This window comes from Rhododendron vialii, chromosome 13a, assembly GCF_030253575.1.
Source record: "Rhododendron vialii isolate Sample 1 chromosome 13a, ASM3025357v1".
NCBI classification, from domain to species: Eukaryota; Viridiplantae; Streptophyta; class Magnoliopsida; order Ericales; family Ericaceae; genus Rhododendron; species Rhododendron vialii.
In genome coordinates, this window is record NC_080569.1 from 26928024 (window position 1) to 26981761 (window position 53738).

The 53738-nt window shown below is 38.3% G+C and overlaps 4 protein-coding genes across 8 annotated transcripts; 2 read left to right on the forward strand and 2 right to left on the reverse strand.

Moving 5' to 3' along the window:
* Positions 1–4488: 4488 nt before the first annotated feature.
* Positions 4489–13970, forward strand: LOC131314481 (transcriptional corepressor LEUNIG-like). The gene is made up of 15 exons (XM_058343125.1): positions 4489–4614; positions 5597–5859; positions 6734–6782; positions 6864–6963; positions 8102–8151; positions 8237–8467; positions 9587–9766; positions 9905–9949; positions 10047–10194; positions 11104–11213; positions 11329–11478; positions 11977–12129; positions 12838–12954; positions 13047–13247; positions 13508–13970. The coding sequence occupies exons 1-15, from the start codon at positions 4573–4575 to the stop codon at positions 13649–13651; spliced, it is 1983 nt and encodes a 660-aa protein (XP_058199108.1). The 5' UTR covers positions 4489–4572; the 3' UTR covers positions 13652–13970.
* A 3265-nt stretch (positions 13971–17235) lies between these two features.
* Positions 17236–19718, reverse strand: LOC131313474 (dof zinc finger protein DOF1.4). Of its 2 annotated transcripts, none has more exons than XM_058341789.1 (3): positions 19559–19718; positions 17973–19015; positions 17236–17842 (listed from the first exon to the last, which is right to left on the reverse strand). In XM_058341789.1, exons 1-2 carry the CDS (start codon positions 19619–19621, stop codon positions 18065–18067), a joined length of 1014 nt encoding a protein of 337 aa, XP_058197772.1. In that variant the 5' UTR covers positions 19622–19718; the 3' UTR covers positions 17236–17842; positions 17973–18064. The 2 variants fall into 2 exon arrangements, with proteins under 2 accessions (XP_058197772.1, XP_058197773.1); XM_058341790.1 differs by lacking the exon at positions 19559–19718 and adding an exon at positions 19210–19316.
* A 10717-nt stretch (positions 19719–30435) lies between these two features.
* On the forward strand, positions 30436–33608 carry LOC131313476 (squamosa promoter-binding protein 1). The gene is made up of 2 exons (XM_058341796.1): positions 30436–31160; positions 33194–33608. The coding sequence occupies exons 1-2, from the start codon at positions 30721–30723 to the stop codon at positions 33309–33311; spliced, it is 558 nt and encodes a 185-aa protein (XP_058197779.1). The 5' UTR covers positions 30436–30720; the 3' UTR covers positions 33312–33608.
* Positions 33609–36373: 2765 nt separating this feature from the next.
* LOC131313475 (mitochondrial arginine transporter BAC1) lies at positions 36374–46162 on the reverse strand. 4 transcript variants are annotated; one of them, XM_058341793.1, is made up of 9 exons: positions 45784–45908; positions 43387–43523; positions 41334–41423; positions 38893–38994; positions 38644–38748; positions 37773–37871; positions 37513–37701; positions 37084–37182; positions 36374–36979 (listed from the first exon to the last, which is right to left on the reverse strand). In XM_058341793.1, the coding sequence occupies exons 3-9, from the start codon at positions 41385–41387 to the stop codon at positions 36845–36847; spliced, it is 783 nt and encodes a 260-aa protein (XP_058197776.1). In that variant the 5' UTR covers positions 41388–41423; positions 43387–43523; positions 45784–45908; the 3' UTR covers positions 36374–36844. The 4 variants fall into 4 exon arrangements, with proteins under 4 accessions (XP_058197776.1, XP_058197778.1, XP_058197774.1 ...); XM_058341795.1 differs by having other exon boundaries at positions 41314–41423; positions 45784–45903; XM_058341791.1 differs by lacking the exon at positions 43387–43523 and having other exon boundaries at positions 45784–46162.
* Between the last annotated feature and the right edge of the window lie 7576 nt (positions 46163–53738).

Consider the following 53738-nt stretch of genomic DNA (forward strand, 5'->3'; position numbering starts at 1 on the left):
ATTAGTTCCATAAATTGGAATTTAATGCACATACTTCAACCATTTTCATTTGATTACGATGACCTTTAAGCTCCAAAACAATTCATAAAAAATATTCCATATAGGGAAAGAACAGAGATTAGTCATTAAATAGATGCTTTAGAGTAATGGCATTCAAGACTTTGGTTCAAAGCTGAGGTTTAATGAATCAAGATTTCATGCTAATCTATGAGTGTGCTATAGATTGTAACATTATTGAACTTAAAAGGATGGTGTCTCTCTTTTAAGTTACTACTAAAGGATGCATGTGCAAACGAGTTGAGTTTTTTAGTGTTCAAGCTCGATTCAACGAGTTTGAAATTGTTCACAAACGAGTGGAGCCCTTAACGAGCTGAGTCCAATTCATTTGCTAAACGAGCCAAAGTATAAGGACAGAATCAGAATTTCATATGCCAAGGGGCCACAATATGAACAACTCTTTTATTAAGTCATAAATTGTATACAAATCAGTAGGGAGCCAACATGTGTAAAGGTTTAAAAGTATGAGAAAATTATGGGGTTTCCCAAATAGGGGGGGTGGCCCTAGCCCCAATAACCCAACCCCTAGCTAGTTCCATCTTTGAGCTTTCTCTATAAACGAGCTGAGCCTATACAATCAAGCTGAGTTTTTTCGAGTCAAATCGAGTTTTAGAGTGTTGAACTCAATTTGTTTACCAAACAAGCATGAAACTCAAACTCGAGCTAGGCTCGATCACTAAACGAGTCGAGTTGAGCCTAGCTCAAACGGCTTGCAAATAGCTCGGTTCATTTACAACCCTGCAAGTGGGTCTTGTTTGGGCCATGGGACTTATTACGAGTTGCATTTTGATAATTCGAACTGTTAATATTTTTAGATTGCAACTGTTGGATGCAACAATTAATTGTAGCCAAATGGTTTTGAAACTTTTTTCGAAAAAATAATGAATGACCAATTTTCAAAACTATATTTATCCCATATTTTTATGCTCCATTTGGAAAAATATAGGAGGAAATCCTAAGGCTAGTTATCTTTCTGATCTCAAGTAGGAGTAAGCATTTGACGAATTTCCAGCAATGCCCTTGGCATGCCAATTAAGGATGCTGAACTTAGGTGATCTCATTTACGAACACATAATCTGACTTCAGTTATGTCAATTGCAAGTAGATTATGGGAATACATTTGCACTCCACAAGTAATTTATAGTGAATGAGATTTTCATAATATGGACGAATGGGATTACACTCTTTTGGATTTCGTTCATACACAAGTCATTTAAGATTTCGTTAGTTGGAGATTCATTCACACTAATGAGTCCAACGCACAACTAGTTCATGCAACTTTTATGGTCCCATAAAAGTTGATTACACCGAAGACGTTTCGAACTTGAAATTTAAGAAGGAATAAACCCGGCCTTAAGCCTCGTACTTTAACCAGCCAACCATTCATGAGTTGCATGGCTCTCTCTCTCTCTCTCTCTCTCTCTCTCTCTCTCTCTCTCTCTCTCTCTCTCTCTCTCTCTATATATATATATATATATATATATATATCTATATATATATATATATATATATATATATATAGTCCTACAAATGCTCTGCTCTGCTCTTGCCATATCGATCCCAAGCTGATTAAAATTTCATCTGGGTTCAATTTGTGTAGGTGACATTGACAAGAGTACTCTTCACTGTCAAAACATAAAACCCTCTGTACATACATACACTGCACATGCATACATATGCTCAATGTTCGTGCTATATCCCAATTTGGCCACTTTGGGTTTAAATTTTGATTACTTCCAGCTGATTGACTTTCCATCTATCTGTTTTCTAGGTCAAGGAAAAGTATACTAGAGGTCGCGACGATATATATATGGCACCAGGTGGGGACTGGGATGCTCAGAAAATGTGAGTTAAGATGTATATGCTTTCACTCAGTGGCGGATGGGACCGGAGCCTCCGGACTTCGGTCTCATCTCCTTTTTTCTAATTAAGTTGTGTTTAAGTTGAACATTTGTCTTACAGATGCTTAACTGAGTTAATCATTTCGAAATGAAGTAAAAATTTGACGTAACAATGATACCACATAATCATTGACGACGAGAGATAACGCCAATCATTCAGTGTTCATTCTCTAATTATTGGAAAACGTGCCTCAAGATCTCGAAGAAAATAAACCATCTTTTAAAATCCATTCAACAAAAATATTTTCTCGTTATGTGGTCGTCCTCCTTCAATTCAAATTATGGTTCCGCCGTTGCTTTCAATGTCGTTTATGTTCTTGGATTCTTGATTTTTCTGTCTTCTAATTTTATAACCTTGTATTTATGCGCACTGGGGGATTCAAAGGCTTAACCTATACATACATGACTACATGCTAAGAAAGAAGTTCGTTACGGCCGCTGAGATCTTCGCAGAAGAAGCCAATGTTGCTGCCGGACCCATTGGTATGTTATGGTGCATCCACTTAATTTCTTTCTTATTTGTTTAATTTAAATATGATGCTAATTTTTTATTTTAAAGGTGTGTTCCACTAACTAAAATAAATACTTAATATTTTTTTAAATTAAAGGTGATGTATTGTGAGAGAATAACTTGTCTCGTAAGGCAAAAAATAAGTACTTCAGAAATAAGAATCTTAACGGAACGGAGCGTAAGTATACAAGACTCTGATATGCATGGCTTGCATTATTAGTTTGCTTTAATCTTTCTTCTTTGTTAGTAATTAATTTGGTGGTGGTGATGGTGGTGGAAAAGAGGATTGTAAATTGTAGGACCCAATTCTTTGAGATGCAACCTATTTGAGTCACTAAAAAACACACATTTTTTAGATTTTTATTTGTCTTTTTAAATTGACTCATTACATCACGTGTTTGAACATAAAATTGCTAATTTGGGATTTTTGTGAAACACGCATAAAAATAATAGGGGGTTCATTGTCATTTCTTAGTAAGTGAAGGGCTATCCGATAATAGAGAACACCTAAGGGGGTGTCAATGAAATTTGCCATTAAAATTTGGGGGTAACTATTCACAGTCTCGTATTTTCTCCCTTAGCCCACTACATTTCGGTAAACAGTTGCTGAAAATCATACATTACATTTCGGTAAATAGCTGTTGAAAACAAGATTATATTTTGGTAACTACATATCGAAAATATGTTCAACTTTCGGTAAACAATTGCCGAACATATATTTTCGGTAAATAGCTGTTGAAAAAAATATTATATTTTGATAATTGTATGCTGAAAATGTATATCAATTTCGGTAACTAACTGTTGAGTATAATTGAAAATTTTTAACAGGCTTAGGGAGAAAAAACGGGACTGCGAATAATCGCGTTCTAAAATTTGACGAAAACATCAAGGCTTAAATATCACTGACACCCCCGAGGTTTCTATTGAGAACATTTGCTTCCTACATGTTTGGAAAATGATTTTCTCAATCAACTTGTTCAATGTGATCAGCATACGCGAACATCGATTATTGTTCGTGTGACCAATCCACAGTCCACTATCAGGGACCATTTAAGGTCGGGATAAAGTTCCGTATGACTGACGCATATGAGTTGATAGCACCAAAAAAATAAACTAAAAATTTCAAATCTAAGGACTTACCCCTGCTAGAGAAGAAACTCCTAAATCCAAACCTTTGATCACCAAGCCAATCCCTTAGAGCATCTCCACTCCTTACTCAAATTTTCACTCAAATTTGAGAGTAAAAATATGAGTAAAAGCTTCTTTTGGTATTGAGTGTTTCAATGAGTAAACTCAAACCTAAGCACAAATATGCACAAATTCGAGTAAAAGTTTCATTAATGGCAAAGTGTAAATTTAAAGGTGTGAAATTTGACTTTAAAAATTTGATTAAGGGTTTGAGTCTAATCAAATTTGAGTAAAACCCAAATTTGATATAGGTTTGGGTAAGGAGTGGATGAGGGTTTTGAGTGATTTTTACTCAAATTTGAGTTTGAGTCAAGATTTGAGTAAGAAATAGAGATGCTCTTAAGTGTCACTATTACGGTTAATTAGCATGTTGATTGACAACTATTCACTAGTGGTTAGATTAGCACCTTCATATCCATCTGTCAAAGTAGCATATGCTATTCACACGTGGCTACATACATGCGTTCTTGTAAATTTACAAGTCTGAAACTTATTGCGGTATTTTTTTATTTTTCATAACTTTTTGGACAAATAAGACAGCTGTTTGATACTTTTTTTGTCTTTATTAAATTTTTTTTTTGCTTTTGGTCATAATTTTCTACTTTTTAGACTCCTCTCGTCGAAACGAGTGATTAATCCAAAAAAAAAAATCACCAAATCTAAAAAAAAAATTATAAAAGGTAAATAAAACACACAAAACGAAGAAGAAAAATAAGTTTAGAAGAAATGATTAATTCTATGACATAAGATGAATATTACTATCACATGCTATCTTGTTAAATCTATATTTTGTACCGTTTGAACGACTTGTCTGACCTTAATTGGGAATCTGGGATTTTGGTTTCAGTGAAAGAGGGACCTGATGGTTTCTTGAAAGAATGGTGGCATGTTTTTTGGGACAAGTATTCTTCAGGAATGCCTAAGCATCTTGAGGCCATGGAAGGATCTTCTGTTCAGGTTTTTTTTCTTATCTACTTTTTCAAGCTCTTTTATTACTAGACTAGACTAGATCATAGTAGTAGTACTACTTACTTCTTACCTTAACTTTATAAAAATGCTAAAGACACGCACTAATGTGCTCGGACACTTACATACACATTTATTCGTATTTCAACCATATTATCCTTGAGAGGACCGGAGGTTTTACTTCAAAACCCCAAAATTAGTTTTCGGTTTGACAACCTGTTAATAAAAAATTAACAACTCTACGGTCACCGCACCAAAATGTGATGGCCGGCCACCGCACGGCGTGTGGGGCCAGATCCGAGTCGTTCAATAATTTAAAAAAAAAAAACGAGTGGGCATTGCCATAAATCAGCTCAATCCAATATGTGTGGGTGCTCAATCCAATCTTCTCATTTTTGAAAAATCAGAAAACCCATTTTTTTCGATTTTTCAAAAAGGGAAGATTGGATCGAGTACCCTTCGCATATCGGATTGAGATGATTTTCCGCATTGCCCACTCGGGTATTTTTTAAAATTATTGAACGGTTCGGATCATCCGTGCGGGATTCAGAGTGAACCCCACACGCACTGCGGTGGCCGGATACTGCATTTTGGTGCGGTGGCTCTAGACTTTCTGAAATATTAAACCCATTAGTTTTGCATTTTAAATACATGATACTCCAAAAGAAATTGATATTCGCGCTCCACTTTATTCATGAAGTTACAGATAGGAGCGCTGAAGCGCGAGAAAATCAGTTTCCACTCCAAACTCCCAATGGTTGATAAAAAGGTTATTCTACAAAATTTTGAAGTACGGAGTAGTAACTTTTAAAATGCGATCATGTTGTTTACTTAGATAGTTGAATTTTAAAAAATGGACTGAAATCAAGGGCGAAGCCAGTATTTTTTGGTTCATGGGAGCATGTCATAGCTTTTGTGTCAAACTTCTGGTTACAAGACAATGGTCTTGAAAATTCCATGAATCAATTCTCAGGCTACTCAAATAATGGGGAATGAGCAGCTCAACCACTTTCCTGCAGTTCCAAACCCGGGTATGAATCAGCAAGGAGGAATGCAATTTCAGGGTGATTCGGGTTTGGACAAGATGCTGCGGGGGCAATCCGAAGCAAGTTTGTTTGCTGCAACAATGTACGAGGGAGAGCATGGTGGGCTTCCTGCTGGAGAGTTAAACTCCAATCAACAACTTGTTGGTGTCGATAATCTGGTTCACTCAGACCCGTCTTCGAGCAATGCTAGGTACGTCTAATGTTTATCTGGATAGCATATTTATAATTTTGGTGTGTTAGTCATGTACTGCAATTATTCATGTTCCTAGTCTTTTCTGGAGCATTGCTCCAACACTCCAGAAGCCACCATCTGACATGGAGTCCACCCCTGATTGTGGAGGCCGATGTGATCCTATGGCTCGTTGGGTGTTGGGCAATGCTAGAGTGGGGTTCGTCGCAACCCTTAAAATGTCTTGGGTCCACATGATGCTGACATAGGGTCCACCCCTAAGCGCGTGGGGGTCGGGGGCTGTATGAACTTGGGGCTCTCTGGAGTGTTGGGTAAGTTTGGCCTGTGACCCACCCTAAAATAGAGAGCCCCAAATGATCATATGGCTTCTTGAAGTTTTAGGTTTATGAAGTGTTAGGGCAATGCACTACAAGCACTAAATAATATGCGTAATTATTTAGTGATCTTGGAGTACCATCGTGTTGTTTCCTAATGCTGTCCATGGTGGGGCCGGGGTGGTGGGTCATCCTGTTGACCTAATTGTTGCACCGAACTCTGGTTCTTTAGAAGAAATGAAAAAAAGAAAAAGCTAATGATGCTGCTCTGGTTGACGTTGGGGAGGCAGTATATGATTGAGTTTCTTGTAGTCAAATTGAGAATGCTATGAATTTGCTGGTTTTCTTCACTTTGTTTCTCAATGACATGAATGCCATGAGGGTTGTGAACCTCAACACCGCTTCTGTGGTGCACTACGTTTTGATTGAACAAGTTATATTAGATAAGGAATCTGATAAGACGTATATTAAGGGCATTAATTTTTGGAACGTTTATCGGATTTGGTAGTTACTTTTCCAATAGAGTACTGATCAACTTAAGTTGCCCTCATGCATGACAGCAACTTTCAGCTGCAAACTCATGCGGGGGATGAACAATGGACTCCAGGGGTATGATTAAATCTCATGCATCGCCACTTCTGCCCTTTTAATTTTTGATAGAGCTTAATTTTGAAGATGCCCATGTTGCAGGACAACTATGGCGCTCATAATGGGGGACCTAGCCACGTCGGCTCACCTGTCAATGGAGCACCAGAAGCCAATATACCCAGAGCTGGACCTCCTGATGCGGGTGGGTTTCTGCTCTATTTTTATGTTCTTTACAAAAGACCTAAGAAAATAGTAAATCTGAGTAAATGAAATAACATGTGCTGTTTGTTTAACTTCATTGATGGACAAATTACTTCAACATGCTGTCACAACGTGCTTTTGCTTATGGATGCACTGTGACGAGGTAGAAGCTAGACATGATCATAATTCAGTTATGTTAGGGTGTTTGTGTTGTCAAATGCAACAAATGTCACCATGAAATGTTGACATACAAGAAACAAAAGCGGAAATCTGTCAAGAGACAGCCAGCAGATAATTAAGTTTTAAAATATTTTTGTTGCAGCCAATGTCGATGTTACGTAGGCTTAGCCCCTGATACGGAAATAAGGGGTGCTTTAGATTGTCTGCGATGTCCACTACAGAAATCCGTTGAGACATGAAATATGCAAAATGTTCTAAATATGGCTTGTCATAGCAGCTGGGCTAAGGTCAAGCTATTATGAACATTGTTCTGGAGGATAACCCACGAAAGAAAAGGTACCATTCATTTAACTAGATTGGCTCCTTTGACATGCTTGCACTACTATGCTATATGTAACGGCTGATCATATTAGGTGACGCTGGTAGTCACTTAACCACTTCCCACTTCAATTTATTAAACTCTCTCTCCTTGCAACACTTGGACTAGCTCATGTTCCCATTAACTTGGTATGCATATGATTATTAGATTGAACATTGGGAATTTGATACGATGACACATAGAATCTAGAAAATGGGATGATATGTTAATAAGCATATACTCCGCTGAAGTCTGACAACAATTTCTCTAGGAAACAAAAAAAAAAATACCGTTCAAGGGAACGACAAAATTTATACTTATCAGACGACTGCATTCCATTTTTACATTAATATCCTTATGTTTTTTTGGAAAGGATGACTGCAGTATTTGGGGATATCCCTGGTTTTTAAAGGTCACTCTATATCCTTCTGGAAATTTATGGGTTATCTTTCTCATTTGGGTGCTTCAATTCTTTTCGTAGATGATGGTCCTTAGACTGCTAACTGAGTCCTTAGACTGGTAACCGATAGTCGAGATGAAGGGTTGCTTAGCTTTGATGGTGTTGAATTGCTTAGAGTGTAAGGTTTATTATTCTTTTCAGGGGCCATAAACAGTGCCAATTCGGTGCCATTGAATGGATGGCCTTTGACTGTAAGTGGTGTCCTTGTAATTCAATGTTGCAGATTCTACATAGCACTAGTTCAAATTTTCAGCTGATTATGTTCATCTCATTTAGGGAATTGGCCGAATTCCTTCTGGAATGGAATACCCAGTACTAAATTCCTTTGTACCAGTGACAAACCGACAGTCACAGTTTCAGACACTGATTCCTCATCATCAACATGATATTTCATCTCAAGCAATGGAAAACAAAAACGCAAAGAGAATATCATCTTTTCAAGGAATCACTAATAGTTTTGGTAATCAGATGTTTCCTAGGAATGGCCTCGGTGGGACAGATGGTCAGGTAAGTTGAATGCAAAGACTTGGATTCTATTCATTGAGCAGCTAGTTCCAGAATTTGTAGCTGTGTCCAGATGCAATAAACTTGCGCTTGATGAGATGATTACATTTTTCTCTTTCAGTAGAAAGCTTTTAAGTTTCTGTGACGCGAGGAATTGCATGTATGTTCATAGCCGTTACAGCATCTGCTTTTTGTAATCAAAGCATCTGCTAATTTTTAATATAGCTGAATCTTTGTTAGTTCTGTCATTCACGTTTGTTAGTGATACTTTTTGTGGTCATCATGATGTATTTCCGGATGATATATATTTAGCTTGCCTCTGCGTGTATAGCACTTCATGTTAGGTTTTATCTAGAAACAAACATATGGGTATCTTCCTGCTCTAGTGTCATACCTTACTAGATCAAAACAATACTGCATTGTCAGTGTATGGAAAATATGATCTTTTTACTCTGCTAAGTTAGAAACGATGACTGTGTGACATTGAATCCATAAGGATTATATTATCCTCTTCCACAATTGCCGATGATAAATAACCTTTCCAGGCTTCACAGACTCTGCAATAATTTTACTAACCTGTAACGCTGCCAAAATGGTAGAGTATAGTAGCACTAAGTTAGTCTTTGCTTCTCTGGGACAACTCTGGGATGGAATGGAATGACCATGACCATGACCTAAATTGGTGACCAATGATGTTCGGAAAGAGCATTCTAAGAGAGTTACCACTCCATTCAAGCTTCATTCCAGTACAGCGAACTCGGCTACAGTTGAGAACTTGTTTCACAAAGATGGCGATGATGATAATCTCTGGGTTGAAACATTCACAGGATAACAACAATATTCTTAGAATGATAAGAGAACGACATCCCTACAGTATGTATAAGAAGAATATTCTGGTAAGATTCTTGAGTTCTTCACGAGTGTGCATGAGTATGTGGATTTCCTCTACGAGTTTATCATACACAATGATTTGGGCATGCATTAGAGTTTCTATCTCTTGGTCTTATATATCCTCATTCGCATCTGTGGTTTAATGCTGGAAACTGTCTCCGTAAGTCCTTAAATCTTTGTCAGCATTTATCCATCTCCTTTGCTACTGAAAGAGGAGTTAATTTGACTCAGATGATAATGAGACAAACGGCAGAGCAACAAATGAGGGTGCCTAATAGACCTACTCTAGAACAAAAAGTGAGAATCCCTTATCCTATGAAACAAGCAGTAGAGCAGAAAATGACAGGCACTGTGGGAGTAAGTTCAGAGCACAAACAAAAGAATCGGCAGTCGCGGCAGAAATTACGCGAGGTTGGTTAAGGATTGCGAAGGCAAAGTTAAGCCATTCTTGTTGAGAAATTCGGTATCAAAGAACTTTTTTCCGAGGTGGATTATATTACTCCAACTAATTTGCTCCTTTTTTTCTGCTATGTTCTTGTACTGCATCAGAAGAGAAGAAAGAGGAAGGATTTGTTGAAGAAAGACAAGTTCTCGGTACGTCATACATCCAAGGAGAAATAAGATTTTTGGAATTTCTAATTTTCACGGCTACTGTATTAGTGCAGCTTTTCTTCTGTTGTTTGAGGTATAGAATGGTACAAAGGTCGAGGTGAAGAAATCATCGGATGACAATACCGAGTCTCTTTTTTCCCCTGATAATGAGAATGCTGATATTGTGAGCACTTCTTTCAGCAACTTGGAAACACATGCAACAGCTTGCAGCTTGACCGAACAGAACAGTATGTGAATACTGCTTAACTTAAGGATTCTACTCTCGGTGATTTACATTAGAGTAGGCCTATTAACCTTTCAAGAAATTCATTCTTGGACTTTTACTATCTCTTTTGGCAGCTGCATTGCTTTCACACATCGTATAATGGCAAAGAGGTTCGGTGTTGTACCTTAATGTTCTAGGACTGGATAGTGCCTAAACCCCACTCAGTACTGGGGAGTTTAATAATCATATTCAGTTGAAACTAGAGAGAATATTTCGGGGAAAAGTAGAAGTTCTTGTTAACCTCTACATGTTATGTTATACTAGAACAAAATAAGCTTGGAACAATGACAATTTTACATGTATGATTACATGAATGAAAAATATGACAAAACTAGAAATTAGTGATTCCATTCTGTGGACAACCTCTTTCGTAACGAAAGACAGATAATATTATGCTTGTTTTCCTTCAGAAGACTTGAGCATGATTGGAAATTCGGACTTGCGGCAGTATGTGGTTAGACTCATAGTACTTCGTTCCATTGTATAATAAAAGTCAACCTATGTTTGCTCTCACGAAATAATACGGAAAAAAAAAATGAAGAAAATAATATTGACTCATACCTCTACCGTGAATGATGGGTCAGAGGCCTATGGGTTAGAGCAACTCGTAACTGAACCACTTGGACTACAACAACTAAGAGTTAGCAGAGTGTGCTTTGGGGATTTAAGGCAAGCTTTCTAGTTTGGACTAGAAATGCAGCGAAGGACAAGGCGTTGGTGGGACAATCAGTAATTAATCATGCCTGAAATATTATAGCTGATACTCATTCTTCTTAGTGAAACTAAGAAGGTATATTAATATAGTTTGAGAGTAATTAAAGCTCACAACATAATATCCTCAATTCTGTTTATGATATTTGTGATATCGTAGGATTCTTTTTCGAAGAAGTTGCTTCCCTCGACGCCAGCAAAGGCAAAGTCCTCTGCTGTCATTTTTCATCAGATGGAAAACTGTTGGCAAGTGCTGGTGATGACAAGAAGGTTTCATGCTAGTGATCAATACTCAGCTTAAGCTTGATTGGTCAATTCTCAAGATTCTTTTTCTTTTGCCTTTTTCCATCTATAAGCTGAGACTGATTGTATTTTTCCATTCCAGGTCTTACTTTGGGACATGAGTATATATAATTGGGTTGAATCTGCAGAAGGGCATTTGGATATCATCACAGACGTTCGGTTTAAACCAAGTTCACACGTGTTTGCCACGTCGTCCTTTGATAGAACTGTGCAAATCTGGGATCCAAACAACGTAAGTTATTTTCCTCCCATTTCATTCTGATATTTTCTGACTTTTGTTTTAGAGATTCTTGAAAACTCTGAGTGAGCAAACTGCTATTGCGTACAAACCATTAGGCCTAATTTTACACCATGTTTCTATTTTTGTTCTTTGTTTATTTGCTACTTTAGATCAGAAGTTTCATACCCTTGCACACACAAACAAGTATTGGTGACCAATCTCTTGATTTAACGAACTTGTCTTTTCCATATCCGCTGAGTGGATGAAAAAAAGGATTTGATGCCACTTGCACATAATCATAGGACTTTTAAGCATTTGTTGGGTATTTTTATGTCGATTCGTATTCATAATACAATTGAACTAGTCTAATCTACGCAGTTAACGGATAAAAAAAAAGTACTTAAGGGCTTATCATTCTACACTTGACACTTGCTAGTACTTTTACTGCTCTCCCTCCCTCACCTTCATTTGATTCGACATATGCTTACATGTTTCTCCCATGGAATGTAGCCAAGCAAACCCTTGTGCAAGCTTCTCGGGCATTCTGGGCCAGTGAATTCATTAGATTTCCACGCAGATGCAGATCTCCTCTGTTCCTGTGACAGTAATGATGAGATCAAGCTATGGAGCATTGACCAATTTGCTTGCAAACACACCTTTAAGGTCAGTATAGATGCTTAAGGGACTATGATAGTTTCATACTTAAAACTTTGGCTTTTAGTTTTCCATTTTTGAATTTCTGTTACCTTTGTGAGTTTGTCTAATGCTAATTGCTGTGCTACATCTTCTAGTGCTGGGTATGGAATTTTGTGCTTACCTAAGAGCCTTATCAATTGGTCCCCTTCTGTTCTGTTTGATGTCTTATCATCCAAAGACTAGACCATTTGCTACCCTTTTAATTTCTCTCTCTGTCTAGACGCATAGTCGCATACCTAACTTATATGCCTCTAAGTGTGGAGTATGCTTCTTTATTGGAAAAAAAGTGGAGTAATGCTGTGTCGCTTGCTCTGTAATGCTGCATCGGGAAGGAGACAAAACACATCAACATAAAAGCTACTCCCTTCGTCCCAATTGGCTTATCCTTTTCCTCTGACAGTCGTGGCCTTCAAAATGCATCAAGAAATAATGCATGTTCATGAGGAATACTCCTCAATAATTTTTTCACCAATGAAAAGATCTCAATTACTTGTTGTAGACAAAGTTATAAAATCATCTAACGAGAAAATATATTGGAAAATACGGACATTTTTTTTAGATCTTCGGAATCAGTGAAAATGGACAAACAAATTCGGGTGGAGTAATCCCAAGTTCTGAAGATTGCTTTTCATCTCATCAAGATGATAATCAGTGTATCCCCACAAATTTATGCAGGGAGCTACTAGACAAGTTAGATTCCAGCCTCGATGTGGGACACTTTTGGCTGCTGCTTCAGGAAATGGAATAAACTTATTTGATGTCGAGACTAACACCCTCCAATATTCTTTAGAGGTACGCCCGGTGGCTTTCTATGCATTTCGCACTTATCTTTTACTTTGTTGTAGTGCAGTGAGAATTTTGTGCGTGTTCTTTTAATTCTCAAGGGACATGTCAAAGAAGTAAAGTCAATCTGCTGGGATACAAGTGGGAAGTACATGGCATCGGTCAGTGAAGAAAGTGCACGGGTGTGGTCTATTGTATATGGCGGAAAATGCGTACAAGAATTGCAGTCTAATGGCAATAAGTTCGAATCATGCATATTCCATCCTGGATACTCTAACGTCTTGGTTATTGGTTCTAACCAGGTAACAAAGTGCTCTTTTCGTCATTATGTTTGCTATGTGCTCTTTTCTGATTTGTATCCTTCAAACAGATGTCGTTGTCGTTACTATTGAATAACCATATATATGTTAAACATCTGCTTTGACCATTTGGGTTTACCATGGATCCAGCTTGTACATCACTATTTATCCAAGAATTGGGGGATTTACCGCATCAGATGGTAAATGATGGAATTGTAAGTCATTTGAAAGGTGACATGCCTATATTTGTGTTCTCTTTGCAGTCGCTTGAATTATGGAATTCAATTGAGAGCAACAAGACTTTGACAGTCCCTGCACACAACGGTATAGTTTCTGTATTGGCTGATTGTACTGAAACTGAAATGATTGCTTCGGCTAGTCACGAGGGCATAAAATTATGGAAATGACATTAGTTGCTCTCTCCAGTACATGGGTATCATTCAGCATTCCATATATTTTCGGATACGATACTGAAAATGGTGAGGCTGCTGGAAGTTGCGTCAACGGGAATAAAGCCATAGCCGAACAGTTACTTTTTGTGATAGGTTATACAAGAATCTGCGTCGCACTAAGTTTGAATCTACATAATGCTTATGGATATCAGGATTTGCTATATAGAATCTTCAAAATCGGTGTCAATAAAAGGAAATCGATTGTTTCAGAAGAACAAATTAAGTGTGGGGTGATTGAATGGATCAGTGGCTTAAGAAGTGGAATTTGTTTTAGTTTTTCCTTGTGTGCCGCGCAATTGAGTAATCAAAATAAGGCCTCAATATCTGAATCCGATTAAGTTGTAGGCCAGTTGCATGATCAAGACGTTATCAAGGTAATAATTTGATGTTCGAATTGTATTCTGGGGAGGTGAAAAGTTTTTCTTTTTCAAATCTTTTCATTTTGTTCCGTTTTGCTATCTTTTCATTTTGTTCCGTTTTGCTACTAGATATTGAATCATTGACTGTTATGTTCTCTTCAACGTTTCCAAATTCTACTCTTTCTTTTTATTATAGCAATTGCCGAAGACATCTAGAGGTGTCCAATGGGCCACACTGTGCCAGCCCAGCCCATTTATTTCCGTGCCTAGCGTGCTGCGTGTCGTGTTGGTGCTGTGCTCGTGCTGCCGGCCCATTCGACACCTCTAAAGACATCAAAAGGGTTTGCAAGATGCGGAACAGACCCATCAACTTTTTTTTTTTTTTGATCCGCGACCTATCAATTTATACTAGGTCAAATCCCCTTCAAAATACAGTAAATTCGGAAATATTCATGTATTTCTCGGGTAGAAATTACACTCAACATCCATGTTTCATAAGGTTGACAGATTGGCCCACAAATCTCTGGAACTTTCACTTTGACCTCCAAACTGACTTTAAACATTCCGAATTAATGCAAAACCTTACAAATTGCCTGAAATTGAATGACCTTGAAACATAAAGAAGCTAAACAAGTGGAGTATCACCTGCCCAAGAGATATGACTAACTAGTTTAGAGGTGTGGGAAACAAATTTGAAATTTGAATTCCTACACAATTTTCAAAATTCTGCAGGACAAGTATTGCAAAAAAATAAAATTTCAGTGGGAAAGCGCTTAATTAAGAAGCTAGTCTAACAAGTTTTCTGGTAGCTGAATAGATTATATAGATTTAGAAAATGGCCGAAAACTTAGATCTCTTCATTCTTTCCTTTCCTTACTTACTTACCAACAAGTGCGTCACGGATTAATTGTAGTACGCATCGGTAGGCCTCTTCGAGTTATCATTCAAACCTTTGTTCTTATAGATTTCACTAAACATCCACTCTATATCAGCTCAAAATATTTATTATCAACATGATCATGGTAGATTAATTTGTGTTACTGTTCAATCTTTGAATCATATTACCTATTCTTTTTCTAAGAGCATATGTTGTCCGATCATGTAGCCATTAATATGTGATCAACATCCTTTTTGTGCATATAAAATGGGCAATTCAGATGATGATAATGATATCTCGAAGTGGCCTACTAAAATGCATTACAATCCCGTGTGCATTATTTCACTAAAGAATTAATCCCGGGGGAGGTTGAACATGGTTTTATGTCCATGTGTGTTAATATAGTCCCGCGTTGTTATTTAAACTCATTAATCATCTCTTCTCCTCTCTCACTCTTTCTCCCCACCTTCAATGAGAAATGGTGGTTTTTTTTTTAGGAATCTTATGGTATGTTCAATTAATAAAACGTTGTGTTTTCATAGAAATGATTTATAATTTTGCGGTAAATGTAATGGTGAGGGGCACCGTAAAACAAGCAATTTAAAAAATGTTATGTATCATGGCTAAAATATTAGTATGTATTTTCATAATTAAATGCATGTTGTTTTGTGGTATTGATTTTGCTACGTCATTTGTAGTTTTTGTTATCTCATTTGTGTTTTTTTTTTTTTTTTTAATAAACGTTTTCTAGTGATTCATGTTGTGCATTCTTTAGGTAAAAGTCAACAAGGATACGTTATCTCGAAGACAAGGTTGGAAGTTGGAACACTATAGCACTACTTCCCTATACTGTTTATCACCAAAATTTTCTTGTTTGACATACAAACGCAAGGGTATATGGAAACGAGGGTCCTATAGTGCAAACCTTGTAGTGCACCTTGTAGTGCGGGTTTTAAGTTGTCCATCTCAGCAGTCAATGGTTCAAATATGTAAGAGTTAACTTTGACCGGTAAAAATGCACGGTAAGCTTGTCAATCAGAGGATTGGGTCACGGACTCGGCATATGTGCCGTTCTCCTTGTCGTGTTAGTCGTCTTTGTATCTTGTTCAAAGATTAATAAAATTCTTTTTCACCATTCAAAAAAGAGAATCCACTACAGGGTTTGCACTACAGGATCTGGATCCAGGATATGTACTAGTACTAGAAGTCTAGAAGTGGTTAGGTTGACTGGTCATTATAATGGACCACAAATGCACATAAACTGATCTATCGTTTAGCTCAATGTCTTGTTCTCTCTAGCTGCAACGCATCTCAAGTGAAATGATTATGGTAATTTGGATTGTAGCAACAAACATATATGGTACCAAATGTTGGGAAAGAGTTTTAAATTTAAAAAAGACTACTGAAAAATAACACAAGGCGAAAAAACAGATTGCAAAACAAAGCAGATTACAAAGAGGGAAAAACAAAGCAAACTACAAATTAAAACTGATAAAAAAGATATGTAGATGTGGAAATCGAGGCTAGTGTTAGACACTATGTTCTTAAAGAAGATTCCACAACACTAAGTACTATTGGGATTCTCGAACGCCTGCATCTCAGTATATATACAACAATTATCGATTACAAGCAAAAACGACACTTCAATCTGCCCATAAGGCGAGCCAAAATGGCGTTCAACTCTTGGAATTTCGCATATGCTAAGTGTGCTGTGAAAATTTGGTGAATGAAATATGAGGTAAAAGGTCATATTTATCTAGACATAGGCCCCTGATCGAAAGAGGTGCAACGTCAATTCTGAACCGAACAGTCACCGGACATGTTAGTTCGAAAAGGAACAGTCATTGGACCAACGGCATGCTTGTGGTAAATGGGCAAAAAAGACCACTTTGTCCATGCCCTCTCCCCCTAGCTACAAAGTTTTAGTGCCCAAGGGACTAACCCTTTCAGTTCATATACATCAACTATAAGGCCAGTCCCGACTTTTTAGGGGCATAAAGCAAAAATGAAAAATGAGTTCCCCTATGCATCTCTAAAAACAAAATATAGATAGATAAATCAATTTTTCACAATCAAGTACAAGTATTCGCCAATAAGAAAAATTCCAAACAATAAACAAACAATATAAATATTAGGATGGGGGACGAAGCAAGAAAAATCGCAGGATAGTGAAAAATCATGTCGTCAAGTATTCGCCATTACGATTTGCAAGCCACTCTCGCAACCACATTCAACATCAAATAACTTCTTTTTTTTTGGTAATACATGGTGTCCCGGCAAGCATAAGTGATACTCTCCTAATTAATAACACCAATGTAATTCTGTATCATCAATAGCATCAAAAACCACAAAGTTAATTAAGCTCGACCAACCAAATAATTAATACACTAGAGAGAATACCCAAGTTGAAATATAGCAAATCTCCCTCACTTCTATACCACTATACCCAAACCCTTTCTTATCTTAATTAGACCCCAAAACACAAAAAACCCCAAATCCTAAAACAAATTAATCAGAAGTACATAATTTCATGAAATAAATACATACTAGATCATGTACCTAGTTCCACCATTTTCTTCTATTCAACTCTGCTTGATACTCGATCAAGTGTCCGGGCAAGCATGCGTGTTCTTCTATTCAAGTCTTCAACGCGGCAGTTGATGATGGTGGAATCCCAGGGATGATGAGACAATGGAGGATCGGAGGTTCCTCTCAGAGCAAATGATTTTTCTCAACCTTTAATTCTAAAAAAAAAAACCGGCTGAAATCTTCAATTCTGCAGCTGACATGATCTCTCCGATCCAAACTCCTCTCTCACCGGCGAAAATTTTTCTCTCTCCTTTTCTTTTTGGCCTAATTCCTCACTGTCACCACTGTGGCCGTGAAATAACTAAAAAGAGAAAACTAAGGCTTTTGATTTTGCCACTCCCTTTTTTGTTAACGTCACTCCCCTGCAAGTGTATTTTGGTGTAAAAATACACTTGCAGGGGAGTGACGTTAACAAAAAACGGAGTGACAAAATCATTTTCCAAAACTAAACCCCCAACAGAAGAAATCTAATTAAGTAGATAAATGAGAACTAGAACTTCGATGATCAAGAAAATATATTTGGCGGACTTTTGGAATTTTTTTCTAGATCAGAGAATGGGCTGAAGGCCCATTAAGGGAAGGATCTAGCCAATTAGCACCACCACCACCACCACCAAAACTTGTAGCATGATTCCAATAAACTGAAGGATCTGTTTGGCTGCTGACCTGCTCAATAATCTGATTCTGAAAATTAGAGACACTCATCATATTCCAATCCTGCTTTTTCGGGCCCTGCTCTACTTTCACTTCCCCATTATCTTTCCTTGTCATTTGTGCTTGCACATCATCTTCATAGGGAACCACTCCTTGAAAATTTGCAGCACCATTAGCTTCTTCTTTAAATTTCTGCGGTTGAAGGCTCGAAGCTAACAAAGAAGCCATTGTTGGGTAACCATTAGTCGAAGATCCAAACAAGGAATAGCTTGAGAGAAGTGGGTTCTGGGTTGGCTTATTAATCGGGTCAAACCCTAGTCCAAGGCCATTCAACTGGGCCTGAAGATCGAACCCATGAGATGAAACCCTAGAACTGAAACTAGGGTATGGATGATGGTGAGTCATGAGGTCAGTAGGGTTAGTGGGTAACCCATAAAACAAAGGGCTGTTGATATGGTTTTGAAGCAGCTGATGATGATGATTAGGGTTTGAAGTTGGAGGAGCAGGAGATGATGAAGTGGGTGCATGTGCATCAATGGATGAGGAGGAGGAGGAGGAGGATCTCTTGATGAGCACCCTTTTGTTCTTTCTACACCCACCACCAACTGGGACATTCCTTAGGGTACCCCCCCTGGTCCAGTAGCGCTTGCAGGCTTTGCAGAAATGCCTTGGTTGAGTTAAGCTGTAGTTGTTGTAGTAGCAGAATTTTGTGTTTGAGGAATCACATCTCGGGCACTTTAGGGCTTGTTGTGGGTTCTGGTTTTGGTTTGGTTCTTGATTCGGTGCTTTGTCCATAACCCTGGAAACCATCATGCCCTTCTGATCATCTGTCAGCTGATTCTGCAACCACACACATACACAGGGAGAGAGATGTGATGAGATGAGAGAGAGCGAGAGAGAGAGAGAGAGAGAGAGGGAGAGAGGTGGTGTTTTAGGGTAAGAAAATTGAATATGATACTTGTACGTAAAATAGATAGATATAAAAAAAATACTAGAAATGACGTAATAATTGTATTTAAGTAAATAAAAGCCACCTCCACAGTGGTTTTATTTTGAAGTGAAATGCAACTTCAAAAAACCATATTATTTAGACACGAAAAAATGATGCATAAATTAACTATTTTTATATGGAGAAACTTATTATACATGAGAATGATAGGCCAGAAGTGAGTAGTTTTTCCTTCCCTTAAAAATGCCCAATAAAGACTTTAAGAAAATGTACAAAAAAGTTTTGTTTGTATAACACATTCGAGAAGTAATAACAAAAGAGAGATATTCTCTTCCAAAAGCTAGTGAACAAAGGTGGGGTAGTCATGCTCTGTGTAATAATTGAGAGAGAGAGAGAGAGAGAGAGAGAGAGAGAGAGTAGGAGGGGGAATGAACCTGTGGCCATTCGTTAGGAGTTGAAGAGATGAGTAGCATCTCCTTCTCATAGTTACCCAACATGATTTCCTTCTCTCAAAAGGAATCGTTGAAATAAGGAATAGCAGACAAAGAGCAGGTGGCAACGCGAGCCCTTTCTTGATGGGGTCCAAATACTCTTGACAGAGAGAGAGACTGAGAGAGATCTATAGATAGAGAGAGAGAGAATGAATTAAGTCGTTCTTTAATTTTAGTTTCACGTGATGGGTCTAGTAAAACCAATTTTTTAAATCAAAATGACCTAATTGATATGTTATTTGTACCCCTCTCTGATCAGTAATTGCTTAGCTAGTGGAGGTGGTAAGTAGAATTACTCTCTTATCTTTTCGTGTTAAAAAAAATTAAAAAATTAATTTTATGAAAAAGAAGAAAAAACATCTAAAGTGATACTAGCACATTCAACGATACATCTCTACAGTCTCGTAAAAGACTGGCGACGATGTCGTTGAAGGCCATGAGATCCATCACATATATGTTTATGTTTCGATTCACTTCAACTAACCACTTGAACAATATGATAATTGTAGATGAAACAATAACTTGCCAAAAAATTAACGGGAGTGTAAGATCATATGCTTACCTGTATTGTTTCGACTTGATTTTATTTGAAAAAAATAAAATTAAAAAAATCACCATTTTAAAATTGGATGGGAGAATAAAGTGAAAAGGGCATTCAAAGACATTCATTCCTCGTCTTGGAACAGGACAGAAGGGTAAAGTAAAGCATGTTGAGAGATGAATCTCGCGGGGTTCAAGAAAGAGAATAAATCTTTCAATACTGACATTTGCAAACCCCAACATCACCGCGTAGCGATTCTCCGGTGCTTCTGAAGCATTGTCACATGGTATTTCAAAGATCTTTCTTGGTACATATTTGCGTGGACTCGACCACCAAACTCGAATAGAGAAGATTCTTGAAGCACTGCGTGGTGATGCTCCAAAAGCAGAAAATAAATTTTTTTTAAAATACATTCCTGAGAGAGAGAGAGAGAGAGAGAGAGAGAATCCCAAGACCCCAATAGTACCCTAGACAACATAAATTCACTCAAATTCCCACTTTCCCTTTCTATATATAATAATTGTTACTAGTTGTTACTACTAAAATTAGGTAGTCATAATTAGGGTATATTATATGCATGCCTAGGTACCACTAATGAAGAATTAAATGAGTGGTGCTTCTATGCAGCAAATCCCACTTTATACTAATTATTATATAGATTATGATCCAGAATATATGTCCGTGATGATGGGCTGTCATATCCTATGGCACAACTGTGTATCATTATTATTGGAATGTTAATTCAAGTGATTTGTTAATTAATTCACATGCATGTCACTGCAATTAGCTAGGTAATGATGATTAATACATATGGTAATGATCGGTATTAGCAGTACATGAAAGATTTTGTTCAAGAGTGTATAAGTTGTCAAAAGTGCTAAGGGTTCTGACACAGACGGGACATGTGAGGTCCACTCTAGATCCCGCACTGAGCGGGCCGGGGCGGTGCACACTGCACACCTGTTGGTGCCCGTAATCGGGTTGATAAGTTTTCTCAGATAGTACCCTGAGATTCTCGGGTGGTAGCTATATATCTAGAGGAAGAAGATAGATGTTGTATTTGTAATAGCTAGATATACTCAAATTTAGCATGGAATATGGAAATTACAAAGAGAGAGAGACAGGAGAGAGAGCATGTTGGTACGTGTGGGGGGCATATACGTACACGTTACAGTATATGCAGCATCACATATGTACATGCATCTGTGCAAAGGCTAAACATGCATGCTACTCCTAGTATGTATATATGACAACACTCGCTTTATTCGCGAGCGCTCATTCCTCTCTCTCTGCAAATCTTGTTTCTCTCTCTCTCTTTCCACCTCCCTTTGGTTTGGAAAAACAAATCAAAAAAACACACAAGAAACCATATAGTACTGGTCATTATGTCATGAGAGAGAGAGAGAGAGAGAGACAGAGAGAGAGAGGGGTTTGAAGCGCATGTGGTGGGCAGCTCAATGGTAAGGTAAAAGAAGGGTGGGAAGAAAAAAAAACTCAAGAGGAACAGTTGGGGGAACAAATTAACGGATTTTGTTCGACTCCCAAGGGGATATATTTTCACATCCCCCGAAACAACCATCCCCATGATCATAATACTAATTTAATTACCCTCTTCTTCATAGATAACCGCGATCTTATGATAATTACGGAAATTCCATTCGCTACGAAAACTGGTAAGGAACCATGTAAAGAAAAAAGTGTTTGGACTCATTTTTGATTTCACAAAAATTTAGAAAAATATTCATAAATTTTTATATATTATTCTATGGGATCCTGTAAAAAATTAGTTCCAACGAATATCGGTTAAGTATTACTTTTAGATTCTTAGGGACAAACTAAGCAGTTTCGTCTCCACAAATCCAAAAGTAATACTTACCGATATCCGTTGGAGCTGATTTTTTACAGGGCCCATAGAATAATATTTAAAATTTTATGGATATTTTTCTAGATTTTTGTGACATTCAGAATAGGCCCAAACACGTTTTTCTTTGCGTGGTTCCTTACAAGTTTTCCTTGCATATAGCAGAGCTATTAGAAGCAGTATAATATTAGTACCTTTTTAAATTGCAGTGTATCAAATGATATATAGCGAGAATAGGATGTCTATGATCGTGAATTTTTTGAAATAACTTATGATGCCGGAGCATTTGGAGCGGCTGTAGCTGTCATGTAGAGGTTTAAAACCAAGCGGCAATTCTAGTAAAAAAGCGATTCGTAGTGGGAAGCAGCAAATACGGGTGTGAATTTTTTGCAGTGCCGGTATATATAACGGGGTGAAGCGGCAGATCATGGGTGTGAATTTTTTATAGTGCCGGTATATATAACGGGATGAAGCGGTGCCGGAGGACGGAAAAGACGCTACGTAGCGGCCGATATTTAAAATCTTGGTTACTGCCCCAGAAAACAATTAAGCAACATTTTGTTGGGTAAATTATGTGTATTTCGTTGAAAACCAAACAAACATAGTACAAGCTAGAGTGGCATACCCCTAGAGTCTAAACCAGTCACAACAAACAAAATAACTGAAAAACATTCACAAGTACTGAAACAAACAAAACCAGCAGCAATATATTAAGAAGCTACAACATCTAGCTAAGTACAAGAATAAAAACCTAAAATTGGAGGAATATGCCAAGACAAACAGATCAACCATTCTGAGCTGAGTGTTCTTCACATGCCTCCAAGAGATAATGCAAGCCCTCATCAAGTCTGAAGTGACCCTAGAAATGAGATCCAAGGATGAATTAAGGAATAAACTTTTCCTATGCCTACAATGTGTACTATACTCCAACTACCTAAAAAGTACTAGTAGAATAACTGGAAAAAAAAAAATCACAATTTGTACATAAGTTACACACTTACACGTACAAGTTTATAGTAATCTTTTGCCCTATTTCATAACCGGGCGTCCGAACTAATTTGTCCACGCCTCAACTAATTAACCTCATTGTGCTGAAGATAACTACCAGACAAACTTCGACTATTGTCCCCAACGTTTGGTCTTCACGAGATTAGACATTATGATATCTTGGAGATGAGTGTTTTGGTTGCTGTCTCGTGAAACTAATTAAAAGATCTCATATAATTCTTCTCGCTATGCAAACTAATTTCATTAAATTCTCTTCTTGATCCGTTTTTTTTTTCCCTTTTTCAAAGAGAATTATGATCACATGGGCAAAACCAACAATACCATCGGGAAAATTGTCCAAAACCCAGCTGAGTTGCAGCCTGAAATTTTGAGTGACCCATGCTTATTGGCTTGGCGATGACCTAATCAGAAACCACATGGAACCACCTCTTCTCATGGAGAAATTTTTCAGTGCCGGATGGGTACACATCCGAGCCATATAAAAGTGTATTGGACGGTTCAGATTGAAACACTCTCTCTCCTCTTTCTCTTTCCTTTTTCTCTTTCCAAATCCGAACCGTCTAAAACCAAAATGAACGGTCCGAATGCACCGAGTGGACACCACGTAGTACCCGCTTGGCACTGAAAAATTTCTCCTTGTCATGAGCCTTCCGTACGCATGCTATGCTTGTATCTATTGAGATCGTGTGAAGAAATTAGACGGAACTAGTCAAATCACAGGTGGGGATGGGACTTCTACCTAACCCAAACCTCTAAACTCCTCTCACGAGACACATGAATTATGACTTTCTCACGTTATACGTTGTATGATGTAAAATGAGATCTACTACGTTATACGTTATATGATGTAAAATGAGATCTACTACGTCTTAACTTGACGTTTTGAGTTGTTCATTTTGTAATTCAATTTGCTCGTCATCTATTTAGAAAATCAATTTCATCGGATATGGATTAGAGTTTGTTCAAGTAGTATTTTTATCATATAAGAACGAGGTGTTGACTGTCAAAATTACTCTTGTAATAAGTGTGCTTCGTTCGAGTGACTACTGACATTTAATTTGTTTTTTTGCATGAACGATGAACATGTTAAGAGACCTATCAAATAAATAGCCGGATTGTCAAGTAAAATCGTGATTGGTTCTATTGAAAGTCACAAAAGCGTCACTTAAAAAGGGATATCATCGGAGAAGTACCATACTTCCATCACATGCAGAAAAATTCCCTAGCTCTTCCCTACACTTGAAAAAATTATTAGTTTTCAATGCCCGAAGTTTTTTTTTTTTTTGGTTACATGCTTTGTAATGAGTTCAATGGATCGATATAGAGTAGGATTTGAATCTTTTGAGGGAATGGAAGGTCCCGTCGGAACCATTTTGGGTCTCTTTAACCATCTGGGTCTCTTTATGAGTTTATTTCAATGATTGGGATCATTTACCTTTTAGATTTCGTTGAGAATATCAAGCACGCCAAATATTATACATATATTAAGGGATATTGGTTGATATGTTTTGAGAACACATATCTTAAACGATCCCGATTATTGAAATGTGTTCTATATAAAAATTCAACGACGTTCACTGTGATTTTTGACCTGTCTGGCGTGTCGTATAAGTTCTAAAGAAAATAACGATCCCGATTATTAAAATGAACCCAAAAATAACCCTGGCTAGATCCATTTCCAAATTGATATAACACCCGTATAATCTCGTTTTTTATAATATCATCCGTCCCTGTCGACCGCATGACAAAAGTCTCCAATTTGGCCAACATGAAAGACACCAATCAAACGCGTTAAAAGGAAAAGTTTGCTGCTGAAGTGAACTGAGAGAGAGAGAGAGAGAGAGAGAGAGAGAGAGAGAGAGAGAGAGAGAGACTTGGGTGGTGGGAAGGAGGGGACCAAAGCATCAAATCCAAGCCAACTGTACCCATCAATGGCTGACCACATCGCACCACCCCACGAAAAATGTGGCCAGACAAAGATCTCCCATTATATATTCCACATTTCATTTATGTAATTCTGTTGGAGTATTGTTTTTGGAGCGTGGACTTTTACTAATTTGGTCATGACACCCACTATTTGATAACGACCTAATTATAAATTTTTCCCATCATGTATAGTCCATGTACAGCATTGCCCCTCAAGAGCTTCTCGATTTGATCTTTGCGCACTGAGGCACAGGCATAGCACGCCGGCTGCAATGGAGTTTGAAGGGATGTTAGGCGTGGATTTGATCACGGTTGAGGGGGACGCGCAGCAGCTTGTCAAGATTCTGGGCATTGAAGTGAGTATGTCCAATAGAGGTGGAAGTATTTGTTGGATATATTAGAAGAACGGCCCATCAGTTTCGTTCGGCGATCATCTAGTGGGGTTAATTGTGCAAAAGTCAGCAAGTCTCGGGGTGTGAAGGTTCTGGTGTGAAGATTTATGAAGCTATACCTCATGTTTGGTTAATTATCTTCTTTGGAGAAATATACCATCTCAGTAAATACATCGATGTGATTGTTTCATCAATAAAATCTTCTACCGTTGCAAGGACAATTGTGACATTTTCTCTTAAGAGTTCCTTATCGTTTTATCAAACTCTTTATTTATCCATAACATCACTTCTATGGCTAAGAAAGAAAGATGTGGATGGATCCTCTTTCCACCCCTTATTTGTGTACAATCACAGTTTGGTGAAGGGGCTATCATGTACCTCAGACTGTACCACACAATGGGTAAAGGTTGTAAGCTTCAATTTTGTGACAAGCGATGGAGACAAGGGGATATCCACAAAAGTCATAAACTAATGAAGTTTTTTTTTTTTTTGTTATTTAGCTGGGAATACATAGCTCCAGATTCTGCTGCCGACTAGGGCTCCCAATTTTTGGCCCGATGTTGAGGCCTCCAAATGGGTACCGGTGTTAAATATCGTATACATCAATATTTGTATATTACTATAATTGTGCGTGGTTCAATGTAGGGGTGTATACGGTCCGGATTGATACGGTTCTCTAGAAAACCAGTAACCGGACCATTTTAAACGGTTCTAGAAAATTGAGAACCAAAACCTAACCAATATATGCATGAAACCTAACCAGAACCAAACCGCAAGATCGGTCCGATTTTGGTTCGATTCCGGTTCTATCCAATAAGCATCCAAACATTTATTCACAAAATATGAACTTATAAAATTAAAGAAATAAGAAGATAATCTGCTGGAATAGGAAATGAATAAAAAAAATAAAAGCTTTCCTAATAAATGAAATTTCTTCTTTAAATAAACTAAGTTTAGAAAGGAAAAGATTAACCTACTAAAATCAAATACATATTTAATTACACACATATGTGTATCTATATTTATCTTAGTTTTAAATGGTCCGGTTCGGTTCTAACCACGGTTCATTAATTGAGACCAGTAATCAAACCAAAATTAACGGTTCTTATTTTTTTTGAAACCATAACCTGACCGTAGAACCACAGAACCGGACCAAATAGGACGGTTCGGTCCGAATCGGACCGATTTTACGGTTTGGGCGGTTTTTTTGAACACCCCTTGTTCAATGTAAAGGAGGCCTCATGTAAATTCTCAGGTCATCTAAACAATAGTTGAACTCCAAGTGTTGCTGGTGGGGTTATTCCAAACAATCTTACCCACTACAGTTGTATTTGTTGTATATCTAGACCGTTGAAGGCATGAAGCAGTTGCCTCTAACATTAGCCCTAGGGCACAGCTATCTGCCCTATGTTGGAGCCCTGGGAGGCCCGGCTCCTCGAGCATCCGAATTTTAAATTTTTTATTTTGTATATACTTGATTTTGAATATTATTGATACGTATTCTTGTATAGCTAATTATAATCTTAATAATTTTAGTTTGATTTGATAAAACAAAAATTGGCTATTTTAGATTCACATTTCTTAACTTCATAAATTAAAAATAAGCACACAACAATTGAAGTAGCCTCAAGAAAAAAAAATGATTGGTATATTTTAATTGCATTAGGCTAGAATAATTTCAATGTTCAAATGTAACGTATTGAAAAGTAAAAACCTTAATTATGATATACTAATAAGTATACGTTTCGGGAAAGAATATGTCTGCTAAGCCCGGCCCCCGGCGTGAAAATCCTGACCCCGCCACTCATTACATTACATTGGTCTTCGGTTGAGCAAATACCTTTTCCCATCACATTATCATTTTCTACAGTTTGAATTCTCAAAGTTTTAATCATTCTGTCCCAATATATCTTGTTGATGAAGCATTGACTTAAGCCCTTGCTCATAAACGAGCTGAGCGAGTAAAATAGTTGATTGTCCAAGTTTGGTATGAAAATTCTATGTAAAATAAGTTCAAGCTTTGATTTTTGTTTGTGATATGAAATGATCCATATTCATTAGGTTTCTAAAAGTAACTTTGACAGTAAGATAAAGAGCATGAACACGAGTACAAAATCAATGGACGATACAATCACATCTGTGTTTTGAATGTGTCCGAATATACGTGTCGAAATCATTTGCCCTCATGGCCTCATGTGAGTTTCGCGTCATAAGATGAGGGCCTAGGATGTCTTTTGTCCCACACATGTACCAACAACCCTCCATACCTCTATTCTTGTGCATTTTCAACCGCATAATTGTACAAAAAGTATCTTGTCTATAGGATATTTTTGTGCCATCGTACAACTGAAAAAGCACAAAACGGAGTAGGGTTTTCAGTACAGAAGATTTGGCCTCGCGTTTGTATGCTATTTTACTGTTCTGCCTCTTTCAAAGAGGAACCGTGGATAAAAAACGACATTTGCTGAGTTTTGCTTTCTTGCCCCATATTTTGTTAACCTCGTTTGAAAACATTTTTTTCCCTTTCTTTGTGATTTAACAACTCCTTTCGCAAAATCTCTATTTTTTAATCCTACGAGATGTAGCAAATAGCATCAAAATTAAATTCCAAATTATGTGGAGATCACATGTTTTCTCAATGTGAATTGACATTGACCTTTACAATCCCAGAAACAGAACAAAATTCGCTGCAAATTTTACCATTGTAAATTTTACTGTGAATTTTATATTGAGTTCATCACACGGTCAGTCAAAGCGTAGAGGTGAAATCAAAAATGGGACAATGGGGGCTCCGCCATGGTATGGAACCTGCGCGCAGAACTTTGTGAGGAGTGGTGCCGCGTCTCATGGGTCCAGCCTCTAAGAACCCACTGTCTGAAGCAAGGTTCGATTTGAAGCTAAGCTACGGAGCGCAATGTTCGATTTGAAAACTAGGCAAACGTCGACGTACGAGGAAAGGTTCTTACTAGTTCCCAAAATAAAAACGTTCTTAATTGGAACCAGTTCTCAGTTGGGCTAAACTTGTGTCAACAATAATGAATAAATAGGCCTTCAAGCCCATTTCATCTCTTAAGCCCAAACCTTGTCCAGTCCAGATCTGCAAAGATCAAAGCACGGAAAATGTCACAAATGTCCATTTGGACCACTCCCTAAGCAGAATCGAATCTCATAGTGCAACAGGGACTTCTTTTACGGGGTATTTGTTTTTGGTTTGACGTTTTCTTTTTGATTTGACGGTCAGGGGTGTCCAGGCCATCTTACACATACCTCGACTATTCCACTTCCCGGTCTTGGTCAAATATAGGCCATCCACGCCGAGACTAGGAAATTCACCAAAGAGATTTCTTTCTTACGGCCTTGTCTCAAGAGGTTGCCAAGTTTTAAACTCAGAATGCCTAGATTTACAGCTTATCTATATTGCCACTGAGAATGCCCATGGAGTTCAGGGACTTTTGTCATCTCTCTGGGACCACAACTGCTAGACCATTGTACAAGAAATGGGTCAAGCACAGGGCACACATGGAATCAGATTCCACAAACACAACTTGGACTGGCTTTGTCCACGGTACCCTTTAAAAAACATGGGCATATGGGTCCAGAATCTATGTTCAAAGTGAAGTTCCTTAATGTAATTTTCACAGATATTGCCTGCGAAATCTCCAGCAAGAAAATTCACACTATAATGTCTCTCCAACAATAGGACTCGAGTAATATAGGATCTAAACAGGATCACAAAGCTCTAATCTAATTGCATTATGGATAGTTTCAATAGAATTTCGCGCTTCTCTCATTTCGTTTTAGCTTCTGAAAAGAAGTCATAAAGTAACGCGTCTTTTTTTTTTTTTCTTTTGAACAGCACATAACGGAACACGTTAACAAGTGTTAATGGCCTCCAGCGTCGCAGCTAAACTTCGCAAAAACTCCTCAAATAAAAAAAAAAAATTGGATAAGGTTGCGCGTACCTAACAATCCTCCACCTCGCTGCTGTTCAAAAAAACCAATCCTCCACCTCCCTATAAACGAAACCATGTGCTTTGCTTTTGCTTGGAGCTGAAAAGAATATGCCCATCCAATCAATCACAATAGCCACATCCAAATGAAAATTCCAAATTTAACACATGACAGATCAATCTTTCTCTCATCTCTACATGTATGTGTGCATGTACTTACATACATACACTCCGATTTATAGAGAGAGAGAGAGTCGGGTTTTTTTTTTTTTCCTTGCTGTTTTAGTTTCAACTTAAATATAATAAGGGCACCAGAGAAAGAACTGTCCTCATACAGACGGGGACCAAATATGATGATGAATGTAGTACTATATTGTCACACATAAAGGTAGGAGGCCACTTTGCTGCAAAGTAATAGGCTGGACTAGAGTAAATGCAGCGTGAAAACAATGGAAAGGGAAAAGAGAAGGAAAAATGATGTGCAAGGACACAAAAAAGTAGAAAATGGGTACAGCACGTGTCAATTCATGAATGGCCAAATCAATTTAGCCACTGGACCATCCAAGTTTCATCCTTACACTTTTAATAATGCACCTAAAAAAACAAGAGCCATCCCACTCATGAAAAGGACTACCAACCAATGTATTGCACAATACGATGTATATATCCAGAGTGAGGGGCTCCACTAGCATCCTTGAATACTTGGTAGTTGTAGACTAATCTTTAAGAATCGTCTTTGTATTAGTAACAGGCAATGAAATATAAGAACAATCAAAATTGGTATTGGTTCATAGTAAAAGCAGAATAGCGAAACATGAAATGTCTCATATAGCTAACAACACATCCGAACTAAGACAGAGTTCTAAATCATGGTATCAGGAGATGTATCGGTAGCAATGCACCCTGCGTGAGTAAACATTAGGTCTCTTGGACACCTTCAGGGACTTATTTCCAAAATCCAATTCAACGCCCGGTGATGACAACCCTGATACATCCATTTATTGGTCAACATTGTACGGTTTTTGGTAACTATTGACATCAGAGGTCCCAAACATATCGCACTTAGGATCGATCGATAGTTTAAACCTTCGATCAATGTGAGCTGAATAAATTATGATAACAATAATCGGTACAAACAAAGCAGTGGGAAAATTTCCATGGGTCTAAAGAAGTTCAAACCAGGTTCCTGGGGACTGCCTGACTGCAATCAGAGAAGTTATTCAAAAAAATTCAGGTAGATTGTAAATTAAAAACATATTGTCACTAGCTTCTCTCTGAGGCTTTTTGTATTAATTGTGTAATAGACTCATCAATGATCATGCAAAAAGTTAAAGAAGCCAAGACAAGCCAATTAACCTAGAATCTTTGGGATCGTTAACACAGCTTCTTAGTCTTCATTATTCCCTTTTTACACCGAAGTACGAATAATGGAGATTGTGGTCCTCACAAACTCTTGTTTTCTTTTTCACAACTCTCTCCAAGTTTCACTATCCTTCTACAACTACTATTCTCTCCTCACTTTCCTTCCTTTCCCTCTAATGGAAACAAGTAAAGCTGGAGGAAAGAGAGGCATGGAGGATAAGATGAAGGGAGAAGTGGTGGGTGAAGAGGAAGACGACGAGGAAGATGATGATGTTTTAGGGTTAGGGTCTGGGGAGGATGACAACAAGAAGAAGAAGGTGCCAGGAAGAAAAGGGTCTAGCGGAGGAGGGTCAACGCAACCTTCCTGTCAAGTGGATAATTGTAGCACAGACATGACTTATGCCAAGCCATACCACCGCCGACACAAGGTCTGCGAATTTCATGCTAAGGTTCCAGTTGTTCTTCTTGCCGGTCTACAGCAGCGTTTCTGTCAGCAATGCAGCAGGTTGGGAAACCCTAGTATTTCTATTTTCTGAGTGTCTCTTGTTTTAGTGAATAAAGTTCCTGGGGTCTATAGCCAAATGGATGTTTCAGGTCAAACTATTGGTGAAATACAAAGACTCCAACCAAACGTCCTGATTAATCATACAACAAATTAGCACTAATAGGTAATCGATTCGATGAAATGTTGAAACACTAACACACATGTTTCGAAGTATGTGATCACAAAGCATGTGTGATTATCTATATATATATATATATATATATATATATAGATAGATAAAGGAAAACTCTTTTTTTTTCTTTTTTGATCATTAAAGGAAAAGGAAATGAGACTGGTCACTGGATACAATCAAAACATTCTTATATCTTAATACTCACGCCTCAGTTACTAATTCACACACTTTCTTGCATGTTTGCTAGTGTTTACCTATATATCACAAAAGTAAACAACATGAGACCTCAAAAAATTGCAAGACATTTGTCTACGTACTCATATTGAGGCCTTTGTTATTGCATCTCATGGAAATGGAGTCAGCTTTAAATATGTTTAAGGCTTGTTAAAAATAATAGAGTCAAGAAATGTTAAGCATTTTGCTCCGCCTACTGGAAATTCTGTTAAGACCGAACATTCTCAGCATTTCTTCCCGGTTTATTTATTTTGCATACTGATGCTCCTAATGGAAACTTTTTTTCCTTGTGTCATGTTGGAACTGCATGAAACAAGAACCCCTCTTATTCCTTTACCATAAGAGAGTCCTACATATGCAACCAATTTGTACAATCTCTCTTTACTGATGATCTTGACTAGTATTGCCTTAACTTTGAAATTGATACTTACCTTCTCTCAACTCTCAAGAGCTAAGCCATTGTGCCTCAAAGCTTTGGGGTGGAACCGTAGTTTTAAAAAATGGCCATTTGGGGCATGGTTCCACTGCATAATGTCTCTTGAGTTACCTGATTTGTGGAGGTATAGGGTGCCCACTATTTAATGGTGAATCTTTCTGAGAGCAGTCACGGTGCATATATATGACCAAAGGTTGGATCTATATCCACTATCTGGTGCTCCCCGCCCATACCCATTGATTGGGGATTACATTGGTACTGTTATTGTTGTATGTTAAGCGTTTTTCTAGTAGTGATTACGGTAGTTACTCTATTTACCCAACTCTGTCAAGACAGGACATTCTACAGCTGATATTTGAAAAGCCAAATTCCAAAGAGAGATAGAAACAGATCCATATGAATAATATCAAAGTAATTATATATCAATCTTTGTTTTGGTTCCTGTTGAAGCATCCAACTCAAAACCAATTGGCAATGAGTGGAGAGACCGCACAGGCTCATATACTAGTTTTGGAGGTTATAATTAACCAATGTGGGGCAAACTCCAAAACTCCCCCACATATATGACCCCAAACCCGCACGTGGAGAGGTAAACAAAGGATTCCTAAAATAGGGATCACAACGAAACAAGATGCGCTTAAGGCACAAACAACACGACAATCAATTCAGAGAGTATTGTCCAATAGCCTAACTCTGATACTAACTCAAAACCAATTGGCAATGAGTGGAGAGGCTGCCTAGGCTCGTATACTAGTTTTAGAGGTTATAAAACCAAACTGGGACAAGCTCTTAACAGTTCCCTCAGAATGTAACTTCCTAGTGATAGGTTTTGGAGGTTCTTAAGATGATTTCTTCGCAATTATCACAAGCATAAGTCTAGTCAGAGCTTAAGTGTATTCATGGTTCCATACTTCGATCTTAGTGGAAAGAAGCAAGGTTCATTTCCATTTCTTTAGCCCTTTCTTTAATTCCAGTTTGTGTCCTGCAAAATGAAAGTTAACCTGTGTTGTTCTAGTTCTTATCATCAATGACTTGAACTAGGTCCAGATTTTCTAACATTAATAATTCAAACAGAAGCTAAACGCAATGAAGGCAGAGGAACACAGAAATTAAATTAATCCCAGCTCCCAGTAGTCTATTAGGACAATTATTCTTAACAAATTTGGGTTATATTGCAATGGCCTTCCACAGGTTCCATGAGCTATCAGAGTTTGATGACACCAAAAGGAGTTGTCGCAGGCGTTTGGCTGGACATAATGAGCGTCGCCGCAAAAGCTCATATGACACTCCTGGAGAAGGATCAGCCTGAAAACGCCTACGGATATATTTGTCTCCCACAAATGCCTCCAATGTTGAAATTACCAGCATGCTCTCTCTCTTCTGTCATTCTTGGTTGTCACTTGCCAAGAGTTGATCTTCAATTACGCATGCTCTCTATCTTCTGTCAATCCTTGGGTACTTCAGATAAAGATTGCTGCTCTTTTACTATGCATTGACTATTGATTATTGCTTATGCTTGAGACATTAAGATTATGTATTGACTATTGACTATTGCTTGTGTTTGAGACATTAAGCCAATAATATTATGACCAGCGACTTATGTGCCTCTTTCCAATTGTATGTCATTAAAGGTATTATTTGACAACATGTGTGGTGGCTTTCTAGGATGCAGGCTTCATCTCTGTCTCCGAAAAATATTAACCTCGTCATTCTGTCTCAAGGTTTATTTGAGTTTGATATCATGAAAGAAAAAGACCAGGAGATTAACTAGAATTCAACCCAAATTGTAGCAAAATTATGATCACTGCTATTTGTGTTTCTCCGTTTGTAATTCTTTGTCAAGCTTATGCAGCATCTCTAACATTAACCTTCTCATCTAAGCTGTGATTAGTCATTTTATGAACCACCACTTGGATGGCCAAACAAAACATGTTGAAATCATGTAAGCTCTTCAGAAAGCAGCTAACATCTCGTGTGTCCCAAGTTGTGTAATCTCTCTTCTTCAAAAGAAAAAAAAATTAATAAAAAGTTGGATTTTACATGCTTGACCATCAGATGCTCTGCACGTCCAATGAATATGTGATATGCTCGGGAATCTAGAGTAACTCGTTTCTTACTACATGTTCAAAATAAAATCGAAACATTTTGCGCTTTGGAGTGCTCAGCTCTCTTAACTGGTATGGGTCAGTTTTGGCATAACATCTTATACATTTGCACGATTGACTAACTGACAAATTTCTAACTGCCAATTAGTTTGGAACACTTCTCTACATCTGTAGACGCAATTAGCAGCTAACAAGCAAGAAAGCAGATTTTAGAGCATCTTTCCTCCATATACATAACCATATGCAAAATGAGTAACGTAAGTATGATGCAGGCACACTGCTAATAAAAACGAGCAAAGGCAAACTGAAAACATAGAATGCCAATTGTACAGCTCTTTCCAAATCATTACTACACAAGGCAAACAGGCAAGTAAATGAGCCACAAAAACTATGGAGACAAGGATTTAAGAACAATATATTTTAAACAGAAAAGTTGTGTGTGTGTGTGTGTGTGTGTGTGAGAGAGAGAGAGAGAGAGAGATACCAGAGATCTCTTGCTTCAATCAGTCTTTCGTTCATCAGAAAGTTGAGTCGATATAAATGACAACAAACCACCAAGCATTGTGCTTTTAAGTACACTGCCTCTACCGAATTTTCTGTTTCCGTGGGACAAGTAGATTAGCATAGGTCCTTGTCATGCTGACAGTAATAGCCAGGCACCTCCTAATGCATGTAGTCTCCTTTCCACAAGGTTTGTATCCTACAACCACAGGGAAGCAACTGACAATGGAGCACCTAATACTTTTTTGTTGACTCCCCATGCCAAATGTAAAAGAAAGCAGTTTACTCATCAGCATGTTATTTGGCAAGCTGAAACATAAAAACACAAGATCTTATCAATTTCTTCCGATTTCCAAAATAAGCCCAAGGCCAGCCAAAAAATCAAGGATTTCTGCAAGCCGCCCAAAGAAATAATGTAGGCACTTAAGTAATATCCAAAAAAAGGCTAGACAACTAGGTAACAATTACAACATTTCAATTGAAGAATGAAGAGTTTAAGTTATCTTCTAAACGAAGCGGCAAACATTATTGTCCTAGATATGTTTTGTAAGTGGTAGTTTTTCATAACTTGAGCCTCTTTGTGGTTATGAAGTACGTTTTCACAAAACCAAGTAACACATGTTGTAGCCAGAACAGTCATGCAATTCGAGTAATTTCCAACTAAGAATGTCAACCAAAGGGAGGTGTCGGTAGAGAATCCAAGACTGCAGATGCAAATTGATTACCTCAAACATAGGTTTGGTACTGTCACAAGGGGAATTTGACTTAATTCACATCCCAACAACAATGTTTACCATCAACATCAACGACAGCAGAGGATACATAGGTTTGGTACTATCACAAGGGGAATTTGACTTAATTCACATCCCAACAACCATGTTTACCATCAACATCAACGACAGCAGAGAATTGTACTTTCTGGCATGATCAGGGTAATGTTGTCTACCTAGAAATTCAAGACAACAGAAAAGGATCTATATGTAATGTTAAGGATCTTAAGGCCCAATCTTGAACCCTAGCCATTTATTTACCCTGAACCAAAACCAATTTAACTTTTGGGAAACTGGATGTCTGTTCAGCATATCTGGTGAACTGGAGATGGCAGTGGTCTAGGTCTTCAACATGACAGTCATTCTAGGCATACAACAAATAAGTTAGGTTCCTAGTCAGCATGGTTGCCATTGTTAAGCTATCGGAACTGTTAGGAGAAAATAGAGCCCTTCTAAAGAAGATCAAAAACAGTGATTTCAAAAAGAAGTTGAAGCATCCTAGTAAAATATTAGCCTAGGGCCCCAGAGAAACCCACTCTTAGTTGTGTACATGATTGCTAAGGTGGTCCGTTCACTTCAAAATGATGTAGTTACTGTTAAAGCATCCAACTCAAAACCAATTAGCAATGAGTGGAGAGGCCGACCAGGCTCATATACTAGTTTTGGAGGTGATAATTAACCGATGTGGGACAAACTCCAACACTCCCCCGCACGTGCGACCCCCGACTCGCACGTGGAGCGGTAAACTAACAATCCATAACACATGGATCACACCAAACAGCAGTGCACTTATAGCACAAACAAGGGGGAACAAATTCTCCGAAACCCTAGCTCTAATACCATGTTGAAACTTTATATCTATCTCAAAACCAATTAACAATAAGTGGAGAGGCCGCCCATGCTCATATACTAGTTTTGGAGGTGATAATTGACCGATGTGGGACTACAACAGTTACTATTAGCCAGAAATTGCAGCAAAAGAACAGTTTGCTGAAGAAACAAACCCCTGGGTAATCCTAAGATGTGTCGTAATAACAATGGGAAAGATATAGTTATACTACTCTGCAACAAACTTGTCCAGCACTAGCAGTGCTGGAGATGTGGTTCAACTACACAATTCTTTGTCTCCAAACTCCCAAAAACACATCATAAGCAAAGTCAGTAACCAAAGAAATTTGCAGTTCTTCAATCACGATACATTGAGTGGAAAAGCAGGTAAAAATGGGGACCTACAACTAAGAGATTCCAAAAATAGAAAAATAAAACAGGCATCCAAAATTGGTCAGCTGTAGGCCATGAGTCCATGAAAGATAGTAAGAATTAGATCAGGTTCACTGTCTGTCAGGCAAGAATCAATCCCAGCTTTTGTCTCAGGTTAGTAATATTGCAGTTTAAGCCATGTCAGAAGGATTCCAAGGGTTCTTGTCAACAGCCACCAAATGCATGCGCACCACGAAGAACCCTCTTTATTCACGCTTGATGCCCATAATTTTTACAGCTAGCTCCCAGGTGACAATTGCAGCTGCATTAGCAGGAAACGCCCTCACAATAGTTGGACCTAACCCTGTATAGCATCCTTTGAGTCCTGACCTCACGTATATCTACCAAAAAGGAGCCAACAAGCCTCTCAGGTATTTTGTTTCATCATATTTATTGGTTGGGAAATTCATAATAAAATTTAAAGACATTAAAGGAGGATGCTTACCGATTTCAAAATCCGAAATGGATTTCTTGTGGAGCCTCTGTCTGTGGAAGTCTGGATTATGGTTTTCGCTACATCCAAAGGTAGAACAGCAGACCAAAACTGGAGGCAAAAATACAAGAAAATAGGATTTAGGGAAAGAAACAAATCAACGTTTGGAAACAAATTAAACACTAGAACTACAGAAGAGGGTAAGGAAGATTTTAAAGCAAGTAAATAGATCAGATACACGTTTGGCTATCAAAGTTCTGACTGCTATTTTTTTTCGAAATATGGATAAACGGAAGTTTAACTCCTAAAAAAGCACTTCATGAATCTTCCCCAAAGTTGATTGATTATTTAGTCCCTGTTTAGATACAGAAGAAAACTTCCATTTAGAATTTCTCGTTCTTCAAAAAATATAATTATTTTCCATTGGAAGAAACAACTTACTGCAATACCACTTAGACCACCACTCATAATTCCAACTCCTACATCCATCAAGTTGCTCTGGTTGGGAGAAGCATCCTTCATCTTTAAGTGCATGTAATAACGGACATGCTCATAAGTGGTAAAGAAGACAGCATTTCCTATAGATTCCCGTAATAAAGTTGTGAACCCTCCTCGAAAAATGCCTGTAACCTGGAAAGGTAGTCTGTCATATTGAAATCACATAAAAATATCTAATTCGTAGTAACTAGAGATGTCTTTACCCCTTCAGTTCTAAGAGTTTTAAGGGCACAATCTAGAGGACCATCATATCTGCCAGACTTAGGAACCAAGGAGTCAGTCCCTTGAACTTGCATCCTACACTGGAGAAACCAAAGTGTCATGAATCATTTTTTTTTTTTGATAAGTAAATATTAATATTAAAGAAGGCATTAAGGGAATGCCACCCGAATACAAAAAAAGGCCATCAAGACAAAAAGGCCCTATACACCACCGGTCGAAAAAAACAACTCAAACCACTCTAGAAAATGATCAAGGGAGGGATTACAATCTCCCTTGTCCCAACTATACAAACTACTAACCACAAAACTTTTAATTTTAAATAAAGGCTTCTCGACCCCTTCGAAACATCTCGAATTCCTCTCACGCCAAATAGTCCACATCAAACAAAGAGGGATCATAGCCCATACGCGCTTTCTCTGCTTGCCCACTCTAGCACCCCTCCAAGCTATTAAAAGGTCCAAAACATTTCTCGACATAACCCATTGTAACCCAAACCAAGATAACACCGTGGACCAAAGTTCCCATGCCACCGAACAATGGATGAGGAGGTGATTCACCGATTCTGCATCCCTTTTACACATATAGCACCAGTTAACAATTATTCTCCGTCTACGAATCAGATTATCGATTGTAAGAATTTTGCCTCGAGCCGTGCACCAAACAAAAAAAGCCACTTTCAACGGCGCTTTTGATTTCCAAATCGCTTGCCACGGAAGTGTCATAAATCATAATAATGACATGGGAAATACAAAGCAGTGCCTTGAACATGCATGCTCCACGGGAGAAAGCAGAGTGTCACAAGCATTATATGGGAAATAAAATTTCACTTCATGAACACTCTGGTATAAGTACCTTTACCAGCTCTGATGAACATAGCACAAAGCTGATGACTGCTCCACCAAATGCTGCAGAAGGAATTATTACAGAGAGCTGTGGTTTACCACTTTGGAGTCCTCCCTTCAACGAGAGAGAGAGAGAGAGAGAGAGAGAGAGAGAGAGAGAGAGAGAGAATGTTATAATGCATATTTATATATCTATAGAAGCGAAAAAGCCTAAATCCTGGTCTGCCATTCCAGCAAAGATATTTCCTTTCAAACAAACCTCCAGTGACTGTTTTGTTTGGGAATAAATGCCAAAGAGAAGTGAACTTTCAAAGGCCACACCCAAGAAAGAAGATGTCGCACCTCGATATAGTCCCTTCACCTGTCACAATAATTATCTATGAGTTCTTCTTCGCAAAGAAACTTGGAACCTAAAACCTTCACCCAGAATAATCTACGCCAAAACGAAGACAGAAACTATAATTAAAATTGAGAGAGTCCATATCATATTTGTTGTAGACACATGACGAATTGAGCCTCTCTCATACTTAATAGAAACACCGAAAGCTCCATATGATGGACAAGGAGTTAGAGCTTTAAGATCTATGTCTCATTGCGTAATTTAGAATCTCAACAATTGGAGTATGTTAAAGAACACTTCAACCCCAGCTTATTGTTTTTTCAAGCGAAGGGCTGTGTTTTCTCTAAATTAGAAAAGGAACTACGGATAATATTCCTTTGGTCAGAACGTTCACAAGGGCCGTGTTTCTTTTCCTAATGTTCAAGAGGATCAAATTCCGAGGAACAAATAACAAAAAATTCTAGCAAATGGAAGGGCAAAAAACACATCTGCGTGTAAATATTCTCTTATTTTGTTTTCCATTGTTTTGTTTCCCTGCTAGGATGAAGTATCATAAGAAACATGTAGGAATGGTTTATTTATCATTCTGGTTTTCGGCAGGCCTAACCAATAAACAAGAGACATTCTGATATATTGACGAGATGCAATTGCTAGAGCCAAAACTTTGTTAGAGCTTGTCCCACATTGGTTAAATAAAATATAAAATATAACCTTCAAAACTAGTATATGAGCCTAGGCAGCCCTCTCCACTCATTGTCAATTTGTTTTGAGTTTTAAAATGTGATACTAGATGGCCAAAGAGAAAGACCAATGCCCTTAGAGCATCTCCAACCCAACCCTTTATTTTTCGGTTATTAAGGGTGGGAGGCACATTGAGGCGCAAAGGTCTGATGGGGTCTAGGAGTGAGGCACAAGACAAAGCGCGGGCCTTATTGAAGCAAGGAGCACTTAGGCGAGAAAAAATAGCAAAAATAGCATACACCGATTTTCAAATAATAAACACTAAGAAATGAAGTTTAGAAGTGTACCATGTAAAAAGTTCGTAAAATCATCTACAAAATACCAAATAGTCAACAATTCTCTCATAGAGAAGAACTAACACGTCAAGTTCAATAAAGGACAATCGTAAAATATCCAAAACAGAGGCTGATAGAGATTGTTTAGTTCCAGTTGTTCAATTGAGAGACGAGAGATCAACCGGGTGTTCTATGTTTGAGGATCGTACCTTAGATATCTTTTTGCCCTTTAGAATTGAATTTGGTGCGAACTGAAAGAGGCTCACCAGGCGCACGCCTTGTGCCTTGGTCGCTTAGGCATCGCCTCTGTCAAGTTGCCTCGCCCAAACTAAGAGTTAGCCAGTGAGGCTTGATGGGCCTTGCACCTGGGTGCACCTTTTACAACTATTTATTTTTTCTTAATCAAAAGTACAAAAAAGTCCATTCTTCATTAGGCTAATCACTTTTTCACCTTCATACTACATCTTATCCTCTAATTTTGCTATCCATCCGTACATCAAGGCTGCATTTGTATTCTGTAAAGTTGAATGGGGTAATCTAGACTCTTCATACCATTTGTCTAACCTCTCTAGGCTAAGGTAAATGTAGTGAGCGAAATCTTGGGCTAAGGCAAAATGCCTAGCCATATAGAGAGCCCATTGGACTGAAGAAAAGTGGGTTTGGCAAGCCTTTTTTTTAAGCTAAAAAGTTTTTCAACCAAACAAAAGTGATGGAAATTCATAGATTGCTAGGCCATAAATCACATGAAATAAAGACATAGAAGTCCTTTACTATTTCACGGACTTTGCTAAACTTGTAAAATACATGTATTGGACACTCGACACTAAGGTAAGGCCAGAGGGAATAGGTTATGTGTCCGACATGCATAATTGGATATGGACCCAGCTAATATCTATAGATTGTTGAGTTCACTACAAAATTATCAAAAGACGATTATCTTGTCCATGAATTGCTAAATGTTAGTACAAATGAGATCTAATTGTGTCCTAGTGTCTTCACAAACGAGAATTTAGTGGATTCAACAATGGCATGCACACCCACACTCGACAACTGCACCCGAGTCTATGTAATTAAAAACTCATCCATTCCATTATATGGTAGTGAATCCAAAAAGTTTTGCTTGTTTTGTAGTACAACATTGCTTCATTCTCATCCATGTCACTTCATCCATAATATCTATGCAGTATACACATATTGAGATGTAGCACCTACATACGCTATTACATATACCTAAAGCAGCGAGAATGAACACAAGAAAACACTATTTCTAACTTGGCCATCTAAATGCAAGCAAGGACAATAATGACTTAAAGTTGGATCTCACAAGAAGTACAAGTAGCATACTCCTTCAGTCTTCAGTATCCTAGCAGTGCAATGCAAACCACTTCTATACTTCATCCCATGGGCTTCAGTATTGTGCTTTTGCAACTTCACCTGATAAATCAAGATTACAATGTGTAAGAAGGACAAAGTCCATAGATACAAAATAGTGTCGTCAATGTTGTCCATTAAAAAACTTCATTGTATCTCTGAGACTCCAAGTCTCCGACAATGATGAATATACCTAGCTTAAATACTAGTAGTAGTGGAGATGATTAAGTCGTCCAGCTACGGACCAAAAAATGCATAAGGCACGTGCAAAAACACAATCAAGGACTCAAGTGCATAAGCAAAATTGTTGAAGTGCATCAGGACAGAGAATGGTGATGAGTACATAGGATTGTACCATACTTAATGCAAAAACCATGGTATCAAACATCAAAGAACTCCTTGCAAGACTCCTCAGGACAATAGCACAGCAGAAAGGATGAATCCCTCTACTGTGTAAAGAATGAGATGTATGCTGTCACATGCGATTTCAATGACTCATCCAAGCTACGGACCAAAAAGTACATAAGGCATGTGCATGGAAAGCAGCACAGGCGGATTCAAAGATTTGTAGCTGAGCAATATGATACCAATGGGTAGAATTAACCCTACTCCCTTTCCTCAAGTTTTAAAATCACAACGGCTATTAAGTATCAATTAAGGGCCTCTTTGGTCAAACTTTTTGGGGGCTTTTTGGCACAATGTTTTTGGTTGTTTTCACTAAATGTTTACAAGATTTGGGTCCAAGTTTAACATCACATTTTTTGTCTCGACAAGAGGAATTGAATTTGTCTTTTTTGTCACGTTATTTTTTTTTTTTTCAATTTTGGTCTATGTTTTTATATTTTCCAATTCCTCTCGTCAAGACAAGTAAAAAATTTGACCCAAATCTTGAAAAGATTAAGTGAAAACAACAAAAAAGACCATGTCAAAAAGCCCCTAAAAAGTTTGTCCAAAGAGGCCCTAAGACTTCCCAAGGTTCTTCGGTAACCACTAAATTAGCAAGTACTTATTAAGAATCTCAATTGTTTATAACTACAGTCTACAACCCGTGAATAAGGGCTTGAAAAGACATTTTAAGTAAATCTGTTAGCCAAAAGTTTTGGCATCTCGTGATTGTAAATGCCATGAAAGTTTGACTAGGCATACCAAATACCAGATGATTTGGCTTGCTTTGAACATCAACCATGGTTATTCTACGTTAGAATTTTGTTTGTGAACACGATAATATCAGCATAAATCTCATGCAAAAATAGGAAATTCCTCTCAGATGATGTTGCCATACATAGAAAAACATAAACAAGTGCACATGCAAGAATCTAAAGCAAGAACTGAGCAAGTCCAAGTGTAGGTGTAGGTGTAGGTGTAGGTGTAGGTGTAGGTGTTCTAGTTCTACCCACAAAGCAAACTCCAAAGCCAAAAAAAATAAATAAATGCGCGTGTATATGTTCTTCCCATAACTTGTTTTATGGAAATACATTTTAACAATGTTGTGTTTCCAAAAACCCTGAAGGCATCTTACAATTTTCCACAAGCAACTTCAGGTGATCAATTCATTAGAAAATTAGTTAGTTCCAAGCAAAGTTCCCTGCAACAAGAGCTAGATACATAGGTTAGTTCCAAGGGAAAATCGGTGTCTTTTAAGTTGGTTTTGCCGAAAAGCGAAAAGCAAAAGTTGTGCCAGATAGATTGGCATACTTTTCGGAGAAAAAAAAACCATAATCTAGAGTACTTAAGCTGCAAAAAAACACGCCTTTATCATTAGTAAATCAGAAACACCACCCCCAATACGAAGCTTGAGAGTAAATAACAAGAGGAATGACATGACTTATCACTTATTTACGAGGTACATACTGCATTTCTGACTCAAACAAAAAAAGAATCAAGATTTCACAATTAAAGTTTCAGTGTATATGCGCATATGTAGGTTGTTACTAACAGAAACAGAATAATTCCAACAAGTCCATGACAAATGCAAGCAATTCAGGTGTGTATGAGCAACGTCAAACAGTGGAAATAAGTGGAATACCTTCACTTATCAAATGGGTGACCGGTGATAACAGTGGCGACCCCGGTGAGCAAACCTGCCGCATAGTCCTTGTACCCAGAATTCTCCTCCATCTCTCTCTCCCTCCCTCCCTCTATATCTCTTGTCATTAGTTTTTGCTGATAGGGTGAGTGAATTAGGATTTTATGGGAAGATGATGCGGGCAAATTTGTCATTCACTAAATTCTACGGTCATGACGAATTCAGGGTCGACATTGAGATCAGAGAATTCAAGGGTTTAGAAAATGGAGGAAAAAGAAGAGAACATAGCGGCGCTGAAGAAAAGAGGAAAACTATAGATCAGAAGGGTTTTTTTGAGAAGTTTTACGATGGGGTTAATTGAACATTTAGTGGCCAATTCTATTTGCCCACACCTCATTTTCTCAGTACCCTAGTGTTCTAAAACTCGGAAATACTCGGCGAGTACTCGGTACTCGGTGCCTAGCCGAGTAGAGTTAGGGCTACTCGGTGGAATTACTCGGCCAGCCGATTACTCGGCATTACTCGGCGAGTACCGATTACTCGGTAAAACGAGATTACTCGGAAGTGGGGAGAAAATCAAAAAAAAAACTGAAAAATGGGGTAAAATACATAATATGTTAAATTTGAAGGGTCGTTAGTGTAATTTCAATATAGTTTTATACTTACCCTAATCGAGTGAACACACCAATCAAGCTACTGCTGCTGTTCCTCTTCTTCTTCGAGGAATAATTGACTACTAATTTCGTACTTCGTTTTATTTGGTTTGAACGTTGAACTTTGTAATTGACTATTAATTTCGTATCTGGTTTCATTTGGTTTGAACGTTAAGCTTTGCAATGGACTAGTAAAACTTTGCAATGGAATAGTAATTTTGTACTTAGTTTCATTTGGTTTGAACTATGAACATTGAACTTCTCATTATGCATTATGAATATCATTTGGGGAACATATAAAAAAAAAATTCCAAGTAATTTCTACTCGCCGAGTAATTGCCGAGTACTCGGCCTACAAGGTACAAGGTGGCCGGCCGAGCGAGTACCGAGTACCGAGTTTTAGAACATTGCAGTACCCCCACCAAAAAATCAAAAAATATTATCATGAATATTGAATTTAGTGAATGACAAATGTGCCCGCATCTTCTACCCGTGAAGCCCTAATTCTCACACTCACCATAAGACAGTGAATTATACGATTGCTTAACTCCCTCCCCATCTGAGACCAAAACTCCCTGGGCTTTTAATGCAATCAAGAGTAACATAGAGGGCTTTTTCAGTGCGATCAAGGCATTGGACACAAAGATCATCCTGAGATACGTGACGAGTATCAAGGGTATCTTTGGTTGTATGGCAAGCCAAAGAAAATAGATGACTATCGGATGGGAGTAAATTTTCAAGACCCAAGACCAATTAGTTATAGGATGCAAAGGAGACGGCTTTTTGACCAAAGAACACGCAGACTTAGAACGAAACAAGCCCGAGTTGGAGAGGCATAGAATATCCTTAGGGAGAGGCATATAGAGCATCACAAAGTCCTACTAGTGTTGTTTTTTTAATAGATTTTTTACTTAAATTTGGAGTTTGAGTATTGAAGTGGCATGGGCAGGAAAGGCTCTTATGGATCTTCTAGTATTGTTTTTTTCAAGTTCAAAAAATATGAAACTTTTTTGTAAAAGAAGACCGTCACAATGCAAAATTTATCTATAGTAGTTGTATTCAAGAAATTGTGCTAAGAAAAGTCATATCAATTTGAATGAATTTCCTTGCGCTCTTCAACTAAAAGGAAATATCTCAACTTCTAATTGGTAAATGACCCCATAATTGTAAATTCCTGGAGTCGCCGCCGGCCACACCCTCTTTGGCTGATCACTCCCCAAGAATATCCTTGTATTTTTTGTGAGAGTGATAAATGCCTTTAAACCTCATCAAGCTAAGGAAAATCCAATAAGACAAAACCTAAAACGAATGAAGGATAGTATGATGCATGACAAATTTCATACTCTAGAGTACTTAAGCCGCGAAAAAACACGCCTTTATTATTAGTAAATCAGAAACACCAGCCCCAGTACCAAGCTTGAGATTACATAACAAGAGGAATGACATGACTGATTTACGAGGTCCTACATTCAGCATTCCTGTCTTTAAAAAAAAAAAAAAAACAGAATCCAGATTTCAAAATTAAAGGTTCAGTGTGCATGTTCGTGTGTACGTTGTTACTAACAGATACAGAATCAAGATTGACCAACTAAAGTTTCAACAGATTGATCAATCAATCCAAGTATATATCCAAGGCAGCGACGGAAACCTAATCGCTTGGCCCCAACGACGAATGAAATCAATTCATGCGTGTAAGCGTACAGTCAAACAGCGGAAACAAGAGGACTGGAGAAGGAATGCATACCTTGACCGTATCGAACGGGTGGCCGGTGATAACGGTGGCAACTCCGGCGAGCAAACCTGCCACGTAGTCCTTGTACCCCGAACTCCCCTCCATCTCTCTCTCTCTCTCTCTCTCTCTCTCTCTCGGCCTACTTCCCCCCAACTATCATGCTTTTTCCTAGCCCCCGCTCTCTCTCTCTCTCTCGCTCTCTCTCACTCTCTCTCTCAGTTGTCAGTGACAGTGACGTAGCAGGGGATGCGGCGTACGCATCTCAACAAGAAGTTGCGTGTTTGCGATTGGTGCGGATCCTCTGTGAGTTTGATCCAAGGGCTGAGAATAGCCCGGCACCCCATTCTCCTCACACATTATTGAAACGACGTAGTTTTACTCCCCACCCAAACACAAGCTTAACTGCAGCACCAAACTCCTCCGTTAAATTAAAAAAAAAAAAAAAAACTCCGTTATTCAGTTTTTGAGGTCGACGAGTTCGCCGGCGTCGGTCGGGCAGGCGGCGGCGCGGTTTTGGAGGCAGTGGAGGGCTTGGGATATGGCGGTTTTGTAGGAGGAGAGGTTTTCGAAGGATTGAGAGGGGAAGAAGTCTTGCTCTGTGAATCTATTTCAGTAGGATCGTGTTGTGTTTGGGAGTTGGGGTAGTTAATTCTTCCATGGAGGAGTTGGGGTCGTCGTCCGGTGAAGGGGAGACTGCAGGAACGAGTCCCCACTGCTAACGTACGGGAAAAAAAACACCGAGTCAAAGGTCTAAAGCATGATTGAGGGGCAATTTCTCAAATTTATTTTTTAAATTAAAAATGATGTATTATAGGTGGACTAGTGTTAGCCCGGTGCCTACGGCACTACTCATCTCGGTTGAAAGGGGATAGCAGTTGTGTGATTTAGGTGAAAATTATAGGCACTTAATCGAGAAGTGAGAGGATGCACTACAGCCTTTGGATCAAATGAATTTAAGTCATTCCAACAACTTGTCTCCACACCCTTCTTTTTTATAATAGAGATGACAACTTGGAAGAAGAATATGGTTTTGAAGTAAAAGGATTTTAACATAACGAAAAAAATGGATAACCAAAAGAGTAGAAGAATACGACTTTGAAAAAAAAAAGGATCTTAATGGAACAGAAAAAAAATGAATAATCAAAAAATGATATGACAAATTTTGATTATCTAATTTCAACCAAGCGTTTTTTATTTTCTCTCTAGTGCTGGATTCATATATCAACCATAAATCTTGATGCCAAGTTGTGATGCAGGGAAGCGTATAAGAAAATTGATGATCGAAGCGATAAGGACAATCACAAACTCAATATTTTAGAGAAACTCTCTCTGACTCTTTTCTTTATCATTAATCAACTGTTTAGCCCTAAGGCATAAAACGGAATATAAAGAACCCTAGAAAACATAAGGAAACAATACAGAAATTAATTCGGACCCACAAACTAGACGGGAAAACAAAACATCAGAAAAAAGAATGGGCTGAATTGGACTTTCCTACGGAAAGTTATTAAAGCGTAAAGAATGGCCCGAAATGGTTCGAAGGCCCAAACGGAGGCCTAAACGGCCTCAAAAGGCTAAAAAACACACGGCACAGGGCCAAAGGCACTGTGTTCTGACCGTCGGCCCGTTTCCAATCGAACCCAAGCAAGCCCATTGCCTAATTCCACAAGTCAACTTCCGTCGCAACCAACGCTGAGTATGTTGGACAATCACGAATAAGTTTGAACTAGAAATACTCTCTCTACGAACAAAGAATTAAGTGAAAACTTCTAAAATTTTCATTAATAATTCATAAAACAACTCCATTTTAATGTCACCCTACAACTAATTTTATACTAAAAACCTAAGACCAAAAAGGAATCAGCAAAACAAGAAGCTAAATCCCAGTGAATCGTTATTTGACTCAATATTACCAAAATCAAAAGATTTGATCTCAAAATACTAAATATTAAAAGAAAACTTGCCAAAACAAATGGCACTCAAAGCGGAATATTTAAAAATAATTTATAACCAAAATAATAAAACTAAATATCTATTTCTTAAATAATAAACCATTTCCATTATACTGCTCTGATACCATGATGCAGAATGGAAATGGTTTATTATTTAAGAAATAGATATTTAGTTTTATTATTTTGGTTATAAATTATTTTTGAATATTCCGCTTTGAGTGCCATTTGTTTTGGCAAGTTTTCTTTTAATATTTAGTATTTTGAGATCAAATCTTTTGATTTTGGTAATATTGAGTCAAATAGCGATTCACCGGGATTCAGCTTCCTATTTTGCTGATTCCTTTTCGGTCTTAGATTTTTAGTATAAAATAAGTTGTAGAGTGACATTAAAATAGAGTTGTTTATTGAATTAATGAAAATGGAGAGTTTTCTCATTATTGTGTGTTCGAAGAGGGAGTACCTCTAGTTCATACCTATTTGTGTTTATGTTTCAAAGAGAGAATCTTTAACATAAACAAGTTCGTGATCTCTTCTTGCAAATAGTTTCGTAAAAGAAGGCTGCCCTGCATCAGTTGGTATCAGAGCTCTCGTTCCAATCTTGACTATGGCCGGAGGACGTGCTGAAGGTCGAGGTGGAAGAGGAGGTCATACAGCTAGTGTTGATGAAGTCTATGAACGAGATGAGGTTGCTCGAGATGCTCGAATGGAGGAAAGGTTGCAGCAAGTTTTGGCGGCGATTGAGTTGCTTACCCAACGCATGGAGGCTTTTGAAGTTGCAATCCCACCTCGCCATCGTCCAGTTCAACCTTGGTTTCCGAAAGAGGACGAGGTGTCGGATGATGTTTCTATCACCAAACATTTGGCTGATAATCATCAGACGAGGGAGAGGACAATGGTGAATGAAGCTACTATTGAGTGACCATTCACAGCAAATATTATTTCAGATCCAGTAATGGATTAGAGTAAACCACCAGTTTTTGATGAAGAACTAGTGGAGAAAATTACAAATGGAGAAAATAACAAAATATTGCAAAAAAAAGTTGTTACGATGTTGGCGTTGAAAATTGAATTTTTAAATCCTTTTTGGAAATTTATTGAAGACAAAGGAAGTAGAAGGTTGTGGATTTCGTTTTTAAAGCAGCAAATTGTCCCTTTCATTATTGATCAAGATTTTTTATTTGAAGCCAAGTTTGAAAAAATTAATTTGAGGTACAAGATTGATGCAGACAAGTCACGACGAATCCAACTTTATAAACTCGAGGACGAGTTTCTTCAAGACGGGAAGAATGATGCAGAATGGAAATGGTTTATTATTTAAGAAATAGATATTTAGTTTTATTATTTTGGTTATAAATTATTTTTGAATATTCCGCTTTGAGTGCCATTTGTTTTGGCAAGTTTTCTTTTAATATTTAGTATTTTGAGATCAAATCTTTTGATTTTGGTAATATTGAGTCAAATAGCGATTCACCGGGATTCAGCTTCCTATTTTGCTGATTCCTTTTCGGTCTTAGATTTTTAGTATAAAATAAGTTGTAGGGTGACATTAAAATAGAGTTGTTTATTGAATTAATGAAAATGGAAAGTTTTCTCATTATTGTGTGTTCGAAGAGAGAGTACCTCTAGTTCATACCTATTTGTGTTTATGTTTCAAAGAGAGAATCTTTAACATAAACAAGTTCGTGATCTCTTCTTGCAAATAGTTTCGTAAAAGAAGGCTGCCCTGCATCAGTTGGTATCAGAGCTTAGGCTCGGTTCTTGATCGATCATGGCATGGAGATATTGTCATGAACGACAATTTGATGTTGAGTATGTGTACAAGCACGATGATGTCGCGCAAGAAGCACAACTGGAGGCCCGTCTTGCACAACGTTCCGATGAGCAGTTTCAAGCGCTTAGAAAGCAGCTGGCTGCCATGGCGGTTGCTAGCGGTACACCTCAAAACCATTCGCCGAATCCACGTTTTGTGGAGGAGGAAGATGTTGATTATGTTGAAGATGGAGGTGAATACCCGATTGCTACGAATTCGCCACGGAGGGAAGGACCCATGGAGCGAACTTATTCAAGGCAATGGGTATCAAACTTCAAATTTGACATACCAGAATCCAACGGTTGCATGCAACCTCATGAATTTCTGGATTGGGTTGTGGCCGTGGAGGAGACTTTGGAGTTCAAGGAGGTGCCTTTGGGCAAACAAGTTCCTTTGGTCGCAACAAAATTTCGAGGACTTGCTGCCGCATGGTGGCAATATCTCAAACAGACACGTGTTCGGCAAGGTAAGGAAAAGATTCGTTCGTGGAAAAAATTAAAGAAACATATGTGTTCTGTCTTTTTGCCACGTAATTATACTTGGATCATGCCAAAGAAATCTGGGAATATGCAATCTCATAGCAGTGAGTTGGATTTTAAATCAATTTCCCTCGATACAAAATCTTATGTGTCAAGCAATTTTTCAAACAAAATATTTTCAACGTCAAGCTCCAAAAGTCAAATATCGAAGGAATTAATTTTGAAGGCAGAAGTTGGAAAAAGAGATCACGGGTATAGCAATAATATTGGGGATATCAAAGAATTAGAGGAAGAATTAGGTGAAATATTTTTTATCACAAATATATATTTTTCGGAGTCACAATATGATTGTGATTTGCCCCCAAAGTATGATGAGTACCCAGATGATGAGTATGAAATATGTGAACTTAGCACTGTTGAAGGTGTGCACGTTGTAATTGAAGAAACAAGAACAACTTTGCCCAAGGAAAATGCTTCTGAAGGCAGCCCACTACCCATTAATGTAGTTAATGTGATGGATATTACTGCTTTGGGGATTAAATTTAGTCAAGAGAAGGTTGAAGAAGAATATGCAAATTATTGCACCCCAGTCGAAGAGCCAAATATTCAACAGGAGCCAAGCTTTGCTTTTGCTAATGGCTCATGCGTTTTTCCAGATAGCAACATCCCACCAATAATAAGATGCGATAAACCTAATGTGATCAAGGGATTCTCTTTCCAAGATGGCAAAATGACGGAAGATGGTAATTGGGTTTTCTATGGTGGAGCATGGGATGATTCCTCTTTGGTTGTAGCCTTTTATAGAAACATCGATAAGGGTACACAACTGATTGGAAGGATTAATTTAAGGTTCAAAGCAGATGCTGATAATCGAAGACGTGCTAAGTTACTCAAGCAAAACTCGAGGACGTGTTTTTTTCAACCAGGAGAGGCTGATGCAGGGTGAATTCTAGAAAAATCCTAGTACAATTTTATTCAGTTAGATTTAGTCCCTTATTTCATATGTTTTCATTTGGCAAGAATTTTCTAGAAGTATTTCGTTTCCTAATTTGATTTGATCTAGTATTCCTATTATGTCGGATGCTTGGTCATGAAGAAGTAGATTTTATTTTATTTCCTAAAGTTTATTTTTAGTATTTTAGAAAGGCTAACTAGGTTTAGGAATTCTACCATTATAAATAATGATGTAAGCCTCTTGGCTAGGGGAGTTGATTAATATATTGAGTGTTTTCATAAGAGAGAGTGTCTCGTTTTTCCTATAATTCTATTAATCTGCGGGTTATTAGATTGTGGAAGAGTTGTTCTTTACTCGTGGGGGTGATTCTGTTCTTGTTCACGTTTCTAGCTGCATCAGTGATGATGCAGTAGCCAAAGAGGAAGAGTTCCATTTTAAGCATGCCAAGGCCCATTTCTACTAACCGGTATTTTCGTAATATAACTGATCGTGGAATTAGGCGATGGGCTTGCTTGGGTTCGATTGGAAACGGGCCGACGGTCAGAACACAGTGCCTTTGGCCCTGTGCCGTGTGTTTTTTAGCCTTTTGAGGCCGTTTAGGCCTCCGTTTGGGCCTTCGAACCATTTCGGGCCATTCTTTACGCTTTAATAACTTTCCGTAGGAAAGTCTAATTCAGCCCATTCTTTTTTCTGATGTTTTGTTTTCCCGTCTAGTTTGTGGGTCCGAATTAATTTCGGTATTGTTTCCTTATGTTTTCTAGGGTTCTTTATATTCCGTTTTATGCCTTAGGGCTAAACAGTTGATTAATGATAAAGAAAAGAGTCAGAGAGAGTTTCTCTAAAATATTGAGTTTGTGATTGTCCTTATCGCTTCGATCATCAGTTTTCTTATACACTTCCCTGCATCAGTAATATTACGAAAATACCGGTTAGTAGAAATGGGCCTTGGCATGCTTAAAATGGAACTCCTCCTCTTTGGCTACTGCATCATCCCCCCCTTCTAAAAAGAAATTCGCCCTCGAATTTGTCTCGTCATCAGACGAACTGTCACCCTTGAATGGTAGCAGGTGCTTCACGTTAAATACGTCAGCAGTACGTACATGACTCGGAAGCTTCAAACGATAGGCATTGGGGTTGATCTTTTCAGTGATTTCAACGGGACCAATTTTTCGAGCAGCAAGCTTGTTATAATCATGCGCAGAATAGCGGTCTTTTGTGAGGACAGCATACACGAAATCGCCAACCTCAAATTCCACAAATCGCCGCTTTTTGTCGGCAGCGAGCTTATACTTGGCAGTTGAGTCATGCAAGTGCTGCGCAGTCTCCTTATGAATGCTCTGCAACTGTTGAATAAAATCTTCAGCTTTACCATGAATCCGCGTTAAGTCCGGAACGGGAGCTAAATCAATGGGTGAACGAGGGTTGAACCCATAGACCACCTGGAAAGGGGAAAAACCGGTGCTACGGTTAACGGAGTGGTTAAATGCAAACTCGGCTTGGCTCAACTTTTGGTCCCAACTCCGGAGGTACTCTCCCACCAAACTACGAAGAAGGTTGCCCAGAGATCGATTCACCACCTCAGTCTGCCCATCGGTCTGAGGGTGATAAGCCGTGCTGAAGTCAAGCTTAGTGTTGACCAACCTCCACAGGCAGCGCCAGAAGTGGCTCAAGAATCAGGTATTCCGGTCAGAAACAATAGAATTCGGTAGCCCATGCAAACGATACACTCCAGAAAAATAAAGCTCAGCAACCTTTACCGCATCCGTGGTCTTTTTGCAGGGAATAAAGTGGGACATTTTGGAAAAGCGGTCTACTACCACATAAATAGAATCCTTACCCCATTGAGTACGAGGTAAGCCCAGCACAAAATCCATACTCACATCAGTCCATGGCTGCGATGGAACAGGTAATGGCATGTATAATCCAGCGTTGGTTGCTGTTCCTTTAGACACCTGACAAATATGGCAACCCTCCACAAACCGATAAACATCCCGCCGCAATGTTTGGCCAAAAATAAGCCGCTGACACCAAAGCAAAAGTCTTATCCCGTCCGACATGGCCCTCATTGTGCAATTCCTTAATGAATTTTAATCGAAGGCTAAAATCCGGAATGCATAACCGGTTTCTTTTGAAAAGGTATCCATCTTGCACATGAAAGTCTGACTCGACCCCACTCGCAACAACTGCTAACACCTCAGAAAAATAAGAATCTTCAGCCAATAATTCACGGAATGCATCAAAACCCATTACCTGCGCACGCATCATTGTGAGGAAAATGGAGCGGCGACTGAGGGCGTCGGCCACACGGTTGAGCACTCCCGACTTGTGTTTAATAACAAAAGAGAACTGCTGAATGTAACCTGCCCACTTTGCATGCCGGTCAGACAACTTATCTTGTGTTTGAAGATGCTTCAATGCTTCGTGGTCAGAATACAAGACAAAGTCGCTGTGAATAAGATAGTGGTACCAGTGTTTAAGTGCCTGTACCAAGGCATAGAATTCCATATCATAAGTACTGTACTTCATCTTTGCCCCATTCAACTTCTGGCTAAAAAATGCCACCAGTTTCGACTGTTGGCTGAGAACAGCCCCAATTCCTACCTTGGATGCATCACAATGTAACTCGAAGGGCTGAGAGAAATCTGGCAGAATTAAGACTGGTGCAGATGTTAATTTCTGCTTCACCAACTAAAAGGCCTCGGTTGCCGCATCTGTCCACATAAAATGGGCACCCTTCATACAATCCGTAATTGGCGCCATAATAGTGCTGA

What these genes read in the sequence shown, in the direction of transcription:
- LOC131313476 (XM_058341796.1), top strand. Translation starts at nt 30,721, where the DNA reads ATGGAGATTGTGGTCCTCACAAACTCTTGTTTTCTTTTTCACAACTCT. An exon ending in TTCTGTCAGCAATGCAGCAG is followed by an intron (nt 31,161 to 33,193) that starts GTTGGGAAACCC and finishes GGCCTTCCACAG; the next exon opens with GTTCCATGAGCTATCAGAGT.
- LOC131314481 (XM_058343125.1), top strand. Translation starts at nt 4,573, where the DNA reads ATGCCTAAGCATCTTGAGGCCATGGAAGGATCTTCTGTTCAG. An exon ending in TGAAGAAAGACAAGTTCTCG is followed by an intron (nt 9,950 to 10,046) that starts GTACGTCATACA and finishes TTTGAGGTATAG; the next exon opens with AATGGTACAAAGGTCGAGGT. An exon ending in GTGCTGGTGATGACAAGAAG is followed by an intron (nt 11,214 to 11,328) that starts GTTTCATGCTAG and finishes TTTCCATTCCAG; the next exon opens with GTCTTACTTTGGGACATGAG.
- LOC131313475 (XM_058341791.1), bottom strand. Translation starts at nt 45,876, where the DNA reads ATGGAGGGGAGTTCGGGGTACAAGGACTACGTGGCAGGTTTGCTCGCC. An exon ending in GGATACTGAAGACTGAAGGA is followed by an intron (nt 38,995 to 41,333) that starts GTATGCTACTTG and finishes TTATTGTGACAG; the next exon opens with GTGAAGGGACTATATCGAGG. An exon ending in AAACTCTTAGAACTGAAGGG is followed by an intron (nt 37,702 to 37,772) that starts GTAAAGACATCT and finishes CTACCTTTCCAG; the next exon opens with GTTACAGGCATTTTTCGAGG.
- LOC131313474 (XM_058341789.1), bottom strand. Translation starts at nt 19,621, where the DNA reads ATGTTGGGTAACTATGAGAAGGAGATGCTACTCATCTCTTCAACTCCT. An exon ending in CTCCTAACGAATGGCCACAG is followed by an intron (nt 19,016 to 19,558) that starts GTTCATTCCCCC and finishes GTGTGGTTGCAG; the next exon opens with AATCAGCTGACAGATGATCA.